The following is a 72,089-nucleotide window of genomic DNA, read 5'->3' on the forward strand; positions in this document are numbered from 1 at the left end:
GCACACTTGGGACACACCAAATAGAATATTTGGGTTACACAATCAGGGACGGTACGATTCTACCGCAACACAACAAACTAGACGCTATACAGAAGATTCCCCGCCCTTACACCAAGAAAGACGTTCGAGCCTTTTTGGGGTTAGTGGGTTATTATCGAAGATTTATTCCACATTTCTCTGAACTGGCGAGTCCCCTCACAGACCTACTGAGACGCACAACTCCAAAGGCCAAAATAGACTGGGGGAAGAGGCAGGAAGACAGTTTCAATACCCTAAAGACCGCTCTATGTAGCGCACCTGTTTTGTCTTGTCCAGACTTCCCGAAACCCTTTGTGTTACAAACAGACGCCTCGGATAGAGGGGTGGGGGCTGTACTATCCCAACCTAATACCCAAGGGCTTCTACAACCTGTGTTATTCCTAAGTCGGAAACTGTTCCCCAGGGAGACCCGATATGCAACCATGGAGAAAGAATGTTTAGCCATTAAATGGGCCATAGAGTCCCTGCAATACTATCTATCAGGGAGACATTTCTTTCTGCTAACGGACCATGCTCCCTTAACCTGGCTAGCCACGAATAAGGACACCAACGCCAAAATACTAAGATGGTTCTTAGCGCTACAACCTTTTTCGTTTCAGACCATACACATTCCGGGAAGGTTGCAAGGCAACGCGGACTATCTCTCCCGATTTCCCGTATCTGAATGGCCCGATCGGCCATCCCGAGGAGAAAGGCAGTGTGATACGGGCTGTTCGGAAGCCGCCGCTTCCGTGCCCTTCAAGATGGCGGCAGCCGAGTTCCATGGAGGGGACTTTGGCGGTCTAGTCCTCCAGATGGGGGCGGATCGCTCGGCTCGCGATAAGACGGGAGGACGAGAGGAGGGAGAGGAGGCGGAGGAGGAGAGAACAGCGAGGGAGGAGACGACAGAGAGCGAAGAAACGGAGGAGTACAAATCGGCGGCAAAGACAGCAGCGGACACCGAGCAGCCCCAAGGGAACAACCGGGAAGAAGCCCCGACGGGCGGCGAGGCCCCAACCGAGATCCCTGCAGAGCCCAGCCATCCCTCGGAGGGAGAGAACGCCAAGACTCCCAACGCTACGGTCCTGGAGGACTGTGGCTCCAGGTCAGTGTCTTTCCTGAATTATTTAAAAGTGCTGACTGGGAGGGTGAAAGCTGGGAGACCGAGTAAAACAGGGCACTAGTCAGAATACCCTACTCCTCACACTCCCTACCCTCACATACCGTGGTGACAAAATAGTGAAGGGTCAATCACACCCATTAAGAGTCTAAAGGTCAAAATACTGACGGGAGGTTATTCTTTTCTGTTTCTTTACATACCGGGGACGCCAAACCAAACCGAGAGAACTATAAAGGAATCGCCTGGAAGCCTTCACGCAAGAGAGACTTATGGAAGTGGCTACCGGAACTGTTTTGTTGCTTCTCTAATGTCCTGGATCGTTAATGTTTTTCTGTTCCTCCCTTCCTTATACGGACTTCTAAGTTACCATACCCAGACCTTGTCCATAACCTCAATAAACCACCAACCTACTTTATTCTGTGTCTATTCCGTCTTATCTCGTGTAGTCAGAGTGCAGGTGTGGGTCCTGAGAGACCTACAAACTTACAATTACTAAGGAAAGGAGAAGTCCTGGAATAACGAAAATTGCATGAAAAATTAACTGAACTATACAGAAGAAAACTCAATGTGAAAAATCAACAAATAAAAAATATACAGAAGAAAACTCAATGTGAAAAATAAACAAATAAAAAACAAACATAAAAACCTTGTAAACTTAATAAAACTAAAAACGATACCCATTCACTTCAAACATCCCCATAATAAGAACACATCTCAACTTCACTGTTCCACTTCATAAATCCATGCGTTTGAGAGCAACTCTTTTGCGAATACTCTTCCTCACTGCTGGAGTAGAAATAGCAGTTTCCGCACTCAAATCAGTTGCCCTACCATCCAAACCCATTTGATGTACCAGATGATCCGGCATTCTATAAATCCTGGAGACATTCCACCAGTTCTTCCCATTGACTCTCACAGCATAACGTGACACTGAATCAACACACATCGGTTGACCATATTTGGATACATCTTTGGGTACATTATGTGGATTTTTAATTTTGACCCAATCTCCTACCTTGATTTTGTGAAACCAATCTTCTTTGTGACCCACTTTGTTCTTTTCTTTCACACCAGTCAACCCATGCGCAAAAAGATGTGTCCTACTCTCTACCCCTTTTGAAGAACACGTCACCCTCTCAGCACTTTCTTGTACATCAGGAAAAGACGACATCGACAATAATCCCCACTGTCTCATCCAAGCTGGACACATGCTGAATGTAGCAACTCTCCCTCTCAATAGCTCAAAAGGACTCTTCCTACCCTCAGCACCCGGTGTGGTGCGATGAGCCCACAACATACTCTGAACCGCTCCCTTAATATCAGTCTTACTGGAAATAGCCCATTGCACACACTCCACCAAAATACGGTTCATGCGCTCAATGAAACCATTACCTTGTGGGTGGTAAAGAGCTACACGCAGATGATTAATACCAGACTAAAACAAAAAACTTTACATTTCTTTGGAGACAAACTGTACACCATTATCCGATACTAACTTCTTAGGAAATCCTTCCCTGGCAAAAAGACTCCCTAAAAACCTAATGACTTCATTCGTGTTGGGATCGGACATGAAACACACCTCCCACCATTTACTATAGTAATCTGCAACTACCAATGCAAACCTATATTTGTTGGGCAAAGCATTAAACGGCTCAATGAAGTCCAATGCTAATTTCATCCACGGACCAGTGGGTAAATAAACTCTCATTTTGGGAGGAATATTAGTCTTGATAACTTTGTCACTTGTACAACACGTTACACAACTCTCAACCGTTTTTTCAATATGGCGATCCATTGAAGGCCACCAATAAATTGACCGAATTCTACGTTTGGTACAAGTCTGACCCAGATGCCCTTCATGTCCAGCCATTATTATACGATCTCTCAAACTTGTAGGCGGAACAAATCTATCACCACGTAGAATCATCTCCCCACCCTCAAGAGACGACTCATCAGCCACTTTTGAAAACGGTTGTATTTCAGAATCCAAATGTTTTTCTTTTGGCCAACCATTTATGATGTACTTTTGCACTTCCTTTAGAACCGAATCAGAATGTAGAGCATCAAACCACTCCCCCTCCTTGAAACATCCATCTTTGCACGCATCAATATATGCAATCAAACATTCCTCATCCTCATCTCCAGTGACTTCCTTCCTATCATCCGATATCGGTAATCTAGAAAGGAGATCTGGTCTGATGTTTTTTCCCAAAGAATGTGTTCCACAACAAAATTATATTGCAAAAGTTTAGAACTTAATCTAGTAATCCTGGGAGTGTGGTCCTTCACCACCACACCATTGAGAATCGGAATGAGGGGTTTGTGATCAGTTAATAACTTGAACGATCTACCCCAAAGAAAACTTTTGAACCTTTCAATCGCCCAACAACAAGCAAGCAGCTCTCTTTCAATGACCGAATAGTTCTTCTCACTCGGACGTAGTGAGCGAGAAATGAAACCAACTGTATGTTCAACATTGCCCTTCATCTGAGTCAACATACCACCGAGACCATCTAAACTTGCATCCACCGATACAATAGATTCAAGAGAAGGGTCAAACGGAGTCAAAATTTTGCAAGAACCAAAATCGCTCTTGATATTGTCAAAATCAGTTTGGCATCTTTGATCCCATACAAACATAGAACCTCTCTTCAAGAGTTCACGTAAGTGAGTTGTTCTAGCAGCAAAATTAGAAATACATTTTGAATAGAACTCACACATCCCCAAGAACGAAGAAACCTGCTCTTAATCTTGGGAGATGGAACCTTGACAATTGACTCAATCAGGCCTACTCTAGGAAGAATACCCTTGCCCGATATGCAATGTCCTAAATAGTCAATAGAGTCCACACCAAAAACACACTTACTCAAGTTGCCTACAATCCCCTTTTCTTGTAGTCTATTCAAAACCTCTTCCAAACTCTTGTCATGTGATGATTTACACAATCCTGCCACTAAAATATCATCTTGAAAAACAACCGTGTTTTTCACACCCTTTAACACTTTTTCCATGATGCGTTGAAACACCGAAGCAGCCGAAGCTAGCCCAAACGGCATTCTTCTGAATTGGAAAGTCCCAGAAGGGGAAACAAAGGCTGTCAAATGTTTAGATGAAGGATCCAATTCAAGTTAGTGGTAAGCCGAAGATAAGTCTATCTTCGAAAACCATTTAAACCCTTGAAACTTAGCTACAATGTCATCAATGCGAGGTAGAGGGTGTGAATCTACCTATATATTTTTGTTGAGACATCGTAAGTCAATGCAGACCCTGAGATTCCCATTTTTTTTCCTAGTGACCACTAATGGACTCAACCAGAGTGAGGACTCAATGGGCTCAATTACACCTGTTTCACACATCTTCTCCAACTCTTTCGATAGATCCTCTCTGACACTCAAGGGTACATTCCGCAATTTATGTTTGATTGGAATAGATCCCTCTTTTACTTTAATAAGGTGTTTGAAACCCTTGATTAAACCCAGAGTGTCACTGAAAACCTTTTGAAAAATAATACCCCAGTTTGAAGATTCTTCATGACCTGTAAATTCATTGACAACAGACACAGGTTCCTTGGTAACCGGTCTAAGGGTCATCCCGAATAATCCTTGGTGGTACCACCCTAGTATGTTTAACCCCTTTATGGCAACATAAATCTTCCCAGTGATAACCCTCTCTTTGAAAGCCAACGTGGTTTCAAAAAAACCCTTAAGTTGGATCTTCCTTCCTTCATATGACACAGGACTTCTGTCCGGAGGTTCCAGATGCTTATCACCCCACACTGACTCAAACAGCTCTTCAGTGATCATAGTCATACGTGCCCCTGAATCGGCCAATAATTTCAAACATTTCCCATCAACTAAAATGTCAACAATGGGATCAACACACTCCTCACATTCATCTTTGACCACTAGCATTAGATCACTCATAGAGCTTACAACTTCTGTACCACACTGCTCTCTGTCATTTTCTTCCCATACCACGTTTATATTTCTCTTAGCAGTGCACATTTTTGCAAAATGACCCAATTTCCCACAATTTCTACAGGGAGCATTTCTGGCAGGGCATATTCGTGAAGTGGGAAAATGTACGGGAAAACCACATTTGGGACACACATTTTTCTTTTGAATAAAAGACTGTTTCTTATCCTGTCTAACTACAGACGGTTTCCCTTTCATGTCATTACCATTTTTCCCACTGCCAACATTTCTCTCTAACCCATTTTTCTCTTCATTTACAACACCAATAGTTGACTTATCTGACCTAAGCTCATTAGACGATGTCTGAGATAATTCAATACTTTTAACAACAGAGACTGTTTCCTCTAGAGAGGGATTTTTTAAAGTTAATAATTTCTGTTGAACTTTCTTATCTCTGCAACGTACAACAATTTGATCCCTGATAAGTTGAGAAGTAAAATTCTCGAACTCACATTCAGAAGCTAAAATACGCAATGAGGCTACATATGACACTATACTTTCTGAAGTTTGTTGTTCTCTTGTAAAGAATTTGTGTCTAGCAACAACCAGACTCTTCTCAACATCAAATTGTTTTTCCAACATGGAAATAGCTTGGTCGAAATCGTTCAAAGGTTCATCACCCTCAGCTACTACCGGTAAAGGTAGATGCTCCAACACCGCCTGACCCTCAAAACCTAGGTTGTGTTCAAGGATGAACCTCTTGCGTTCAGCGCTAAATCTAAGACCACCAATGGTCCCTAAATATTTAGTGAATGCCCTGTACCACACTTTCCATTCCACTGGCGGATCCCCTGGAAGCTGAAGAAACGGAGCAGGTGCTTGTACACTCTGCATGGTAAATAGAAGTAATTACCAATACTTGGAGTGAAAGACTACCTATAACTCTTCCCAACCTAATGTTACAGAAAACCTTTCCCTTCTTTTGATAAACCAAAATTTGTAGAAATTTCCCTATATGTTCTAAATATGAAGAAGCATATGGCCACTTTTCCACAATAGTCAGACTAAAGGACAAGAAAAGCAAAAAAACTACTATTTTGTTCCACTAGATGGCACTCTAACCTTACAATTATATCAGCTGGAATGGAAACACTCGTTATTTAACTTAACTGCCACAAAATAAACACGTAACTGTCAAAAGTACTTGGACAAGTTCTCGATGTCCAATGAGCAATTATAGAAGATTAGCCAAAAAGGACTGTGCTCAGCCTCAAAACATCGGGTGGAATCCCCAACCAGGAACTGAATCAGCGTGACAGACTTCACAACCACAACCTTGCTGAAACTGACGTTTGTCACTGTGATAGCCGATAACACTCCCACGTAGACGATCACGCCCCCGACTTCATCAGCTTCCTGATATGAAGACGAACGCCGCCGGGGTGACGCTGACGCTCAGGCTTCCAGAATCACCAATACCCCTTGGACATTCCACAGCGTCATCAGAGATAGAAAAGCCTCACTGGGGAAGGAGCTCCGTCTGCCAACGATCACCACAGGCCTCTCTGCTGGAATTCCGAAACCGAGAAACACTTGATCATCGACCGAAGACCAGCGCGATGACTCGCCACCCACTACACAGCTGGCAACAACAGAACATCAAGATCCTCCAAATCGGGCGCCTCTGCATCAGAGTCCAGCCGGTAGGACGACGTTCCTCTGTTTTTCCTCCTTTAAACACCGAAGTTCATTGGCAAAAAGATGCTGGTGGCAATTCTTCTTTTTTCCCACACCAGCTTATCACGAGTGTTGATTTGTCCTTGAACTCTGCCAAATAATGTTCTTTGTAGCCATAAAAAGGGTAACGTTCCTCTTTTTCCCCCCCAAAAAAATGCTTTTACTCCATCCAGTTTTAACTCCTTCACGCATGGGTTTTTAGATGAGCGATGAATCCCATCCTCGTCGCCAATTGAAGTGACCACAAACACGAGTTGATGTAGAGGAGTAGGGTTTATTACCGCTCATCTAACCAGCTTCCAGGGAATGACAACAGATAACATTCCACAGTTTGAACATATACATTCCATCCCCAAGCCAATGTCGGAACCCTCAATCTGTGATGACATAGCTACTCAGGATACTACAGTTACCTTAGAGGCTGTCTTTGACTTCTAGATTGCTCCACTCAGGAGACACCCTTGCAATGATCCAGCTGTCTGTGTTCATGCTTTGATCATTACCTCTGGTTTGAGATTTACTGGCTAAGGAAAGTCCCTTTTTTCAGCCTCAGGCTTTACTTGTGTCATCCTTGCCCATCTTCTCACCAATGTCACTGGCAGCCCTAAAAAAAATTGGCAGATACTGTGTCTTGGGCCACACTTCCATTACAGAACCTAGATATTAAGTGGCTGGAGTAAAACACCTTTCCCCTTCTCACTTGTCTTGCCTTAAGTCTCTCTTCATCCAGCTCTCGATTGTTGCTGAAAGAGTTCATGTTACTGAGCAAGATGTTCATGTACACATTTCTTACTGCAGGAATTACACAAAAGATAAATGCACAACTCAATCAGGTACTGGAACCAAGCTAGACCCGACTGACAAGTCCCAATCAGAGTGAAACCAGTCTTGGGGTGCTTGTGCTCCGATTCAAGGAGAGCCTGGCTTTGCAGTTTGGGCTGGACTGTTGCTACTGGAGCAGGGTCCAAACTGAGGTGGCCTGATGGGCAAAGGAACAATGGTGTGTAAGACTACCCCTATCGATTGCCAGTGGTTAGAATTATTGCAAGTATTTCTTCCATCACCTTTTGTATGTTTGATGTACCTCTTCATCCAGCAGGCAGCTTGACTACCAGACAGTTCCATTTGCTTTTGGATAGCTACATTCTCTAGCATGTTCCTGTTCAATCACAGCCCAGGATGTGGGCTAATCACAAGGCTCTGGGTGCCTCAACGGCACTCTACAGGTCCGTCCCAAGCTGTCTCACTCTATGCATGGTGTTTAGTCAAGATTGGTTTGGGCACTGCTGTTCCTGGGAGGGCATCTCTAACTTGTGCTTGAGCTGTATAGCTGCAGCCATTTTGGAACCTCAGTGCTAAGGGGCTGTTGGTCTCCTATAGGGTTCGTCTGACCCCCTTTCTGCACAGATAGGGCCTTATTTATGAGAAGTGATGCATCGCTGCATGAAAACAGCGATGCGTCACTTCTCAGTGCACCCTCCTCGCGTTATGATGGATGTGTCACATTTTCTGTATGATGCATCATATAGCACGGAGTTACAGATACGTCAGTATTTCTGACGTATCTGTAGGCTCAAAAGTGACGCATTGCTGGGGTGTGTCTGAAAACAGACGCAACTCCAGCAATGTGTCCTTTCACACGGAGCAAGCCCCATGTAAAAAGGGCCTGCGTCAGTCTTACGCCTGCTGTGAGACAGGCGTAAGATATTGGCGCAATGGTGTCCTAGAAGTGGCGCACAACTTCTACGAGGATTTTTGCAGGGGAACACCCACCCTGCATACATTATACCTGGCGCAGGGGTTTACAAAGTGATTATGCGTCACTTTGTTAATATGGTGCAACATGGCACATTTTTACGCCGCAGGTGCGTCACAAAATGTGATGCAATGGCGGCGTAAAAGTGATGCAAGACCTCATAAATAAGGCCCATAGTATTTTATTCTTATAAGGCATTCCCTTTGCTAGTCCTGTAGTCCTAAGGCCTCATATTAATTCCCTCATTATTGCTATATGAAGAGAAGAATAAGTAATTTAGATTTAGTACCTTTTTTGATGAGCTCTATCTTTATGCAGTTTACTCATCTACCAATGTCCCCTGGTGCAAGTCAAGACCTAACTACAGATCAGTCACCGTACAATGCTAGAACTCTGGTTGTGGTGGCAAATGAGAATTGTCCTGAGTTAGTCCCGGGTCTCATAAAGGCATTGACCATCACGTCACTTTGGGCTTATTTACCTCTATCACATAGAAAAGCGAGAAATTTTGTAATCGGAAGGAAACTTTACCAAACCACTTATAAAATCCTTTGTAAACCTTAGCATTAGGCAAATAAGAGGGAGAAGAGTAATCTGCAGGGTTTTTATCAGAACATGCACTGCAAGAGGTAAGGTCACTTGTTCGAATGAAGACTGCTTACATCAGATTACTTATATAGAAAGCCTTTCACAGCAATAAATCAAAACATATAGGATCTGAAAAGAGAAAGCCAGAAAGTAGTGGGGAGCATCCTACACAACTAAACCCTCATCACTTCACTTCAATTCAAGACAATTGTGCCAAGTAAATGAGTACACAGAGGCCCAAGTTTCTGCTTAGTAGACATCTAAAATGAGCATATTGCTTAAAGGCGTGAAGAAGCATCTGTAGTCCTCATAGGACGCATCACGAAGCCTTTGGGTGTATTTTATGCTAGTTCATAACCCATCACACTACAGGGCACTCTCTAGCAAGGACTCATCTGTTTGGAGACCTTACATTTGGCCCACAAGAAGAACCTATAATACTGCTTCTTCACACCAAATCTATAAGAGGAAATTACATAGTATGTCTTGTATGTAGTCTAATGAGCTAAATCTCTCCTCGCCATTAGATAGATGAGGAGACATGAAAAGCTAGAAGCTGGAAACTTTTACTACAATGAAGCTAAGGCCTCTCAATAGGAAGAAAAACGGGTTTATCTCTCAATAACTTTGTCATGAAAGGAGGATCTTCACAAAGAGCGTGTAGCTCCACCTCACTACTGGCAGATGGAACTGAAACCCTGATCATAGTCTTAATACTCAACAGTGTCCGTGACCAGGAATGAAGAACCTCAAAGGAAGTTCGCATCAAGAAGCTCGGCACTCGATTAGGATCCACTGAGATAGAATGAACAGTGGAAATATGATCGCTAAACGTTTTAGAAACATAGTAACCAAGAGTACTTGAAGCAGTGATTCTATTTCTGGAGAAAAAAGTGAAAAGAACTGCAAGATCCCAGTTTACCGTTCAAGTATGCCAAGAAGGTCCACCCTAATGCCGGCAGTGGATGCCATATTGACAGGGATATCAGCTTAGGCAATTGCCCCAATCTTGATGTGAGCTGTGAATGAGCTCCCTTCCTGTCAAAACCCCTGTCAGAAGTGAAGAACTTTCATTAAGAGTATATTTGAAAATCCTTCGGTCGCAAGCCAGAGGGTCAAGGCAGTGTCCAGTGAAAACAAGTTTGCTATGTCAAACAAACTACTATACAGATGTTCAGAAATTGACCCAACTCATTTATAATTTACACAATTTAAATAAAATGATAACGCTTTAATAATAAAAATGAAAATTTAGAAAAATGTATACAACCATTAAAAGCAACATAGAAATATCTTTTCACCCCAGAAACGAAATAACGAAGGGTGAGTGGGGTAAAATAGCACTTGGTCCACAGTGACACAGTCAAGAATGCATTTATCAGAATTGCTACCCTGATAGCAGGAAGAATTCCTCCGGAGCTTATCAAATTCTAGCCAAATGGACATTATTGACTCACCCACTGGTGAGGCACAAGGCCTGTGCTGCAGGGGGAGCAGGTCCTTGACCCAGTTCTCCCCTGTGCCAGCTGCACTGCCAGCCAAACATTTCTCTGCTCATTCCTTAATCCTTCAAGGTTCAGCCCTACCCTATTAAACACCTAAATGACTCCCTTGGCCAATGTCGTCAGATCGCCTGAACTGAACATCATGTCCTACAATGACAATACCCAGCACATCCTCTTGCTATGAGAAATCTCCTCCACCGCACTGACCAGCTTCCATAGGTGCATGACTAGCATCGCCAACTGGATGGGAGACAACTGCCTAAAACTTAACAGACATGACAGAAGTGCTGATCTTCATGAACAACACCTCCCCATGGAACAACGCCTAGGAGCCTTCCGAACTAGAACCCTCACACACTCTTACCACCCAAGCCTGCAACCTTGGCATCATTCTGGACAGTAGGCTCACCATTTAAAGACAGATCAACTCTGTTTCATCCTCCTGCTTCCTTACCCTTCACATACTCTGCAAGATCTTAAAGTGGCTCCCCACCGACAACAGATGGACCGTCACACAAACCCTTGTCACCAGCCGACTGGACTACGGCAACACACTCTACATAGGAATCACCTCACACCTCCTCAAGAGGCTGCAAACAATACAGACGTCAGCGGCCAGACTCATGCTAGACCTCCCTAAAAGGAGCCACATCACCCTCTACCTCAAGAAGCTCCACTGGCTCCCCATTCAGGAGAGATGCCAGTTCAAGATGTTGATCCACACCTTCAAAGCCCTCCACTGCCAGGGATTAGCTTACATCAACCACCAACTGAGCTCCACCTCCTCCAGACCTGCACTCCGCCTTCCTATGCCTCACCCACACCCCCACATCCATCACAGTAACAGTGGAGGATGCTCCTTCTCCTACCTCGCTGCGAAGTCCTGGAACGACCTCTCTCTTCACCTCCGGACCTCATCCTCTCTGTGGGAAGTCAGAAAAGGACTCAAGACTTGGCGGTTCAACTGAGCCTCCCTGCTGCAGTGCTCTTAGCACCTGGATACCCGCATGGGTGATTAGCTGCGCCCTACAAATCCAGACTGATCGATTGATTGACTGACTGACTGACTGATCTCACTTGCTCTCTCTTCCACCGTTATTCCTGTCTCTCACCAAACCCCTCTCCTGATTGCTGCTCTCTCAGCTAGTTCCACCCACTACCGCCCAGCATCCCTCCCACATTCCAGCACCTACTTAATGGAGGTCACAGCGCAGCCGCACTGCCAGCATGCTGAAGGCACACCAAGGACAAGCCCATCTGTGCCCATCGGGCCTGGACTGCACCTAGACCAGGATTCCTGGTCCTCAGCCCTCCCACAGATAGGACACTACCACCCTCCATGCCCTGGACACCGTACAACCCAGCAAAGCTGTTGCTGCACCGCATACTACTGTAGGACTGTTCTCATGCGCCAGATGCATCTTCTCCTGCACCAGCAAAACCACCGTCACATCACAAAACACCTCACTGATCTCTAGTCACACCACACCAGAAATGACACACCGACTCCACTGCCTACTACTCAACATACACTCCATGCGCAAGCATTCCACCCGAATATGGGACCTCATCACCACCTTCGCACCCGACATCATCTTCCTCACCTGGCTCCACCCCACATTTATCCTGGACATTGATACAGTGATTCCTGACGGATATAAAATCACTCACCAGGACTACACCAACAAGCCGGGAGGAGGAACAGCCATCATCCACAAAGAGACCATACAGTGTACCACCACCACTGACAACACCACCACCCCCATGGAACATCTCAACTTGAAGCTCCAAACTACGATAAAACAGCCATCAGAAGCACCCTCACATATAGACCCCCGGTCCCGTGCTCCATCTTCAGCAACTCCATTGCAGACTACATTGCACCACTTGCGCTGGACTCCAAGGTGTCACAATCCCCTCCTACAACCCCTGCATAGTGGTCAAGCGTGCATGGCTCATGTTGCATTATTCCTAATGTGCATGTTATGATATCATGACTAATGTTTCCCCAGCATCCTCATGACCGATGTTCCTACAGCACCCTCATAACTGATGTTCCTCTAACACCCCCATGACTGATGGTCCCCCAACACCCACACAACTGATGTTTCCACAGCGTCCTCATGACCGATGTTTCCCCCAGCAGCCTCTTGACTGATGCTCCCCAGCACTCTCAAGACTGATGCTTCCCCAGCACCCTCATGACCGATGCTTCCCTGGAACCCATAATTCCATTGTGCTTAAATCCCTGCAAGTGTTCCCCAAATTCCGTGAACCAATGAACTGCTCTCGCTGCTACTTGGTCCTTGGTGTGGTTTACCATTGAATCCCTGCAAGCTTTCCCCAAAATCTCATGAGCCAGTGGCAAGCCTTGCTGTCGCTGTTACTGGGGCCTTGGTGTTGTTTTCCATTATGCACGTTCAAGGGAAAACAATATATTTGTTTCCTGTTTTGTTCCGATCAACAAGTTGCACCTGCCCATTCTGTAAGGACAAAGAGAGTGTACAAGCCTGTGTTTTCTCGAAGGTTCGAGAACCATCCAGATGGATATGTGTTTCACGTGCCACACGTGATCTAGCCAAATCCACTGAGCCTTTGAGAGGGTATATAAACCCTGCTTAAACCCAAATCGTGGCTTGGCCTCACTCCCTGCGCAACAAGCTTCACCCTTCCCACTCACCTAAAGAATCCTGTCAGAACAGAGAAACCCTCCAGTCTCCTTCAAGTCCATCCAAACCTTTGGTTCCCATGGCACCAGCTCCCTTAACATCTTCCTTCTCGCTCCCTTCTGCACAGCTACTCTGGACCCCATGGCTCCCTGAGTTAATGCCTTGAGATCTTCTTCGAACTTCAGTCAAGTGAAAGAATTAGGCTAAGTACTTGAAATTAGGTTAGTGCACACTAAACCTTCTATAGTAGTAAACAGAACTGAATGGCCTTTTCTTCAAAGACTGTAGACTTTTCCTCCATGTCCTCTCTGTGATTTACTCTAGGAGATCTGTGTGTTTATATTCCGACCCTTTCTGCAACCTTTGCGCTAAAACTGTATCAAGCAAGGATTAAAGACTTGAGTTTCGTTTTTGTCTCTGATGGACAGCAGTGCCAAGAGAAAGCACTTCCGAGTCCTTGAACAATGCATAAACCTTGTACCTCACCCTGTGTTCCGAGTGCATCCCTCGGAGTGCAAGTAACTCCAACCTTTGCTCCCAGCGTATCCTTGAGAGTGCAAATAACTCCAGCCTTTGCTCAGAGTATATGCTTGGGAGTGCAAGTAACTCCAGTCTTTGCTTGAAGTGTGTCCTTGGGAGTGCAAGTAACTCCAACTTGTGTTTGGTGGTATCCTTTGGAGTGCAAGTAACTCCAACCTTTATTCCAAGTTCATCCCCGGGAGTGCCAATAACTCCAATCTGTATTTCAAGTTTATCCCTAGGAGTGCCATACTTCAATCTGTGATTTTGGTTATTCTCCTCTCATGCTGAGCTGCTGATGAAATTTGTAATTTTATGTCACTGAAGTTAACGCATGTTCATTGTGCGTAGAGACCTGTTAGTGTGCTGATGGGAACTGTCTCTTCTTGTTATCTTCAGTGCATTGCATCACCGCAAGCCAGAGGTACTGGTCCAGAGCAAATCTACCTCATAAACGCAGAAGGTCTCAGAAGTGACAAATCCAGTTATGCAGTTTTGCCTTTTCCACTGAGCAGATCCAGTACAGCAAGTCTCTCTTTTCTTATTTCATCCCAACCCTGCTTCCCCACAAGGGATGGTGTGAGATCTAACGTTTCGGTTCCTTGACTTGCATTGTCCTCGGGAGGGATAGGAGGTTCAGCATCTGCTCTAGTGTTGTCTCCGCAGTTGGGATCAGGTGAGTACATGACACAAGGACTACATCTTCCTCGGCGACCAAAATTTCCACATTGTAGACCCAAATTACAACACCACCACACAACTTCTCAACAATATGAGCTGCTTTGAATTGACCCAGATCGTCCATGACCCTACACATACTGCAGGACACACGCTCAATCCCATCTTCACACCCAGCAACTGCATCAAATACAGCCATGTCACAAAACTCACATGGACCAATCTCTCCATTGTCCACTTCAGCTTCTCCAGCCACTGCACTGTCACCCCCAAGATGACCAGTGCCCCCCACTGGCGGTAGAACAAAATATCAGAGACTAGCTGGACAGATGCCCTTAACACCTCCAGCCCCACTACCACTTCCAACCTCGAGCCAGGAGTTAAGAACTTCAACGCCTGAATCACCAACTCCGCTGACAGCATTGTCCCTACCAACAGCAAAAACCAGTGAAAATCTTCCAAAAGGGGCCACTGGTACACCCAACAACTCAGAACAGCAAAACGGGAGAGCAAACATCTAAAAAGGAGATGGCGCACCATCAAGGACACCTCCGACAGGCAGCCTTCAAGAACTCCCTCAACCTCTACTACCACCTGCTGAGGGCAACAAAGAAGACAGCCCGAGCTGCACGCATCAAAACCAAAGTCAGGAACTTTTAAACATTGTTATGGAATTCCACATCTCAATTGCCAGCGAAAACATCACAATCTCACACGAACTGTGTGACAACCATGCCGACTTCTTCCATGATAAGATCGTAAACATTTACAGACACTTTGAACCCCAACCACACCTACGGACTTCCTCGACAGACCAGCCACCACAGCAGCCACAGACCCACAGACTGACCACTTGGAACTTCCTCTTCGCCCAGGACACGACTTCCACCATGAAATTCACCTACTCAGGAGCTCCAACAGACCCATGACCACACCACATCTTCAATCTTGGAAGCCAAAACATTGGCCAGGAACTCATCATCCTGCTCAACACCTCCATCACCACAGCAACATTTCACAATGCCTGGAAACACCAAAGCTAAACCTCTACTCAAAAAACCCTCAGCCAATCTCCCTGCTCCCATTCCCAGTGAAGGTACTGGAAAAGATCATCAACCAGCAACTCATGACACACCTGAAGCTATACCAGCTACTCGACACCTCCCAATCCAGCTTCCGTAGCAATCACAGCACTGAGACAGCCCTGATAACAGCCACGCACAAACATCTAATTCCTCCTTGACCGAGGAGAAACAGCAGCGTTGATCATCCTCAATCTCTCTACAGCCTTTGACACCATATCCCACCACATGCTGATCGAAACATTCCACCACATTGGTATCCATGGGGACATGCTCAGATGGATCACCTTCTCCCTCACTGGAGAATCCAGAAGGTCAACCTCCCACCTTTCGCCTCCAAACCCAAGGACATCACCTGCGATGTACCCCAGGGCTCATCCCTCAGCCTCACGCTCTTCTACACTGGCCGACATCGTCAGATCCCACTGTCTGAACATCATTTCCTATGCAGATGACACCCAAATCATCCTCTCACTCACCAATGACCTCACCAGCACAAGAACCAACTTCCACAGATGCATGACAAGCATTGCCGACTGGATGAAGAACAAATGAACACAGACAAAACAGAAGTGCGAATCTTCAGCAACAACAGCAACACATGGACTGATTCCTGGAGGCCATTACACCTTACCATGCCAGAAACCTGGAATTCATCATTGACAACAAGCTCACCATGAAATCACGGATTAACGCTGTCTCCTCCACCTGCTTCTTCATTCTGCACATGCTACATAAGATTTTCAAGTGGCTACACCTGTACATGAGGCGCACCGTAACACAGGCCCTCATCACCAGCCGAATGGACTATGGCAACGCTCTCTGCATAGGAGTCGCCGTACACCTCCTACAGAGACTTCAGATCATACAGAACTCCGCACCCAGACTCATGCTCGACCTTCGTCAACGTACCACCATCACACCCCACCTCAGGCAACTCCACTGGCTCCCTGTACAGAAGAGGTGTCAATTCAAGCTGCTGGTCCACCCACACAAGGCTCTACACAATCAAGGACCTGCCTATGTTAACCATGACTGAACTTCCAGCAACCACAGAGAAGACTACGCGCCACCTCCCTTTCACTTACCCACACTCACGCATCTACAGAAGAAGTAAAGGTTGCTCCTTCTCCCACATAGCAGCGAAGACCTGGAACAGTCTGCCCAGGCAACTCCACACCATAACCTCACATCAGGAACTCAGAAGGTCCCTCAAATCCTGGCTGTTGGAATGAGCCTCCAGGGCCTGCTAGCGCCTGGATACCCTATCAGGTTATTAGCCGTGCTTTATAAATTCTGATTGAATGATTGAAATAGCCAATGATAAAAGACAGAGAAACAGTGACACTCCATGTCACTGTTTGTTCTATGTTGTAATAAGCCACCATTATTAGCACCTATACCATGCTGCAATGCAGTTTGAAGCCAGATATATTTGCTTTTCTGAGGCCCTCTCAGACCAGCTCGAGCATGCCAACACTACAAATGGAGAAGAATGGCAAGAGAAGCTTACGCTCATAATCCATCCATAAGTGATTATAACAAGGACTGGTACCAGGCATGAGGGAAATGCTACAAAGATGCAAGAAGAAGGCAGGATAGAGGAGCTATGGACAAAGACGAGGTAGCGGCCCTCAAAGCAGGCAGGAGAAAGCCAAAGAACTGGAGCTCAAACCGAGTGCTACAGAATACAGTACTTAGTCTGACATGCAGCAGAAAAATGCAGCTAATCACAATACATGACATTCTAAACACCCAATCACTTTTCAGTGCTCTGTCCTAAAATGAGGGTGATACCAGCAAAAGCCTTAAATCTGAAGGGGGTGACCCATTGCTCACCTCTGCATGCTGACATTGGGCTCATTCACATTCCAAATGAGTCCTGCTGCTGCGTTTTTTCTCGCCTGCTAACCAAGCCTGAAAGAAGTGTGCTTCTGTGATGATTTAGCACCCTTTCCTTCACATCTTAGGGGCATATTATCAAGACACGGCGTTAAAATTATTGCCGCTTTAGCGGCAGAAAACTGCAGCTAAAGCGGCGATAATGCCCTTGAGAATTCCCATAGAAGCCCATGTTCTGGTGTCAACATGGGCTTCTATGGGAATTCTCTACGGATGTCAGCACGTTTCATTTTTTCCATACCAGAAGTGCAGATCCACTAAGTAACTCACGTCGTTGTGTACAAAACTAGGGCCCTGAGAATGGAAGTAACCCTAACCCTAACAAAATCAGTCTGCAAATCGAGGAGGCTTGGGTGAGGTTGTAAGGAATCTACAGCTAGATAGAGTCTCTACCACATAATGCGTTACCGAAGGTAAGTAACTTGTTCATCTGATCGAGAATTCTAGCTGCAGATTCCTTATCTTTGAATTAGATACGCAAGCCATACCATTCTGGCAGTGGATTGCGGATGAATACCTTACACTAGGAAGTAGTGCAGGACTGAATGGGCAAAATGCCCGTCCCTGCGGACCTGACTGTCCAGGCAGTAGTGCTTGACAAACGTGTGCAAAGATGCCTATGTTGCTGCCTGTCAGATGGCCAGGTCTGGGACATCCCAAGCCAAGGCCGTAGTCACAGCCTTTCCCCAGGTGGAATGGGTCCTTAATCCCTCAGTGGGCTGCTTCTTGGCCAGGGCATAGCAGATCTTAACCTCTTCAATGCCCGTGACGAGCTGGTCTCGTCATGGGCCGCGGTCGCGCTGTGCCCATGACGAGACCAGCTCGTCATAAACCCCGCCCGCTAATACAACGGCCGGCACAGGGCGGGGAAAGGGGCGGGCACTGAAGGGGTTAATGTATAGAACGACCAAACGAAAGATGGTCCTTTTCTGCACTGCCCTCCCCTTCTTAGCTCCTACGTACCCCACAAAGAGTTGGTTGTCCTCCCGGAAGTCTGCTTATCTGCTTCTATGGATTGTCTAGTCAAGATTACTTGGACATTTATAATTCTGGGATCCTGTTTATTGCCTTTGACAGGGGCAAAGGATTTTGAGGCCTTAGACACTCATGTAGTGGGTGAGCAATTACATGGATGGGGGAGGCCTCATATGAAGTAAACCTTTTGTGTTTAACTCTTACGCCACAATCATGAGTCTCATTATGTTTTATTTTTTCTTGTAGGAATCACAGTGCCAGGGACACTGGGTCATCAGGCTATCAGACGTACCAATCCAGGTATTTCTGTATTCTCTTCCTCCCTTCCCTACCCTCCCCTCTCCTTTCCTTACCTCCTGTTATCCTTGAGCATATTCCACAGACACCTTGTCTTGTAGGTGCTGGGGACAGTTACTAGTGGCTATTAAGAAGACCATATTTGCTCCTACAGGGTCCAGGTTTCAGGTGAGTGGAGACTTGACGGGGATGATGGCGTATTCTGCTCCCCACTGAATGTCCATATGGTAGGAGGGCAAAAAAGGGGTTTGGAGGCTGCGGCTGCCGGGGGGTAGTGGAGTGGCTCAACTTCTCGTTACCTGTCCCACGTGGCCTGTATGAACCGCATCCTCGGTCCCAAAAAGATTGTGGGATTGGCTGGGCGTGGCAGTGGGGTGTAGGAAAGTGCCCCTTTGTGACATCGTCACCACCACTTTTTGCATGGGATCTGATGCAATTTTGACTGAAGTGCACTGGGATCCTGCTAACAGGTCTCCAATGCCAGCTTTCGTTCCCTAAAACAAAGTAACTGTGCAATTGTTCCCCAATTTGCACGACCCTTAGCAACCCTGTAAGTTCCTGATAGATGGTACCCCTGGCACTTGGAGCATGGGTATTAAAGAGGGACCCTAAGGGCTACAGCATGTATTGTGCCACCCTAACGGACCCATCACCAAACTCATGCAGACTGCCATTGCAGGCTGCGTGAAATGGTGCAGACAAAAGTGAAAACACAACATTGCACACACCCTGTGTGCCATGCCCAAATATGTAAGACACCCCTACAGCAGGCTTTAAAGCACCAAGGCAGGGTGCATTATATTTAGGCTTTCCTGTTTTCAGTTTCTATTTTTGGTAAATTCTGGTGGGGTTTTTTCAGTGTTTTCAAGTGATTTCAATACCTTAAAAAAACAGTGTTTATCAGTGATTACACATTTTCGCGCCATTAAATCCAGGTACAAAAAAATGAGAATAGCCGTCTAAGGCCAAGCAATCTAGCGTTTCCCAAGTTTCCTGAAAAGCAAGAATATCATAATTCCTGATTTTGTCCAACCAGATTTTATCTTTAAATTTGGTTCTAAGCCCAGCAATGTTCCAGCTCATAATTCTGCGGGCCCTAGCGCCTGCAGAGGACTGAGCTGACAAACCAAAAGCAGGGTGTGGTCCCTCTATGTCATTGGCTTGACTTGGCAAAAGTCAATCATTTTGGTCCATAAGAGATAGTGGCGCAAAGCGGTTAAACAGTTCTAAGGGCTGTGTAACAGGGTTGAGCATAAAGGGTTGATGACGGTGGACTGGTGCGTTGTTCCTTAAGTCTTGTCCCCATCTGGAGTGAAAATCCCAATTGGTATTCCACCCTGGGGCAGGAGTCCTTGGGATAGATACGTTCTGCTGTTCCCCATAAAAGAATTTCAAAGTAAGGGGGACCACGGTGCCTTGTCTTCGTTGGGGAGGAAAGATGTTTGCAAGGATGTTGGGAAGAACGTATTGATTTGAAAAGCTCACAGCCACACAGTCACCTTTAAATTTTTTGGGCCGATTTCCCAGCCAGGGAACCCTAGTTGCTGATTTAATTACACTTACTAGATGATGCTGTCCCCCTGGAGCTAGCCGCATATTACTAGTTAGCCAATGTAGGGCTTTGCTACACAGTGAATTAGAACTTTACACCGTGCCTCTTTCCAGCATTTGCGAGGACTAAAACCACAGGTGTGGCTTCAACAATAAATTGCAGAGGATCCGTAGTGAAAGTTTGGGCTTGAACTTGTGTTTGCACTCGGGGAATATTAGCCGAAGAGGTTGGGTTTGTTGGAGGACATGGTAGCGTAGAGCCCTCAATAATAGCAGTCAAAGTTGATGGCGATGGGTTCTCCCCAAGCAGTTCAGTTCCTTCTCCAACACCCAAATCGCTTCCGGCGACAACTCCCTTAGAATTATTGCCCAAAAGAGTAACTAACGTAGTTATATTTTCAATGCCACTTGCAACTGTATTTTGGTGACCACCCAGCTTCTTAACCTCTGCTTGCAATTTATCAATCTTGGATATGAGAGGTTTAACAATGATGTTGATTTTAGTCTCAATAAGATCTGCAATTTTATCGAGAAGGACTTCTTCAATAGAACAGATAGGATGATCCTCAGCGTGAGTCATTTGTATGCATTTTGGGGTATTAGCCCTCTTCCGTTTTGTCCCTGAGCGTAAACCACCCCGCTTTAGAGGAATCTTTGTACATTGTCGCTTAGGTCTGACTGCATGACCTATAGAAGATTGGTCAAGAACAGAGACCTGAGACTGTGTGTCTTGATCAGAATCAATATCATTGTAGTTATCTGCATTGCCCTCAACGGGCAAGCCCTCAGAAGCCGGGGTTACGTTGTCCGGAGTGTCAGGTATGACTTGGGAAGCAATGTCAGCAATCGTGGCTGTACTGTAAACATCTTGCGTGATAATTTCATCAGTCATAGTAATGACAAGTCTAGGTGGAGACGGACAAAGCAAATCAGGAGATTGGCTCAGCCCCAATGACTCCCTCCTTTGCATATTAATCTTCTGTATGGTCTGAACAAGATAATTGTTAATCTTGTTTTGTTGAGCTCCAACAAGTTTTTTAGGCATGGCTTATAATATAACAAATATTAGGGAAGAACGCATGAACAACAGTACGTAAGATCTTATATAGGCTAGGCTTACTTGAGGAATGATATCAGAGATGAATCCTGTAGCATTTCTGGCCCTGCCCCTGCCTCCTCCTGCCGATGAGGGCCGTAGAGGGCCCGCCCTTTGTCCGGGCTTCGTCCGGCGCCCGCCCGCGCGCGTCCCGTGGCGCGGAAGGAGCGGCGTTCTTTTAAGCGCTTCCGGGCGCTTGGGTGACGTGTGTGGGACGCTAGGGCGCCTGGGAAATGTAGTCTGCCCACACCGGGGCGATGCAGTGACGGCAGCAATGGCCAAGGAACCGCCGCGGAGCACCAGCAGCACCAGCAGGACTCAGGTGAGTAAAAATTCGCTCCCCCTTCGCGTTTTTCCAGCCTTCCCGCTCCACCAGAGGAGCGGCGTTCTTTTAAGCGCTTCCGGGCGCTTGGGTGACGTGTGTGGGACGCTAGGGCGCCTGGGAAATGTAGTCTGCCCACACCGGGGCGATGCAGTGACGGCAGCAATGGCCAAGGAACCGCCGCGGAGCACCAGCAGCACCAGCAGGACTCAGGTGAGTAAAAATTCGCTCCCCCTTCGCGTTTTTCCAGCCTTCCCCACACAAAGCACAAAATGATAAATATTTGCGTTTTAGTTCCTGTGCATAAGAAAACAGTGCAACAGAATGGACTAAAAAGTCAATAGCATTCCTCATTAACTCTGAAGATTGTAAAGATGCTTTCAGCATACCATCTAACGAGTGGCAAGGATCTCTTACAGGCAAGCCCTTCAGCTCAGATATCGATTTTGACAGGTCATCACACAACTTTTTTATAAACATAGCTGAATCATTGCAAATACAAACAATTTCACTCCAATCTTTGTTGAACTTGGAAAGAGCCTTTTTTTGCAGAGCATTCCAAGTGACACTGCATTCCATGTTTTCCAAAAGTCTGGTGCCATGTTTAACCACAATCCAGATGCTTTGTGATAGCGCTCTTTTCACATATACTTGTCACTATACCTTGCACTGAATGTTTAAAGCTTGAGGTGTTGGCAATTCGCCTACTATCAATACTGACTCACTAGAAACTGGGGGCTGATGTATCAAGGGTTTTTACCCATTCTCTGTGGGTAAATGTGATGACACATATTAGAAAAGATTCTTATGATACCAGCCATTTTACCCATCAGTGAAAGAATCAAATGCAGCTAAAATATCAAATATTATTTTGATATTTCCGGATTCTCTACAGTTTATAAAATATTTAAACAATACCTAAAACATGCTTCCAAACCCTGCATCTTTAGACCAAAGACCACAAAACTGAAGAAAAAAAACAAAAGGAAGAAGAAACAATATTTTAGTGGCATCCCTAAGCAACAAAACTCAAGCAGAACAGTGTTAGCCCAGACTTTCTTACTGCTTCTTGTATAACAAAGTTACATTGTATTGGCCCCTTCAGGAAGAAAAAAATGACTCTATCACTCTGTCTTTCCTTTCTTTGAATAGCATTTAGTTTGTGGTTGTGCAGGTGTTTTTTCAGTGTTTATATGTTTTCACTGGTGAGGGTTATTTCTCTTTCAGTGGGGTTTTATCAGTTTTTGTAGGTTTAAACCTAAAACCGGACAGCCTAATTATATTACATGCGAGGACATATCTGCAAGAGCAGATATGCCTGTGTGCTGTCTAGTTCAATTGCTACATAGTACAAGTGAAGATGAAAGCCATCTTAACTATATGTATTGGGCACTGGTCAATACAAGTTCCCCAATGACATGATGGCTTCACTGAAACCGGTGGTGTTTGGTATCAAACACTTTCTTAAGAAATCCCTATTGATGCAAGTAGTGGATTTATCAAAACATGCACCCAAAGGGCAACATAGAGGTGCCCCCTGAAAACCTACCAGCCTCCCAGTTAGCTGGCTGACTGATATCATTCAGTTGCCACCACAGACAGGTGGCTTACCCCTGCAGGTGACAGCCCACACCCACTGAGGCCAGAAACAATACATGCTCCAGAGGTAGGTGTTCACACCTCCTTCAGCAGGATGGCTAGTGAGTCTGCATACCAAGGCCAGGAACTTCAAAGCACCTGCTGTCATTGATATGCAATCCCAGTTTCCCCCAGACCTAGGAGAAGCCACACCCTACCCGAGGCCTATTTGGCACCAGGACCGGTGGGACATTAGTTATGCTAGGAGGCGTGGTGCACTACCAGCCCAGTCACACCCCTAAGGTGGGCTGCTTGATGTGCCCCAAGAAAGAAGGGTTCCACCATTTTAATTTTAGTGGAACTAGGAATTCAGGGACAGGGTTATGCTCACTCCCCACAGGAAGTGGTCATATAGGGGGTGTAGTGGCACCAGGGGTAAGTAGCTTATTGACTACTACCCTACACTCCCCGTAACTCCCCTAAATTAAGTATTTAGGTGGCCCCCCTGACACCAGAAATCGAGAATCGACTGACTTAGGAAAGAAGAGAACATAGAAGAGCCGAAGAAGCAAGAACTGTGGACTGCTAGTGGATTTTGGCACCAACCCCTGCCTGCCTACCTGCTCCCGTCCCCGACTTGTCCTGCTTTCAGAAGCCTCGGATTGCCTCCTGCACTACGCCAAGCCATCAGCATCACCCTTGAAGTGGAGGAGCCACTTCACTGAAGCCTGCAGGCACCGACCGCGATGTCTGTTTAACAGTTCTGCTGTTCACCGGGTCCACTGATGCAGCAGCCACCCAGTAAGAGGTCACAATGCTCCAAGAGGTCAGATCCGTCCCCCCACCAAGTGAGAAGATGCCAGGACCAACCGGAGCCAACCTGCATCAATATCTGGGGTACCGTACCTCTTGCAGCAACAAAAACTTGTCTGAGTCTAATCTGGACTCCAATCCTGCAGAGACTGAGCAGCCAATGAGGGGCATCAGCATTGCAGAGTCCAGCATTGAGAGTGGCCCAGCTATCATGATTTGTTCCCGTTTGCAGGTCTAACCGAGGTCTGTGGGTGCATTTGACACTCGGGCACCAGCCAACCCAAACCCTCTGCACCTGAGCTCCCCCACCTGGGTCCATGACAACCAAAGGTGGTCTCCTGCTCCCAGGACCCCCACGTTGGAAGCTCCCTGACTTGTCCTCCTCTCTAGCCTGTTTCTAGGTGGCCCCCCTCTTTGTCTATGGTGTAGCGCACAAGGCTAGCAACCCATCTACCACCTCTGCACCTGGACACTCGAGGGAAGGTAACCCGAACTGCTGGTGGTAGTTTGGACCTTGGCCCCCTAGCACCTTAAGTCCTAAAAGGTACTCCTGAGAACGGTTTGCAAAGAACCATATGCAGTATATGTCCTTTTCGCCATTGGAAAGCATTACCGTGTAAAAATGCATTTGAGTGAACATTTTACTTACCTACTAACATTGCTTACCCAATAACAAAGTTCTTGGTGTTCAATATAGAAATACTTGTTATTTTTCAAAATTGACCTTGAGTTTCTTCTTCAGAGTGTGTCTCATTTATTGACTCTGTGTGTGTTCAACAAATGCATTAACACTACCCTCTGATACGCCCAAACTGCTTGCCCACACTACCACAAAAGTGAGCATTTGGGATTATTAATTTAAGCCCTCTAAACCAATAAGGGTCATCTGGACTTTCTACATAGTATAACTAGTTTTGGCATACCACATAAAAAGCTACCTTCCTACACTGAGTGTGTAGAGATCTGGTTGAAAGCCTCTTCCGTAGCTGCTGAAGGTGGATTAGGCTTGGCTAGAGGCCATGGAAAGTCCCAAGCACATGGCCGTAGCCCTGTGGTCCTTAAAGCGTTCTATTGCTGAGTCCCCCTTCTCTCCGAACAAATGAGAACCATCAAAGGGAATGTCCATGAGCGAAGCTTGGACATCCCTTGAAAAGCTAGTGGTTCTCATCTAGGCATGGTGCCTAAGGGCCACCGACAATTATATCGATCTGCCCAGTAATTCTGTTGTGTCCAGCCCACATCTCATGTTCACCGACCTCAGTGCCTGAATGTCAGAAGAGAACATTTGCTTCCCGAACGTATCCAGCCTTTAGATTCCCTGTCTGGTGGGGTGGAAGGGAATGCGCTGGGGTTGATTTTGGAGGTGGAGGCCCTGGATCACCAAGTTCTCTGGGTTGGAGTGCTGAGTGAGAAAACTGGGGTCCCCTGGGGCGAGGCGATGCCGGCAGGAAATTGCCCTATGCACAGGAGCCCCTGTGCAGTTCTTGGGCCAGACCCGAGTGGGAAGTCAGCAATTGCTTCATTGAATGGAAGTAATGGTTCAGTGAGAGTAACTCCACTTAGGGTAGCATAAGGTCCAGGACCTTAGCTACCCTGCGCACCACAATTGCGAATGAGGCACCCACTTCAATAGCCACGGTAGGGGAAGAGGCCAGGCCAGTATCTGGGGAGGTCTCCAGCCCACTGGCACCCACCAGATGCTCATAAAAGTTGTTCTCAGGATCTTATAATGTCTAATACCAATAAGAAAATGCAGACCCCTCCCAGTCATCACTCAATACAGGCCTGTCATATGTATAAGACACTGGCTCCGATATGTGGAGTCTGCCTCCGGTTGGCACCGGAGCTGACAGTGGATGATGCTCGTCCGGCTCCATATTGGAATCAGGGATAATGATGGGGGCAGCACAACTGCTGGGCGTTGGTGGGGCCGGGGGCATCGGTACTGGGGCGGGCACTGGGGAAGGTTGCGGTAGCTTGACCAGCACTGCTCCGGATCATTCAATGGCTCCTTGGGGCGTTGGTGGGGCCGGGGGCATCGGTACTGGGGCAGGCACTGGGGAAGGTTGCGGTAGCTTGACCAGCACTGCTCCGGATCATTCAATGGCTCCTTGGGGCCTGACTGGTGCCGAGGGCGAATCAGCTGACGGAAGCCCAGTAGGAGTATCTCCCAGACCAGTGGGGTTCAAAGGCGCTCCAAAGGGGTTGGTGCACCAAAAAATTAGGTGCATGGTGTTGTAACAGTCTTTAAGTTGGGGGATTGTTGCTCTGGCTCCCAGGAATTCAAGGATGCGCGGAGACCGCCCAGACACCGGCTCCACCACAGAGCTAGGCTTCGAGTGCCAATGACCCTGTGACTCATCCCAAGACATCTGTCAGCGATAGGCCCGCATAGGTTAAGAACTGCCTTTCTGGTAGACTGGTACACATCCTGCACACCAGCAGCCAATGTCTTAAAAAATCTTCGACAAAAGTAAAAAAAAAAAAAAGAGGTCAGTCATTAAGTGAGTGGGGGTAGCCCTTCTCCGGATCTGCACTGACTCACACTGAAAAGAAAAACTGACGTCAGCGCTCTGGGGTGGCACGTATGTAGGCTTACCTCACTTCTGGTGCAGGCGATGCCATGCAAAACTGAACAACGTCACCTACTGGTGCACCAGGGTACTGCTCACCAAATGTTTCTGTATCCAGTTTGACACCTGGGGAATATTCTAAGGCAAGGAATCTGTGGTTAGAAGTCTCTATCAGATTGAAAGATTTTATTGACAAAAGGAAATTAATAGACAGTGAGTCACAGAGTCCTCCAGTCTGGACTTCCCCTGGAAATGGCTAGTGGAAGCAAGCTTGTACAGAGGAGACATGACTCAAATTCATACCCTAATTTACAAACGTTTCTAGTAGTGGTTGCATCGTAAATTCTTATAAGCAGGCTCTCCTGAGATGACAGATTAACCTTCCGATAGTAACAAAAATGTAAGCAGTTTTCTGTCGAGCAAGCCCATCTGGACTTTTCTGAGGTTTCACAGTGGCAATTCTAGGGCTGAGGCACACAAGACCTCAAACTGACATTGGTCTTACTGGTAGACAAGATTCCATGGTAATCTTGGATTTAAGATACATGGGCCATCACACTGACATTAGCCTCACCCATAGACAGGACTGAGGAGACTAGCAATGGGCATGGAGGCATATGTGATGTGGCTCACAGATGGAAATTATCTACTGGGCTGGGCCATGATAGTGGGCTTCCGAACTCAGAGGACTCGTACATTCTAAACTTCCCACAGCAATACACTGAAGTGTGAGGCTGCAGCTTGAAAAAGATATGTTCACTACACACAGGGCAATTCTCCCATGCATGTGCAACAAAACAAAAAGTAATTTTCTCAGGTCTGGGTTCAGCCTCTAAACATCCAGGGGAGACAACAAAGATGTGTTCAAATCCTAGTCTTTGCCTGCATCAGTGTGCAGACCTCTTCCTAATAACAAGTGACTGGTAGATAAGCTAAAGTGGTCAGATTATATCCAGTACAGTGGTAGCTGGCCTCCACTAATCATCCACAAAAAATCAAAAACGGCTTCCAAAGTTTGAAGGGTGTCAATTCGGTCGCAGGCTATTCCTAGGTATCTACATTGCAGCAGGGCCTTTGGAATCTGTAATGTATTATCACCTGGCATTCCAGAAGAGCTGCTCTACCTCCTTGTCAAGGTCTAAAATTGGTTTGTAGTGAACCTGCCAAACATTGTGATTCTGAGGTTCATGTAAGAAATAAGAGTATTGGTAGCAGTGTCATTTATTAGGGTTGATTATTGGTCAGTGTGTGTGCTGCCCAGACAGTAGAATGTGAGCATGTTTTACAGATGTGGCAGGAAGTACAGAATTGTGAGTATAGGTTGGCAAGCAGCATATACAAACCAATCATCTTACTGACTGTAGAGTTATCTCAGTCTTGGTTAAGGGAAAAGACTGGAATTGATGGTTCTTCTGAATTCAAATAACTGTTAATAGATCTTAATTTCTTTGACAGAGTATTCCATAATATCCATGCCTGTATAAGAAGAAGCTACCTCATATGCTGCCTCCTAGGAAGGATTATAGTTGGTAGAAATTATATGCAGTGAGGTCATTCTTGATCTGAGGTTTTTCTTGTATTTTGTAGTCGAAGTTTCAGATGTAGAATGTTGCATTTAGCCGGGTACTGCCTGATATGCAATGCAGAGGGCTATAAATGACAACCCTCTGACTACTGGTAACTAGTGCAGGGCTTTCAGGGAAGGGGTTAAACGGTGCAGACATTTAGGTTAAGGACCTGTCCAGCTGCAGTGCACAGTTTCATTTGTAGTTTGACAATTGATTTAGTAGTGAGGCGGATATACACTTCATTTGCATAATTCAGTCTAGATGTCGTCCCTAGCGATAGTGATGCTGTTTCCAAAAATCCCTAGGGAGAGGTAAATGCATCATAAAATTCTCACTGCGTAGAGTAAGTGTCTCACCACTTTGCCGACTTGGAAGTGGAGAGAGATTGGACTACAAATACATACCAGGGCTTTTCACTTCAATGGATGTGGTAGGTGGTTGTCCAATTTTCTGCAAAAAAGGTTAGAGGGTTTTCGTTTTGCAAGGACCCACAAGTATTTCTGTTTTTGAGGAGTTCAGTTCTAGATGATTCTCTAGCATCGACAGCTAACATTCAATCTGTGAATCTTAAAGTATTGACTTGTGATGGTTTTTTTCACGTAAAATAATCTGAGTTTCATCAATACAGCAGGTGAGGTTAAAATAATTCACCAGATCAGGATGATATGTAACATATATGTTGGAGAATAACGATGCATATAACGATGCATTGCTGAGGACTTGGGAACCCCACTGAAGTGATTTAGGGTGAAGAATTGAAAGTCGATAGCGAGATGATTTGGGGGCTGTCCTTAGGAGAGGATTTTATCCAACTGAGGACAATACCCGGTGTTCCAGCGTCCTATATCCTTTGGACTAATGGTTGGTGCTTAACTGTGTCAAATGCTGACAACAGGTCAAGAGTAGTAGAAACGTGGCAAACCCATTGTTGTTGGCATACTTCTTAAGGTTATCCCAGATAAAACGTGCAATAGTTTTGACACTACACTTTAGCAACAGTGATGAACAGGTCTCCCCAGGGCATGCCCCACTGATTGAAGATGCCCCATTGCCACCCTGGTATGGAGATGCCACTTGTTATCAGCCAGCCAACCTCTGCTCAGCTCATCTGTACTAACACTCAGAGATCCTGCTAAATGTCTGGCCCCCAGAAAGATGTTGGCTGGTCCAACCACCTCTAGAGGCACAGGGTTGCCTGGCACTGATTGTTCCAGTATCACATGGCAGTCTGGAGGATCTTCATCAGTCTCTCCTTGATGGATGGCAGGATGGCTTTCAGGGCCAGATGGATTGCCCGCACTTCCAGAAAATGAATATGGAACTCTCTCTTAGCTGGAGAACAGTGAACTGTGACCTTTACCACCCCCAACTGACCCTCCTAACCAATCAGTGATGTATCAGTCATAACGTCAAGTCTGGGTGGAGGAAGAAGAGTGGCCTGCATCAGATCAGTTTAGTGCTTGTCTGCCACCTCAGAAGATCCCAAGCCTTCTCCTGCAAGATATGGAAAGAGTTGGAGAAGCAGTCCTGTTGCTGGGCCCATTGAAACCTGAGGTTCCACTGCAGGACCCTCATATGCCAGTTGGGGTTCGGGACAAGGAGAATGCATGAGACCAGGTGTCTAAGAAGCCTTCAAGCCATCCGCACTGAGATCCAGGATTGAGCCCAACACATCAGGATACTATCCTAAATGTCCCAGACTCGTTGTGAAGGAAGTGGCCCGATTCGGGTCACTCGGGTCACTCACGACCACCCCTTTGCTTTCTACGAAATGAAGAGTCGGTCAGACAGTAGAGAATACAAACCAATATCAGTTTATTCAAAGTTCGCTCAGAGCAGAGCCCTGTCTGCCCAGTCGCTAAGAGTGTTGCAGAGAGAGTCTGACGTCAGCAAGCATAACGATACATTATGTACATTTCAGAATCAATGGAATTTTCCAGCGAAATGCAGCTGGACATTAAATTACAAAGGGGTACGTTTCGGTTCTGAAGCTGGGGATACATTATCTATCAGTCACGGCCATTCCACCTGTGTCCGCCACTAGACAAGTGGGAGAAGGCTTACATCTAAAGGAAAGGTATGCGCTAATAAGAACAGGGAATTCATTAGTGTGGCAGAACTCAGCTCCGAAGAAACATAACCTAGAGAAGGCCGTTTCTCGGAAATGGCAGAGAATTAGTTTGATCATGATACAAAATGGCACCCGTACACAAAATGGAGCTGCAAATGCTAACTTACGTAAAACAATATAGAAGCATAATTTTTATTCTAACATCTGTGGTTGTGAAAAGGCCTTGAACGCCACTATGTCTAGCAAAATCCCAGTGAAGAGATTCCTCTGTGTGAGGCAGGGGTTGGACCTCAGATCTTTGATGGAAAACCTCAAAATGGCAGGAGTTTGGCAGTCATCTGGAGGTGGTCTTCAGCTTTCCGTATATCTTTTGTTGCAGTTACACTTTTCGCCTTAATTGGGGTGGGTATGCCCAGACGTGGATCCCTTTCTCTCTGTGCCACTGGATTCAAGCTAGCCTGGCTGATAAAGGGTGACATACCCTGAAACCGGTCCCAGGATGCTTGTTTCCACTCCAGGTAGGACCTGGCTTGGCAGTTCGGTCTGGACTGTTCCCATGAGGCACAGGGTCAAGACTGTCATAGTCATAGTTTATTGTATATGATTAATTAAAATCTTTACAAATTTCCCAAAAAATAAAAATATGTCTTTACATACACAATTAAAACCAAGCAACATTAATGGGATCCCTTTGATTATTAGCTAAAGTGCAGGTGCTAAAGCATCGGCATATATGTTATGAATGCGTTATAGAGACATTTACTGAATACATCTTTTTCATTGCTAATACCATAATAGTGCTTTCGACCTTAGGATCAGTGTTTTAAAAACAACAAGCTGGAAGATAAGAAAGCCCTGATTAAAATAGCAGGTTCCTGGAAAACAGTGCAATTATACAGTAAAGTGTAAAATGTGTTATAAAAGCAAACTTCTGAGGTCCTGCTAATTAAATTGTCTCTTAATGAGATTTACATTCAGTCCGTTTGTTACATAAATGAATCAGCTAGGCCCATGCCGGCATTGATCATACTTCTTTGTTTTCCTCCAGATTAGCTTGCCGTAAAAGTTTCCTTACTTCTGCCAGGTATTTTACTCCCCAGCAGGCCAAGATTATAGAGGAACCTTCCAACCAGCGTATCACGGCTTGCCTGCACGTGCGAATATTCAATTTGGGGTCAAGACTGGTTTGCACATGGCTGGGTCCAAACTGGGGTGGCATAGTGGGAAAAAGAACAATGGATTTAACCCAGATCTCTTGACTGGGGGAGAATGTTTGAATCATTCAGCATTCCGTCTATCTTTTGTTGCAGTTACACTCTACAACTGATGGCAGCAAGCTCACCTTGAGCAGCCACTCGTCACGGTAAGTGAACACTTTTATCCCCAACCACCAATGTTGGGCAGTGACCCAACCATCATTTTCATGGATCCTCAAGGGGCCGAAGTAAGTCTGAAGGGAAGCAGAACAAATTGGATGTGTTCCAACATAACCATGCACCGTCGATAACATCTATCGCACTGCAGGCAGGTAGGTGAAAATACACGCTTTGCATGTCCAAGGACACCATCCAGTCTCCTGGGTCCACGGCAGGACTCTGAGACAAGGTGAGCCTTTTGAATTGATCTTTTCTCAAAAAGGCAATCACTGGGCAGAGGTCCAGTAAAGGTCTCTGACCACCATCATTCTTCGATAAGAGGACGTAGTATGAGCAACACCCCTCTTCTTTCTCCGAATCCGACTTAATGGAACCCTTGGCCAATAGAAGGTTCATTCACTGCTTGCAGGAGGATTGCACAATGGTCCACTGAAAGTCAGTGTGATGTGGGGAGAAAATTGGACAGGAAGGAAATGAAAGGTAGGGCAAAGCCCCCTTGAATGAATTGCAAGACCTCTCTGTTCAAAGTGATTGATCTCCAATCCTGGAGGAAAATTGTATCCTTCCCTCTACTGCCTGAGTATGGATCCCTGAGGGCAAGCTTGAGTGGCTTAGCAGCCACTGCAGCAAAGAAGAAAGAGTAAAAGTAGAACTTTCCCTGCTGGTGTGATTGGCCTTGGCTGTCACAAACTGTACTCTAAAAGGACTAGGTCTGCTGTTGCTGCAGAGTTTGGGAGCAATAGCATTGTCTGTATGCTAGCCCTCTGGAATAACCACTAGATTTGTACCATTGGTGAACTGTTTGGCGGGAGACAGGGGTCCCATGAATTGTGCTGCAGCTTCAATGACCTTAAATTGTCGAATCAGCTTTTTCTACAAACAATCTGAAGCCATCAAAGGGCATGTCCATCAAAGAAACATGAACATCTCCTGAAAACTCGCTCAGTCTCTTCTGGGTGTGCCTTCTAATTACTACACTGGTGCCAATAGTTATGCAAACACAGTCTGTGGTGTCCAAGCCAGCATGCAAGATAGACATTACCTCAACTTGGCCATTATGTATTGTTTGAGCCAGCAAGGGTCTGAGGTCTTCGGGGATGGCCATCATGATCTTGCTCGCCATGTTCCATAATGCATGGGTGTACTTACCCAGAAGGCACAGGGTGTTCTAGGATCTTAAGTCTAAACTAGCTGAACAGAAAATTCTATTTCTGAAGGCATCAATATGTTTCATTTCTCTAAACATGAATTAGAATTTGGCAGATCAGATACTCCGTCAAAATGGAGGGGATATCCAATTTGATGTATTTCAACTGCCGACTGGCTATAACGTACTTGTAATACTGTGTGCAGAACATCCATCACATTTGTGATAGAGTTTCCCATTTGCCAAACTCTAAATAAGGCCCTCTATCAAGAGGACTGTCGAGAAAGGCATTAGGAGTTACTTTACTTGTGGATGGCTTTCAGGCATAGGATGCTTTGTTAAAATATATATATATCTCTCGGGACCACCGGGAGCCTGTCCATGTCGTCTGGCTACAGGTCCACTGACCGGGGGGCTCAAGGATGGCTTAGACCAGGTGGCTATGAGAGGGCCCATGAGGACTTTGCTGAATGACAATAGTGGTTGAGAGGAGGTAGAACCTAGTTGAAGAATCTGTTAACAACTGTACCTTAGTTTCAACAGTGGGCAATTGTAAATCTGGCACTTCTGCAGCCCTTTGCACAACTACAATGGAACAGGCACTTTCTTCCATTGGTGGCCCATGTGGAGAGCCCATCTCAGTGTCTGGAGATTTATGTAGACTAGACTAGAGACCTTATTCAGATCTAGCTCTGGTGCACTCCTGGGTACGCAAAACTTTGCGTACCCAGCAACGTTAAAGACACATGTTGTGAGGGTCCATTAAACAAGACCTGCTTCCTACAGACATGGCAAGGTTTGAATCCTGTCAATTTTGAGAGAGACATTTTCCATGGCAAAGTTTTTGAGGTAAATTTTGATGTCGTTGGACAACTCACAAATTTGGGAGTGAAGGGCACAGAAAGAAAGCAACTGCTGTCAGCCGCCCAGGAGTGATGCCTATATTTCCAGAGCAGTACAGAATCAACACGCAGCCACACAGCAACACTGATTCTCTGGATCCAGTCTGCTGACAGGTTACTCTAAAGGTGAGGAATCTGTGGTTCAAAGTATTCATCAGAAATTTCCTTCATCCAACAGAATGGAAGGGATGGACAGCTAGGTTGTCTTGTTTGTAGGTGTGCAGTCTCTGCCCATGACTTTTGCCACCTTGTTATCTGTCCCAAGACATAGGTGGCCTGCTGGTACTAGCTTGTCCCAGGATAGATGAGCACAAAGACCCTTTCTACGTACCTGTGAATTCAAAACCAGATACAAGCACTTGGCTATACAATGATTTCTTTTGTGAGAAGAAAGAAAGAAGGGGAGACTGGAAAAGGAGAGATAGCAGCATTACAATGCTACAGGAGGTATACATATGGGAGGATCCCAAGCATGGAAACACCACCTCTTATGCGCCAAACACACTCATACATGTCACATGCAGTCATTAGAAACAGGGGGCCATTCCTAACATACTACATTCATTACAAGGACCAGGGAGAGTCCCTACGGGAATGCAGGTAAAAAGATGTACACCCTACTACTTAAATGCTGTCACCAACTTTTGTCTGCAGAGATGGAAATGTAAGTAACAAAAATTAAGAAAAGTATACCCTTCTTCCAATCAGAATCTAGAAGTCATGACAAGCAGCAGACAATATCAAGTGGAGCACCTGTCGGAGACGTGTGACTTAGATTTCCTGAAGAAAAAAACATTCCAGGTTGGTCATAATGAGAAAATGAGGAGTAGGGTATCACAGGGACATTGTGCATGTGTACTTCAACCCTCCCATCACTAGACAGCACTTTATGTGAACTGTGCCAGCCTCTTACAAATATGAGTTGCACCTAAATAATGAAACATGACCAAATACAATAACAGACCAATTTGACTCCAGCCAATGAGGATCCCAGAATGGAAATGAGAGTCTAGTTTCAGAAAGCACTTAAAGCACAATTCAGGTGGCACGTGTGCACCAATAAAACGCACTTAAAATATAAGAATAGACTTTATAGCAGTACCCCAACCCAAGGAGGAAGGTGAGAATTTGAAGCTATTTATCCCCCAAAAAATTCTGAGGAAAAGCTGACCAACCTCATGTCAGAATTAATGCAGTAATGTGTACATACAAGAGTGAACCTACATCCAAACTGCTGTTCGATAAATCTCAGGTGAGAGAATAATACAAAAGAACGCAGCGCCGAAGTGGCATTGACTCCAGTAGAATGGGCTCTGAGAGTCCTCTAAACAGCTTTCTTTGGTTTCTGATAATTTCACACACTTGACAATCCAACTAGACAGAAACTGGTATGTGATCAGTTTTTAGGTCGTGCATGCAAGCGTGCATGTACTAGCTCATGTGGCCTTGCTTGCGAGAGAGATTGTTTTCTACAAAGGTCTTGGAGTCCGCCCATGGCTTACTATTTGTGGACTTCACTGTCATTCTTATGCGCTGCCTTCTAATTGGCATCTCGAGCTGGCTTCACTTACTCTTCTTTCGACAGGAGCACATACTAAGTACTGTACAGTTTAGTTTGAAATCTTTATTTGGTTACAAAAGTGACCATAAAAGTACATACATAAAAATAAATAAATATTCAAAAACATTTATACACTTTGAGTCATATCATTCCATGGTTATGGAATCTGTGGGATCACCATATCATTTTACCGCTAAACCTAAAAAGCAGTCGTGTTCCGAGCCTGCACAGCAATTTTCAGAAACAGTCTGACATGAAGGATACATGCCTCATTGTTCAACTGGAGCAGAGTGTTGTAAGCTTCTCTAAAGTCAGTAATGCACTGTCTCTTAACCCCTTGCATGCCCTTGACGGAACCACTCCGTCATGAGCCACGGGCGCCGTGTGCTCATGACGGAGTGGTTCCGTCATGCTGCGGCCATTGGCGGCCGCTCCTCCCACGCGGCGCTAATTCCCCGCCTGTGCGGGCGATTAGCGCAGTGGGTGGAGTCATGACGGAACCACGCCGTCATGAGCACAGCTCGCCCGTGACTCATGACGGCGTGGTTCCGCCATGAGCATAGCGGCGCCGCAAACCCCCCAAACCCCCCCCAGCGCTGCGGCGGAATTCGCGCCGCAGCGAAGGGGTTAATGAATGGTAACAAAATACTTTTAGTATACAATGAATAAAAGTCACAAAACAGTAAAAATGTAACATTGATTGGCCTGACCTCCCATTCCACAGACATGGACGGGAGTTTAAATTAGCTTGAAAACCTAGTGGGAAGCCTAAGAGATATTTAATCGTGCCTTCCCTAAAATGGAACAACGCTCCCAATGCCCCATCTGACTTGTCAAATACCTTTGAATTAAGGCGTGCCTGTTGGAGTTTATATTCAAATAAGCTGTCACTCTTGGCTTGCCGGACTCCATCTACAGTCTCTCCGCATGCGTAAATTTAAACCAGGCGCTCTGTAACTGTTTTTTAGTGATAGTATGTGGGCCGCCTAAGTTCTTGAACAGTAGTTGACAACCTATCTTATGCATGCGGGATTCTATATTCGCCAGCCAAGGTATGTTTCTGCCTTTATCTCAAGAAAGATAATCTTTTATGTCTCTTGTGAGAAATCCTTCCATATTGTTCCAAATTGCAAGCCATAAAAACAGTGGGCGGATGCTAATGTAGTCCACAACGTAAGGGATGTTCAGTTCACTGTGACTTACAAAGTCTGAACTTAAAATCGGCGCCCTAAAATTTTCCTACAAAATCTATTCTCTTCCAGTTGGATTTGGTGGCATTTATCAAGATACCAGACTTTGGTCCCATAAGTAGCAATTGGGAGGCATTGTATTTTAAAAATCTTCAGTAAAGAAACTAGGGCTCCCCACTTTCTGGGGTGGGATAAACTGAGTAATGAACTGATAGATCTGGAAAATGTGTTCTCGCTATATGCTAGTTGGACTTTCCATGAACCATTTTCAGCAAAAACCATACCACAATTGGGAAAAGTGCCTGTGCATTTATAGTCGATTCACCCACTTTTAAGGGTGCCAGATTATGCTTTTATGGGCCGCATGACATAATAAAAGATTTAATAAAATTTGTGTGCAAATCTAATAGTGCCATAAAATTTAAAACCCATTGACTAGCTGATGAAGCGCGGGCCATCAACACTGCGTCGGCAACATATAATAATGCTGGTATAAAAGAATCATTTATCTTGAGGACATTGGAAGTGGTGGTGAGTAAAAAAAGGGTGAAGGTCATTTATATGTAAAATAAATAAAAGTGGGGCTAAAACACATCCTTGTCTGAAGCCTCTCAGGATGTCTACATCTCCAGATACTTCCCCCTGAGTGTTAATTCTTATTCTTGCTTTCGTGCCCCTGTGCAAAAATGCCAGAAAGTGGACTAGTGCTTCATCCAATCCAAGAGATTTTAAAATAGACCACAGCTTTGAATGAATTACACTGTCAAATGCAGTGGACAGGCCCATAAAGGCTAGGTACATTGGAGAATCTTGGGCTATGGTATATTTCTCTATTAACAAATTGCGGTTAAGGCACTGCTCCACTGTGCTAACCTTAGATCTAAAGACATACTGATTGGAGTAAAGTATTGACTTCTCTTTAGCCCATTTCCCTTACACATTTGTATAAGACCCTACCTAAGATTTTTACATTAGCATCAATTAGTGATATTGGCCTGTAAGAAATTAGCTGAGAACGATCCCCCTTTTTAAAAATAGGCACAATTACAGAGGTTGACCGTGTGTGAGGTGAAGTGGCAAGAGCAAGACTGTTAAAAATGTTCAGTAATAAGGGTGACCAGAAGCTGGGGTTATATTTTAAGAGATCTATAGGAATCTGGTCAGGGCCTTGGGCCTTAGCGCCAACACTCTGACGCAGTGCCACCTCTACTTCTTCCAGAGATAATTGTACTGAAGCAAAAATTCGATCAGGCAAATTATTGCTATCAGGGCATTCCAGGGCGTATACACTAGAAATGTGGCTGCCAGTCCTGGCTTTTCATGTTGCAGCTACTCTTTGTCTCTTTTTGGTGGGCCTGCTTCATCTCTTTTACAGAGGACCAAAAAGGTTTTACTGTTCTTATTACTTACCACTGTAACTAAAGAGTGTTAATTGAAGATTTAGTAGTTCTGCCTTCCTGGCTGCAATAACCCGCTTGTACTGCTTGCGAGATTCCGCCATGAATTGGGGGCTCTTTGTAGACGCCTTAAGTGCCCGTCGTAGCTGACAACTAGCAGCAGAACACTCCCAGTTGAACCATCTAGGCCTAACAGGCGAGGAGTTTGTTGGGACCATGAGCTCTTTTTTGATTTTATCACAGAGATTAACAAAAGCGGTAGCTGCAGGGCTAGCGATATCATCCTCAGTAAGGCGTGCCTGCACCAGGGAAAAACGTTCATTGGTCACTTTACGAAATAGTTGCTCTGGTTCTACGGCTCTCCGTTTTAATATTAGTCCGTCAGATGAAGGGTTGAGATGGCAGGCACCGATCTCCATATTATATGAGGGTTTTGGGGCCATGATTGATGAGGGACACTTCAATGGAGTTGTGGTCACTGTAAATAGATTGGATCACTTTGCCATATGACAGAAAATCTTCAAGGTTAGAAGATATGAAGATATAATCTATTATGGGATTTTGGCCTCGACCCCTAAATATAGGGAATGATTCGATACCATTCTATGCAATGTCCTTAACGTTTATTAAGTCATGGGGTGCCAACTTACCCCCTCTTGTCGGAACTGTTTAATTCATAAGAGCCATAAATAAAGTTAGGGTTAAGATCCCTTACATGTGGTGGAGGGGGGATTATTGGACAAAGTCTTTCATTAAAATCACTCCTTAGCAAGAACCCGCAGACTGTCAACTGTCACTTACGGTTTTCCGAAGGGTGGATCTGTACTCAAATAAGGTGAACAATTTGCTATTGGGCACAGTACTAAAATCATTATAATAAAAATTAATTCAATGTAATGTCAGGCCTCTTTTATACCTTACTGTCAGGTGGTTGGCATCATCAATCTCTAGGGCCTTCACACTGCCTCCTGCTTTGATATTCACCCACGTTGCCAGCCCCCCTAATGCACTGCCGGACCTTGGATGAAATGCAGGATTGTAACAGCATACAAAGCCCTTTAACATCACTCCTCAACCAGGCCTCCTGGAACATTAATATATCATACTGGCTAATAAAAGAAAGCCAGCCAGGCTATGTCAGCTTAGATTGTAACCCGGTTACGTTCCAACTCAGGATTTTTAATGTGCGATCATTTGGGTTTCCTGTTACATTTGGCCCGGGCGCGACCTGCATGGCTAGCTCTAAGGTCTTTGCTTTTTAGGTACCAAACTGGGCCTGCCAGGGAAGGTAAACCTAAGTCAATTCAGCCCATCTCAACACTCTTGGGTAGGAAGCTTATTCCCTTGTATAGGGTAAGAGGGTGGGGTACGAAACCTCAATGGCAATGGTTTGTAAAAATAACCCAAGGGGAGGCAGCAGATGTTGGTGTCAAGACCGTTCACATCCTCATGTTGTTTTAATAAATTGCATGCAATAGAAGGCCTTCTAAGTTAACCACAATACAATCGCCTTCAATGCTTTTATGAGAGCGTCCAACCCACCTCACCCTCAGTACCATCAATATATTGTTACTATGGGCAGGATTAAAACCTTTATGTTTGGTAAGCCCGTCAACACATTTATTTCGCAATTCCTCCCAAGTTTCTCTTTGGGCAGCCCTCAATGGTGATACGCCAGCGCAAACCCACCATAGGGGCGGGCTGCCGGTGGGAGATCCAAAGTATCTTAGCTTAACGCGGCCTCGCTAGCTTCTGTTGGGTGAGCTGCGTTACTGCAGCTTGGATGAGCTCTAGATCTTGTCCTGCATGTGGTGCGGGTACTGCCAGGGGCAGATTCTTTCCGCAGGGATTTGGTGGCAGTTATTCTACCATTCCTTTCAGGATTTTGACATGTGAGTAAATCCAGTCTCTGTTGTTTGTTCTGAATGTTGTGAATGTTGTCACCTTGGTTGAAGTGGTAAATTCTTTGCGGTGCTATATTACTAGATAAGGGTACCCATGAGAAATGTCAAAGGAAATAACACAGGTTGCACAGCCCTTGTCTTATCTGGCATCTAGCACTATGGAAGGGCAGCAAGCAAAGTCCAGGTTCCTCTCCAAGTTCACCAATAGTTACAAAGGTAGCTGTTTTCATCCAAAATATTGCTGAATCCGCTACAGAGGACTTCATACGATAGAGTTTCGGCTGGTGAGCTGTCTGAAGTGAGCTATTTGACTTATTAGTATCAGATGCGATCTGTGGTTGTAATTGGGGATGCGGCGTTTTAGCAGGCTGTGAAGACTGTGCCCATGAGAGCTGTTGGCTGTTATTAATCACAGCTCCGGCAGGCTGTTCTCTTTTATCGGCAGGCTGTTCTCTTTTATCACCCGGCTGTTTATTGAGGGCTCCTTTCCATTTTGTCTATGTATTTATTGGGATGGAGGGGTCTGCATGTACTGCTATGCAACTAGGCGAGTCGAAATTGTTGCTAGCGCTTGAAGTAAGATTTCAGCTTTTATTTATATGGGGCAAGGTGTTAGGCTATAATATTTCTTCCTCAGCTGAGACAACAGTAGCTGCTTTTCCCCCTGACCCAAATAACGTTGGTAAAGCCCCCTAGTCAAGTGACAGCCGTTGCTCGGTTAATTCAGTCTCATTGGCAACAATCCCTACTACTCTGTCTAGCATTGAGTCGATGGACACTGAGGGGTGGGAAGCAGCACAACCCCCTTCGTTCCTCTGCTTCCCCATAATGAAGGATTAGTTAGCTTCTCACCTGACTGCTGCAGTTTCTTGAAAGGATGCCAAAGTGGGGCCAGGAAGAGCGTCCAGCCTCGCACAGCTTCAGACGGGCACAGACAAGCCCACTCTTGGCCCCAAGCGGCAGAGGTAGGCGCCTCTGGGTGCGAAAGTTGTGGCGTGGGCAGCGGCCTGCCACAAGTGGTCTCCGGGGCTGTAGCCAGGGCACGAGTCGGGGGACCACACGGGTGGATGGCGCCGCCCCACTTATCTTACAGGGTGGACGCCGCCCCCCCTGCTCAAAAGCTGGACCATCTGAGATGGCGAGTTACTTGCCCGCATGGCCACCCTACTTACCCGCCGTCCATCTCCCAACTACAGGGCTGGCTGTCAGTCTTGTGTAGCATGCAAATGCACTACATATCAAAGTTCTGCCTTGCCCTCTGCAGTGCCCATGACTGGGGGGCCGGGACGGAACGGGGATAATTTGCAATTGGCAGGTGCACAACGCCCATTGAGCTCAAAGGGCTTCACCCCCCCCTTTCCACCCCCCCCCCGGCGTGTGTGTCAGCCCAGGCTGAGACAGCTTCCCGGCACACACACAGCCGCACCCCGAGTACTTCACAGGTCTTTAAAAGACCATTTGCTTGTCAATGGGGCTTTGTTGTTTTTAGGTCTCGCCTACGCAGCACACATGCGCTCGGTAGGAGGGCCTTTAGCCGTCGCTCTTCACTTTTTCAAGCACTGCACTCGTGCTTGTGGCGGCATCCACCTTGCAGGAGGTGCCACAAGCATGAGTGCAGTGCTTGAAAAGTGAAGACTGCTCTCCTAAGCGCGCGTGCGCGTGCCTCTCTCCCACCCACATGTCTTGACCACTCACTCGCTCTGCCCTCTCCATCTCCTTTTTTTGCTCCTTTATTAAAGTTAACAATACTGCTTGGAAGGCTACGCACGTTTTGTGGGCATTGCTCGGTCTGTGTTTGGGGGTTAGTCTTTGTTTTCCTGCAGAGGTTTCACTATCTCCAGATCCTCGTCCCTGGCATCACTGCCCCTAACGTTGTCTTCTCTCCTCACAGGTCCTCCTGGGCATCTTCTTCAATGTCCACTCGGCGGTGCTTATTGAGGATGTGCCCTTCACTGAGGCGGACTTCGAGGAGTAAGTCTTGTTCCATGCCCGACCACAGCCACCAAGGTTCCCAGGTCCATGCGTGATGTGCTTCGCCAGCCCAGCTCTTTTCAATTGTGGGACTTGTAGTCATGTTCTATAGTAGATAAAACAAAATTTCAGGTCACAGAATAAAAAAAAAACTCACGCATGGACTTAAGAAACCTCTCAGGGCTGCTGACCCCTAAGTGCTGTGTCGCCCTTGCCCTACCCCCGCCCTCTCTTCCTATTCCCCGGCTATCCTTCAGTGTTGAAATGCACATCACTAGCACTTATCAGCAGGACTGCTGCAATATTAATTATTATTGTTGCAGTATTAATTTTTAAATGCTTCTAACCGGGGATGCTGTATTCGTCATGCACCATGCCATCTGTTTTCAGCAGGGCTACTATACTATACTGTTGCTAGTACCAAGACCCCACACCGTGGCTGCTGCACTACTAATGGCTTTAACAACATTTCTCAGGAGGCCTCCTATCCATGTAATGGGGCAGTGTCAAGACAGCTTCTATGCCTGTGATGGACCCTACAAGCTCAGTTAATACACACTACGCGCACTTCCACGCAATGCTGCTATATGATTAATGGACAGTATCAGCGTATCTCGTAACTCCGTTCGAACTTTATGGAGTCCGATTTTCCATGTTGCAGAGCTTGTGCAGACTTCTGCTCTGCTGTCCAGCTAGCAATAATATACATTGCTTTCTGTGCTTTTCAAACAACCGACCACGGGAAAGCTCAGGCTCCCACAGCATGTTTCCTCCCTTCTCCCTGTGCTCCCCCTCCCCCAGCCCGCACACCCGTGCTCCGAGACCTCCACACACCCCCATCTCTCCTCCCCCCTCCGCGCCTCGTGCCCATTTTGCAGCAAGGTTGACATATTGGGCTACATCTCCCACAATTAGGCAATATTTTCCCTAACTTCATTGTGCAAGGGAAAATCAAGTTGGGCCGACAGCCAGATTTTGGGCTAGGATCCACGCAGTGTATGTTCGATTCACAGAATTGTGCCTCGCAGCCATATTGCAGCCTGGGGTTCCTTCGCCACGCTCCTCTTCCACTGTCTGCCTCTCCACAGTAACACCGCAAACATACATCCTTTGATACACGAGGGTGTTGCTGTTCTTGCATTGACCTTTGGCCTGCCCCCATAAACCTGCAGACCTGCCCCTTCGTTCCTTTGACCCAATTGTGATCAGATGCATACCTCACTGCTTGGGCATGCCAGCACTTGTAAAGCCCCACCCCAAACCTTTTTGCCCTGTATTGTTTCAAGCTCACCCCCCTACTTCCTTCTTCATACCTGCCTGCAACTTATGTGACCACCACTCACCTCCCTAATTAACGAAGGAGGCCTCCTATCGCCTGACGCCACATTTGTTGGCAATCAGATCTGCCCCCAGTAGTCAGCAGTTTGTCGCTGACCCAGTCCTTTCTGATTCACAAACATGTATTTGCCTCGGACCCTGAAGTTCTGCGCCACCCCCAGCTACTTCAAAGGAAAGTAAGTTAAAGTGAGAGTGTCTTTCTGGTGTTTAACTTTCAGCACCATGGCAGCGGCGTGTGTAAGTTAAAAGGTGCGAGCAAGCTATTACTTCGCCTAATAATGCTCAATAAGGTTTCTGCTAAGCAATATTTACAAAACCGATGTTACTTAGTAATACATTCTGCTAATTACAATAGATACATGCAGTGCTCTGATGTGGTGTGAGGCCATTACACCCATGTTTTAGGAGTGGTGTACAAGAGGGCTACACCTCTGGCTCTGTTTCTGTAATTTTCTTGAATGTGTGAGGAGGAGTTTGGCTGAGTGGTGGGGCACATTCAGTGGGGTCGGAGACACTGTAAGTAAAAACAGCACTGTGTCCTTGTGTAAATATGTAACTGCTGCTCATACATAGCGTTTCAATACCCTCTGGTTAACTTCCCGCTTTATACATTTGTAAACATGCGCTCTCTAGTGCAGGCTGAGCCAAACACACAACCAAAACATTCACCAATATACCAAACACAATGTCCTTGGAATCCCCAACAATTGTCCCCTATCTACCAAGCAACTCCACCACCTCTACAAACAGCATGAAGACAAAAGAAATTCTCACCATCATCTATAAACTATAGGTATGGTCAGTACTCATGAACAATCTTCTCATTTCTATCATATAGTATAACATTCTCCTTTTATGGTTGGCAGCTTAACCCGATTAAACAGGTACCAATCATGTACATTTGTTGATCTCCTTCCCTCAAACCCACCCTAATTTCCTACCTTCTTTTACTCTCTTTCAACATTTCTTCCACCATCCTCCCTATATCATTCGTTGAGACCCACCCCTCCTTCCTTTTTCTCTCTCTTCCTTATTCCCTCGTTCCACTCTTCCTTATTGGCCTCTTTAATCCCTCTTACTACTTTCCTTCCTTCCTACCTTGCTTACCTTCCTTCGTTCCTAACCCTCCTTCCTTTTCCCACTCTTCATTACTCCAACCATCTCTTCCCTCTTCCTCGATTCCTCCTTCCCTCAAACTCTTCCTTCCTATGTACTTCCACTGTCCCATCTGCCTATCTTCCTCTCTACCGCCCTATCTTTCTTCATTACCTCCTTTCCTCCTTCTTGCCCTTCTTAATCCCTCTCTTCACTCCTTAATCCTGTACCCTCACCTTATTTCCTAAATTCTAATTTCAACTTCACTTATTCCAGTCACTCATATCTTGCCTTTCCGCCTTTCACTAAGGGGCATATGTATCAAACTCCCCTTTAGCGAATCCCAATTTGCGAGGTTTTGCGATTCGCAAAATCAGATTCGCTAAACGGGATGTATAAAATAAATCGCTAATCATTTGTGATTCCTTAAATCTCGCAAATAATTCGCAGAATCCCGTATTGCGATTTCTTAATAGCGAAATTCGCTAAATAAGAAATCGCAAAAACGGGAATCTGCAAGCCTGGTGCAGGCTGATGACATCACAAACAGGAAACTGTACTGATTGCCTGCACCTGCTCACCTGAGCCACACCCAGAGGCTGCTTGTGGAGTGTGAGGAGGCTTTCCTGGAGACAGCAACCAGCAATGGATCCCAAACAAAACCAGCAGGGCAAAGATGCAGAAAAAAGAAAGAGAAAACACAAATTTTCAGAAAAGGAGCAGGAGGTCCTCATTGAGGAGATGGTCTGCAGCCATGAGCTCCTGTTTGGGAAGAAGGCACTCAAAGTCCCAGAGGCCAGGAAGAGGAAAATCTGGCTGGAAATACAGAGCAAGGTGAATGCTGTTGGAGTCACCACACGCACCATCGAGGAGCTGCGCAAGCGGTGGTATGACATGCGCCAGAGGTCCAAGGAGAGGGTGGCAGCCAGACTCAAGGATGCCAATCAGACTAGAGGAGGACCATCCACTGCAGAGCAGCCAACCCCCCATGAGGAGCTCGTGGAGTCTACCCTCCTGCCTGAGAGCGTTGGTGGTGTGGCTGCAATAGACAGCTCCGACCCCTCATCCAGCAGACAAGGTAAGATGCATGCCAAATCACCCTGCACACCTCCCCATCCCTTGCACACTCCCCCAAATGCGCATAGTAAACTCCCAACATGCCAATCCAGCCCAGGTCTTACAGCACACCCAGCAATGCATCATGGGACTCGTAGTACTGTGTCTGACTGTGTGTCCATGACACCATCACAATTAAATGCAACATATGTGTTTTGGGGATCATTGAATAGAAATGTGTCAGAGGTTAGCCGTCAAAGATTTGTAACTTTATTGAGTGCCACATGCAGACAGTAACACAAACTCATAAAGTCCCCTTTACATCCACAGCACACGGCATGCCACAAGAAGACAGCGCAGAGGGAGAGGAGCCTGCAGACCCTGCGGACTCCAGCGATGAGACAGAGCAGCAGCCAATTCAGCGCAGGAAGCGCGCACATGTGCCCCCACTGCCTCCATTCGAGGACGAAGTCCCAGCAACAGGCGATGACACCGACAGGATGGAGGGGAGTCAGGGTGTGACAGACATGCCCCGTCATGACGCACCAACACCAAGGCAAAGGGAACAGGCCATTTCCAGGTCAAGGCCCAGGAGCAGCACTGCAACAGAAGGAGAGGGCACCGTGTTCTCCGGCTTGGAACAGTGCATGCTGCAGGAACAGCGCCTGCAAAGCAAGGCAATGCGGTCAATTAATCGCCAGCTAGGCCGCATACATCAGGACAATCGACACATGGTAGCGGCAATACAAGAGCTCTGTGCCACTTTGAGGGACACCCAAGCTGCCAATGACAGGGCTGGACGACGTGCCAATGCACGGCTACACAATTATACTAAGGCAGTCAACCGCCTCTGCACCACCACCAGCGCACTCACACGCAGAAGCGTAACCATGCAGGTGGACATGGCACATTGCTGCCAGGACATAGCACGAGGGCTGGCGCAGGTGACCACTGCTGTGGAACAGCTGCAGACAGCCAATGCTGGTGGCAGCGCACTAATGGCCTCTGCTGAGAGTGAGGACACATCGAGTCGCAGCAGCATCACTCCAACCTTGCCAGGTGAAAGACGCCGCAGTGGCAGACAGGTAGCAGGCCAAGGGCGCACCATGGGGGGCACTCACCCTGGACGGCACCGACGGAGGTGATCATCTGCGGGGACACTGACTGCAACACGGGTGCATTAACCCGCAAAAGGCTGTTTGCCCTATTTCTTGTGCCTTCTCTGCACTGTGTGTACAACATGTGCTGGGGACAATTACAATTTCTTTCATGTGAAGTGTGATTAAACACTTGACACATCATCAGGCTTTGTAGTCTCATTTCCTCAATACTCACCTAAAAATAGTTTCGTGTGATCTCAGTCCATCTCTGGCGTCCAGCAGCTGCCCCAACTCCTGGTGCTGGTCTGGCAGGGGGAGCAGGGCGCTCGTCATCCGATGTGTCTGTATCGGTCACATCAATTGTGGTGCCTTTCCTCATTGCCATGTTATGTAGCATTGCACAGCTTGACACAATTTTACAGCAGGTCTCAGGGCTGTATTGCAGTGCGCCTCCACTCTTATGCAGGCATCTGAAGCGGCTCTTCAGGATTCCGAAGGTTCGCTCAATGACACAGCGTGTAGATCTGTGTGCCCTGTTGTAGCTCCTCTCACTTGCATTTGCAGGATCCAGGTATGGGGTCAGGATGAAGTCGCGCACTGCATAGGCACTGTCACCTGCATGGAAAAAAACACAATAGGTGAGTCAATGTCCCCCCCCTCAACTGATGTAGTGGATGTATTGATGTGTGCAATGTATTTACCGAGCAGGTACCCCTCCCCATACTCTCCAGCACTCAGACGTCTATGTATTCCACTGTGTCGGAAGATGAAGGAGTCATGTGTACTGCCGGGGTATTTGGCTACGATGTCTGTGATGTGATACTTAGCGTTGCACACAATCTGTATGTTGAGGGAATGGTAGCATTTCCGATTCCTGTAGACATATTCAGTTTCTGCTGGGGGTGTGATGGCCACATGGGTCCCGTCAATGCAGCCAATGACGTGGGGGAAACGTGCAATCTGGTAGAAGTCCAGTATCGTTTGCTGTAAGGCCTGTTGGGTGGTGGGGAAGTATATGTGATGTGAGAGCCTCAGTAGCATTGCATCTAGGAAGGCATGGAAGAAGCGCGAAAGTGCACTCTGTGACACCCCACCAACCTCCGCTATGACCCGTTGAAAACTCCCTGACGCCAGGAGGTGCAGGGAGCACAGGACCTGCACATGTGTGGGAATTGTTTGTGTCCTGCGAGTAGGGTGCTCCAAGTGGGGTTTCAGCTCCTCAATCAGGTCCATTATGGTCTGTGGGTGCAGTCTGTACTTGTCATAGATCTCCTCTTCAGTGTTCTGGAACAGGGTGATGCGCAGCCTGAAGATACGTTCCTGTCTCATTCTCCTGTGTGCAAGGGCCCGAATACGCAGCCTCCTGGCTATCACGTACATTGCAGCCATTGTGGGTGTGTGCGTTGCATTGTGGGCTGGTTTTTGTACCTTGCACCAGTTTACCACCTGCAAGCAATTGGTGTTAATAGCGATTTCTTAAATAGCGAATTTCGTAAAATCGCAAATTGCGAGTTTTTCATACATGTGTTTGCGATTTCTTAGCTAGCGATTTCTTGTTAGCGATTTTCGCACTGCTAAGAAATCGCAAATTAGGTATTCGCTAGTAAATTCGCAGTTTTCTTTTTTCGCAGCCTAAGAAATCGCTAATTTAGCGATTTCTTATTTTTCTGTTTGGAAGTGTGTCATACATATGAAATAGCGAAAAATCAGTCGCAAACGCTGTTTTTTGCGATTCGCAGCCTTTGCGACTAATTTTTCCTTTCATACATATGCCCCTAAGTCCTTTAATTGTTCTTCTTGCTTTCTTTCATATCCTTTATTCCTCTTTCTCTCCCTCACTCTGTCCCTCTCTCCCTTCCTCAAATCCTTGCCATCTTTCCTCCCTTCTCTTAATTCCTTCCCCCTTTCTTCCCATCCTTCCCTTATCTCACTATCACTCGTCACACTCACACAGTTCCATGCCACACAATTCAAATCCACACATTTCCATTCCACACCACATAATTAACCAACAAACCCCATAATTCAACTCAACACAATTACATAACACCACATACATCCAATCCAAACTACATAATTCCACATCATGCCACAAAATGCAACAGCACACCACATAATTAAACTCCACTACATATCACTCCACACCACAAAATACCATTGCACATAATTACACTCCATCACACCCACTCCCTCTCCACATAATTCCAATTCGCTCAATACCATGTAATTACTATCCACATATTTCAAATATGTACCATGCCACATTAATTCCTCTACACAAATCCACTCCACACCACACAATTCCATGCGACACAACTCTTTAACTAACAATTCCAATCCAACTCATATAATTCCATTACACACCACATACATACACTCCATAACACATACATAAAAGACATTATCATTTACAACGCCAATAGCTCTAACTCAAGCAAATGCGAAAGCTATTGCATTCCTTTTTGATTCATACAAGTAAAAAAAAAGGCGCATGTGTCATGCGTCTCTGGGGAGAGGATGTGGTCTCTCAGCTAGACTGCTGACTTTGGAGATGGTAAACCAAGGTTCGAGCCTCGGGCGTCGACTCCATATCCTGTGATTCTGGGCAAATCACTTAATCTCCCTGTGGCTACCAAAATAAATGAATGTGTCCTTGAGTAACGTAACTGGTGCTCATGTAAAGCGCTCCAATACCTTCGGGGTGCGTTTGCGCTATATAAATCTGCAAAAAAATAAAAATACATTTCACATGGTTATGTCTGCACGTGGCTACACAATAATGTAGTCAGTCTTCTTTATTGTAATTTTTCAACATGCTACACATCAGCCACACTTCTCTACGACATAGCTTAGAAAGAAAGGCAAAGCCAAAACCTCTGGCTAACCACTTATAAGGTCCCAAAGGCAGACCTATTGGCTATGCCAATGCTTGTTCACTCCTTCTTAGAGCCCCTGCATCTCCCCGTTGCATGTTGCATACCTAGCAACTCTTTGAAGCTAAGTTTTGAGGAAAGAATGAAACCGGAAAAACCCAAACAGCGATGTAGAAATGTGAATGCGCCCTGCAGACGACTTTCTCTGATCGCACAGATGCTCCAAGTCAGCACAAGGTGACGCTTCAATAAACTGGTGATGAACTGCCAGCGCGTGCAGGAAATCCATCATTCCCGGAGCAGTCACCTTGCCGGAACTGATAATGGGAGCGTTCTGTTTGCGCTGCAGACCCTCGACACCACAATAAAGCCTTTGAAAGTATTCCGATTTCAGGATGAAGAGATTTAAGCCTAAAGTAGAGGGCGTGAGCATGGGTAGAGCCACCACAGAGGGAGCTGATTAATAGAAAGCAAGGAATCTGTGGCAGGAGCAGGGGGGGAGAGGGTGGGGGGGGGGGGACAACCATGAGGGAAATAAAGAGAGGAGGAAAATACAGCGAGGAGGAAAATTCATCGAGGAGGGGATGTAGTCAAGAGATATATGGAGCGAGGAATAAAAAACTGTAGGGCAGATTTACAAGCCCCTTGCGCCACTTTTGCGTCACTTTTAACATGGAAACAGTGACGCAAAATTGGCGCAAGTGCCTTGTAAATCTGCCCCTGTGATACTAGAAATAATGCGACAAGTGAATTGCAGCGAGGAGGGAAATGTAGAGAGGCGAGAGATGAAGCGGGGAAGAAAAACTGTGAAGAGAAGTAATACGAGGTGTTGCAATTTTCCATGCTGTCCAGCTGCTGGCCTATAATTCATGAAAGACAGCACGGAGAGTCACTTAAAAGTGGGACAATTTTCTGTATTTATCCACTTTTAATAATAAATGCAGACAGAAAACACATTGTTTTCTGTCTGTATTTATCTGTAAAAAAATGTGTGAAAACGGGGAGCCTTACACATAAGCATCCTGAAAACTTGGCATGCCATGTTTTAGTATGCCTCGCTTACAGCACTTAATGGCTTGACTAATGTAGTTGTACGCCAAACTTCATCCACATTGGGCTCTTAGGGGCATATTATCAAGGTCCGGCGTTAACATTATCGCAGCTTTATCGGCAGAAAACTGCCGCTAAAGCGACAATAATGGGCTTGATAATATGCCCTAGAGAATTCCAATAGAAGCCCATGTAGACACCAGAACATGGGCTTCTATGGGAATTCTCCAGGGCATATTAACAAGCCCATTATCGCCGCTTTAGCGGCAGTTTTCTGCCGATAAAGCAGCGATAATTTTAATGCCGGACCTTGATAATATGCCCCCAAATTCCTCCATACAGGGACCTTAAGTCACTGGCCTAAGTACTGAGCAGGTTCAATTGTTAAATTTTGAAAAACGTGCAAATGATAGATATGCTGCACATGTGATGTCACTTCCTGGTGTGATGTCACTCCCTGTTGTGATGTCACTTCTTGTTGTGATGTCACTTCCGCCCGTGATGTCACTTCCTGCTGTGATGTCACTTCCAGTGACACCACCTAACTTGGAGAGTCCCCCCATTTCTTTTTTTAGTACTTATGCCCTGGCTGTAGTCCTCCTGCCCCCTCCGAAACAAGCTAAGTACTGATTGCTTCATCTTGATTAGAGTCCTTCTGCTGCTGGCGCTGTAATTGAGGTACTATTTACCTTTCTAGCTAGTGAAGTCATTCTTGTTGCTTCTTCCACCCCGTCCCTCATCCCACTCTTGTCCTGTTGCTTCTCCCTCTCACCCTCACGCTCCCTTTGTTGGTGTTGCCTCTTCTCTCTCACCCACCACACTCCTGTTGTCTGCGTTTCCTCATCCCTTTCCCTCCCCACCCTCCCGTTGTCTGTGTTGCCCCTCACCTGTCACTCCCATCCACCGACAGAACTGACATGTCTGTGACAGTCACTCCCAGCTGCCATTCACTTCCAGAAAGATTAATTACATTTCTCACCAAAAAAAGAGGTGGAAGGAACCAGATCCTCCTGTTTTCCAAGTGCCTTTTGCTGGAACCCCCACTTTTCCACACATATTCCCCCCCTGCAATGCTGAGTAAGTTAATGTCATTTAAATAATTGATGTTGCTTTTAACAAATAACAGATCTTCCTTTACCGACATCAGAAGTATGAAAGCCCTAATCGTCTCTGCGGAGACACATACATCTCTGCAGCAGGTGCTCACCATAATGACATATCCAGGTGCCCCATAACGAGATGGAAGTACATAACAATAGAACGAAGAAATGGGTGTTACCGTGCTGGTTCATGTATGTTTTTGTCTTGTATTTCACCCAGAGATCTGGGGTGCTTTCAGCAAAAGTCTCTGGGTGACACAATCCTTAATTGTCAATGTTTCTTTTATTGTTAATCAGATTATCTTACTTAAAGAGCAAGTCTAGCCCTTATTTTAACTAGTTTTGAGTCTTTTTTCCGGGGTCTTGAAGACCTTTTCGGGCACCATGTTTTTGCAAGAGGTCATTTGCTGTATAATAACATAGGGGCATATCAGCAAGGCGAGGTGATAGAATTATCGCCGCTTTTGCGGCCGTTTTCGGCCAAAAAGCGGTGATAATTTTACGCGTGAAAACTTGCGTTAGCGTAGGGATTCCTAACGCCCAGCTTTGCATCACTAATGAGATGCAAAGTGGGCGTTCCTGACCTGACATTTCTCCTATTATGAAGCCCCACGCTATGAAGCATAGCGGCAAGAAAAGTGGTGATAACCCCTGTTATCGCTATACTTCCTTACGCCTGCTTCAGGACTGACTTAGCCATGATATCCTATGGAAGGTGGATATCATGGCTAAGTTTGTGAGTCCCTATCATCAAGCTAACGCCACATTGCGTGAGATTATCGCTGGGTTTCCAGCGATAATCTCACGTTAGGCAGTTAGCTCTAGGATTCTTATCGCTTTTGAGATAAGCGTTGCTAATAGCACGCTATCTCAGCGATAAAAATCCACGCTAGCCGGCGATAGTTATCCTAGCTCTAAGTGCGCTTAGCGATAATTATCGCCGGTTGTTGCTGATATGCCCCTAAGTCTTGTAGTGCCCTTCCCGTCTTCCCTCTCAGTGACGATTAGACTGGACATGCTATGCCCTCCTCATGCCAGCCCTCTGTGCCTGCTCTGCTCTCAGACCGAGCTCAGCCTTGGTACTCACCCCTGGCGTCTGCCTGCCGATTAGCAATCAGCCCATCGTGCAGGTCAGGGCCACTTTGCATGGTCCTGCAGTGGCTGTTAAACTACCCAGGCCCTGGTTTTGGCCCCATCTATAGCCTCAGTTGAGGCACCAGCAGTTAGCTGGGAACCTGCAGGGAACTAGGAAACAAGTTGGGTAAAGAGTGAGTCCGCTGCCAGATACGGTCAACAGGACACCAGCGAGTCCAACGGCACCAGCGGTAGGCTGCAATGTAAAAATGTACTTATTAACCTCATCAATTTCTTTTTTTGCCAGCTCTGTAGTGCGTGGTGTGAGTCATTTCTTCCCAACAAGCGGGCGCCTAGTGACAGCCCTCACTTCCCTAATCTGTTGGAGGTCTGGTTGTCCTCAGTGTCACTTTGAAGAAAGTAGACTTGCACAGGTAAGTAATTTTATAAGTGAGCTTATTCTTCAACTCTATGTACATCTGTACTCATTCCTCGCCAGACGCAACTGCCATTAACACAAAAATCCCAAATAACATTCTATTACTGACATTGTGGCCTAATGGCTAAACCCGGGCACACTAAACCTACAATCATTAGATCTCATTTCTTAAATACTCTTTGTAATAACATTCACTAAAAAGAAAAATTAGAACAAATAAATGAATCATTAATAAGACATTCAATTGTTTCACTGCTTTAAAAAAAAACATCTTATTATATGTTGAGGCACCGTACAGGTTCGTTCTGAAACACAATCATAGAATTTACAAGGTGTCTTGATCGTTCCACCTGCACGGCTTCTTATAGGTTGCGCGTTACTTAAATTATTACCTTCAACTACCCTCTCAGTGGTAGTACTTACACCATGAGTGTCTTGTGCAACCTTGCCATCTTTCCCAGTTGCACAAGTAGCTGAAGCTGGGCTAGATTCCTTAGATACCTCAGTTTCTTCCCACAGCCATTCCCATGAACCAACACTGTTTTCATCCAATGTTTCCTCTCCTTGAATGGGCTTCCTGCATCGAGTAACACGGCTCATCTGCAACACCTTTCCATCACTCAGTCTCAATGAATTTTTCAAACATTTCACCAATCTTAATGGATCCGAATATAGGCTCTGCCCTTTGATGACTTTGCAGCCTTCTTGAACTTCACCAATTCCCTTTCTTGAAGTTTTGCATCAAATGCCCTATGTCTTTTGTTTTTAATCATAATATGCTTTGTAAGCATTCTGTGCTTTCTGTATGTTTTTAATTACAGATTCCGCAGACCAATTTGTACATTTTGAAACACTCATCCAAGCTAAGTGATATTTAGTTTATGCTTTCCTGCCTCTCATAAACTCAAACTGACGAAATCCAGTAACGGTGGGAGTAAGTTTGTATACTCAAACCATTTTTTTTACTTCCACCCACCACTTTGGTCTGTTCCTGGTGGCCAACTGAATAGTTCCTTTGATAACAAGGTTAGACCGTTCCACATCCTTGTTTCCAGCTGGGTGATAAACCAGGATAGTGATATGAATTTTACTATTCCTTGATAAGAAACCTTTAATCGTTGCTGACTTAAATTGAGCTCCATTGTCACTCACAATTCTTTTGGGGTAAAACTTTTTTAATGAAAATATAATCTAAAAATGTGGTTAATGCTAGAGAATCAACGTTTGGCACAACTTCCATTTCCACCCACTTTATAAAATAATCTAAAAAAATGTATTTACTCTCACCAACTTTTGATAGAATTGGTCCCATAATATCAATACCGATAGTTTTCCATAACATGACATCTTTCGGCATTCTATTGGACTTAAAGTCGGAAGCAAAGTCTTCAGTTTTTTTGTCTGAATTAGCACATCCGTGACAATTTTGTACAAAATGTTTAGTTTCTTTATCAGCTCCAGGCTCCACCAATAATACTCCACAACTCAATTCTTAAACTTCACTATTCCAAGATGACCTGCATGACATATTCTTAATATTTTCACTCTTAGATTAGACGGTGGAACTACTTTAGTATTCCTTATAACAAATCCATTATGACAGCAAAGTTCATGCCTAACCTCCAAAACCTTTGCTAAAATGTCACTTAAGTTGTTTTTACCAGGCCAGCCATTTGTGACAAATTTCCTTACATCCATCAACATGGTGTCTTTATTATATTCATTCATCTATTCACTTTTGTTGATGCACCTTACATCCTCACTTGCAACCAGAGTAACTTGACAATCACTTTCATTATCAATTGGACACACTTTCAAAGGTAACAGTAACCTACAATCTGGCACCTTAGGAAAAATAGTGAATCCTTTAATTGAAATCTTTAGTCTTAGAGACATTCTCGCAATGCGTGGTGACGCTCTCTGCGACCCACTAATTGTCAATAGTTTCATCAAGGGTGTATGGTCTGTTCTGATTTCAAATTAAGAACCCCACATAAATTACCTAAAATGCTCCAGACACATACTAAAGTCTTCCTTCAATAACTGAATACCACTCATCAGATGGGGACAGACTCAGGGATACAAATGCAAATAATACTTCCTCGCTCGTTTGGTCTCCTTGACCTAAAATGGCACCACGCCCTTTATAACTTGCATCAATTGTTATAATGCTGAGAGCACCAGGATCAAACCCTTGTAATGAAGACGCCATAGAAATATCACGTTTATACTCTTAAAAGCATTCTGAAAATTGTCCGACCACACAAATTTGTCTCTCTCCTTCAAAGGTTTTCACAGAGCAAATGCTTTTTCTGTAGAATTATGAACACAATTCGAATAGTATTCAGTTATTCTAAAAACGATCCTAACTCATTTTTACTTGAAGATGCAGGTGCAATTTCTACTGCTTCAACCATTTTTTATTTTTTTTGGTTTGACACCATGTTGACCTATTTCATGTCCAAGGTGCGTTGGATCATGTGTTGCAAAATTATAGTTTATAGGTTCAGCAGTTAATCTGTTTTCTCTCAATATGGTAAGAACATTTCTCAATCGCTTTTTATGCTCACACACATTTTTCCCAATAATGAGAATACAATCCTGGAAGAATAAAATACCCTCCATTTTTTTAAATAACTCAAACATAAGTTTTAAAAAAACTGCAGCTGCCGAAGCAAGCCCAAACAGCATTCTCACAAATTGAAAACAACCTGCATGTGTTATGAAGGTTGTCAGTGTTCTGCTTTTCTTACAAAGAGACATCTAATTACATGTAGATGAGAAATCAATTGTAAAAAATCATTACTTTCCTTTCTTTTTGAATAATAATTCATTGATTTTTCGGAAGGAGAAATTGGTCAATTAAAATATTCTTATTTAGATCTCTCAAGTCTATGCACAGTCTCAATTTTCCATTAGAATGTCTCTCTACAACCAAAGGAGAAATCCAATCTGCGGATTGTACTGGTTTAATTATCCCTGCATGCTAATGTTTCTCAAATTCTCTTTTAACATCATCCCTTGTCAATATCAGAACCTGTCGTACTTTGTGTACTTCTGGAGTAGCACTATCTTTTAACACAATCTTGTGTTGAAAGCCCTCCAATCAGACTATCTTTCTCAAAGATACTTCAGAAAACTCTGTTCTCAATTTCTTACCAGTCTCTACACTTTCCCCAACAACTAGCACTTGTTCTGGACTTTTGTGATCTAAAATTATACTCAAATACCGTTGATCTAGCCATCCCAACACTGATAGCCCATGTTTTGCCTCATAGTTTTCTGTCAGTTTTTCTTCCTTTAAACTCCAATTTGACTCATCATAACCATGGAATAGAAATGCGTTCTCCAGTAAAACTGTCAGGATTAATATCTAAATGTAATAATGCATCACCAATAGAATCCACAAATGTTTCTCTCCAAACCTCCTCATTAATTATAGGGTATGGTGATCCAGAATCTGATACAATACTAAGTTTGATGCCTGAAATCATCATTTAACAGAACATAACATAACACGTGTATTTGTGTTCAGCGCACGTTCAACACTACGGGTATCTTGGCTCTGAATAACAGATGTTTGTTATTACCCAACTCAATGGTACTCTTTTTATCGACCTCAGATGGATGAAAGGCTGAGTGGACCCGCCGGGATTTGAACCTGTGACCATGAGGTCGAACACAGGCCCCTGCAGTAGACGCATTAGTCAACTGAGCCACCAGGTATGGTATGTTTCTAGTATAAACACTTCAACAAACAACACTGTCACTAACATTTAAGACACATTCCTCATTAATGGATTCTTCACTTACTGACATCTCTCCAACATTTGATTCACTCACGCATTTCCCCAGAAAAAGATTACTCTTTTTCTTCTTACATACTCTGACAATTCTTAAGGGCTTTAACTCTAAAAGTGAGGTCCTTTCTCCATTATAGTGCCCCCAGTCTGTTTGCCCTTTTTTGTGTCTGAAGATTAGACAGTGCGATTGCTGCGTGTTGCACCGCTGCACTTATTTAGATGGACCGGCAGCTGCTGAGGAGAAGGAGGGCTGCCGGCATCTCTGGTGTGCAAGTCAGACTCCCTGCAGGGGCTTCAAAGTCTACACCCGCTAGGTGAGACCGACAGGCTTCTGCCTATGGGTGAGTCAGTTCACGCACCCCGACTGTCTCGGTGGGAGGTGACCTCTGTGAGCCTGTCTTCATGGAGAGTCGGCTAGCGGGGTTGTTATTCAGATGAGCTCTTGATGCTATTGTAGCAGGAGGACGCGGGCTCTGCTTTTTTCAAGGAAAGCTGGCCCCCTGTAAAAACACACGCTGGACCAGTCTCTGAAAGAAAAGGGCATCTTTCTCGGCCTTAAGGAGCCATGGGAAATGTCAAGTTGTGTCTGGTACGGAGGCAGAAGAACCTGTGGCCCTGAACTGTAAGAAAAAAGTATTAAATATAGAAACAACCACCCTCCTTCCCAGGCTTAGAAACAAACATTAGGAAGATACATAAATAGCCTGGTTAAACTGGAGAGTTAGTACCAGGGGAGAGAAGGGATGTTATTGCTATTCTCTATAGGGTAGGGTGAGATGGTCCAAGACAAAATGAACACAGATAAAGTTTTAGGATATAAAGGCTGTACTTATCTTGTGAGCAGCAGCAACAAAGAAGGGAGAAGACTGCATGTGGGGGACTTTATAGCTTATTAGAATGTTATTCTATATTCTTCAATTGTTGCTGCTGTGAGCTGGCAATAAAAGAGAGGTGCATAATGTTAGCCTCCGTGTCACGTTATAAAATCTACATGCTTTTAATAAATGTGTACTTAAATAGCCACAAAAATGATCAAAAGGCTACCCTTACAGAATGGATTGCCAAGTTTTAAAAGTTAATATTCTCACTCCCAGGATATGAACTTATTATCACAGAAGACTTCAACCTGATCTTATCGAGGACAATGATCCTTCTGTTCATCCAGTTTTGCCTATTGCAAAGATGTATTCACAGATGGTGAAACAAGACGCACTGAGAAGATACATTGATACCTTTCTTAACAGCATCCAGCTACTCCTCTTGAGAAGATACAGTAAATTCAGCACAGCAGGAAACATAACCTATCGCTCCCAGGAAGATTTTCCATTCTTGATTATATTTACACGTCGCACTTTCTCTTTTCAATATGCTCGGACTACTCAATCATTGATAGACGTGATAGTGATTGTCATCCAGCAATAATTTCTTTGTTTGCCTGAACAACACATGCCAATTAGCAGTCCTCAATCAGAGATAGTAGATCCCTTTTGACACTAAAGAGTGTCACTTGGAGGGCTCAGAATATGGAAAGCTTAAAATAATGGCAAAATTGTCTGGAGTGTCTGAAACTAAAGGACTTGTTCTCTAACACAACAAGTTTTGATCTCTTACTAAGTTAGTCAAATTCAAATTCAAATTCAAATACTAAGTTAGTCAATGGTAATAGATTCTTTGCAGACCAACATGAATTATGGTAGCAGCAATTTAGGTACCTTTAAACAGAGCAAAGTAAATTATAAAATATGGTTCACCCCAGAATTAAAATGACTAAAAATAGAAATTGGCAAACATAAGCCACGTTTGGCTAAAACAGCTCCGGAATCCTTTTTTATAAAAACACTACAAGGAGAATATAAGCAAACGATCTGGGAAGAAAAAATGAAATATTCAGAATTTCTGTGACAAATCCTTTACAAGATATCTAAATTAAAAGACCATAGTAAATTCTGGAATTTCATCATTAAACTGGACCGTTGTCGCTGCTTGTAACAGAATAAGGAGTCAGCGCCGCAACATGGGAGCACCATATATTGCAACTATACTCTGCTGAGAACCTAACAGTTCCTGCTTATTCCATCACACAAGATAACAATTTAAATCACAAGGGAGAGTTCATTAACATACAAAGTACTACGGGGCATATTATCAAGAAAACAGCGTTAAAATGATCGCGCTTTAGTGGCAGAAAACTGTCGCTAAAGTGGCGATAAAGAACTTGATAATATGCCCTTGAGAATTCCAATAGAAGCCCATGTTTTGGTGTCAACATGGGCTTCTATTGGAATTCTCTGCGGCATGTTATCAAGCCCATTATCACCGCTTTAGCGGCACTTTTCTGCCGCTAAAGCAGCGATAATTTTAACGCTGTGCTTGATAATATGCCCCTATATTTGTCACATAAAAGAACTGATGAAGGGGTGCCCCAGACCTTAATGGTATGCACAACTCAGTGCTAACGGGTGACTTGGACTTTTTGTCATCCTGGTTAACTCCCTTGTACAAAGAATCATTTCAACTGTCTTCAGTTAAGGACTCTTAGCGAGGATCCATCTACTACCCACTTTATAAAAAAAGAAATAGCGAGGACCTAAGGAGCATATTATCAAGAAACGGTGTTAAAATTATCGCCGCTTTAGCGGCAGAAAACTGCCGCTAAAGCGGCGATAATGGGCTTGATAATATGCCGCATAGAATTCCCATAGAAGTCCATGTTCTGGTGTCAACATGGGCTTCTATTGGAATTCTCAAGGGCATATTATCAAGCCCATTATCGCCGCTTTAGCGGCAGTTTTCTGCCGCTAAAGCGGCGATAATTTTAACGCCGCGCTTGATAATATGCCCCAAACTTCCTACTGCCTTATCACCTCATTGGATATAGAAGATAAAGCGTACGCAAGAATTATATTGAAAGAATTAGAAGCATGGATCGAGGAAGAGCGGATTATTCCATTCTATCAGTCAGATATCCGGTCAGGATGCAGTGACATAGTAACAGTGCCATTTTTGGCCCAGCAGGCTATCTTGAAGAAGAACACCTCCTTTTTGCCTGCTTCATCGACAACTCAGCTGTCACTAATAAGGTTGGCCAACACAACCTATGGGAAAAAATGCGCTTATAAGGGATTCCAACTGCCTTATTGCAGTCCTTAATATCCCTATATTCTGACATTTGAGTGGAGATAAAAAGAGGCAGAGGATGAGGGGTATCAACGAAAATACCTACAAATAGAGGCTTAAAGCAGTGATGTGTCCTGCCCCTGCTCGTTTTATCGTCTACACAGATGGTATTAGTGATGCCTTGGGTGCAGCTAGATAATTTCCACAGAGAATACATAATTATGGCATTCAACTTCTGCAATACACCAAGGATATTATACTTTTTGATCAAACCTAAATAGGTCTTCAAATGGCACTAGATAAACTTCACAAATTCAACTTGGAGAATAAGTTTACTTTTAAATAATCTAAATCATAAGTCAACCTCCGAAGAAATTGCCCTCGCCATACGCTCGGTCGCTTCCGGCAAGGCCATGGGTCCTAATGGTCTTCCCATCGAGTTGTATAAGCTGCGACCGGATACGCTGGCGCCGCATCTCCGTGCTATGTTCCTTGCGGCCCACTCGGTGGGTTCCCTCCCGCTAGACCAGCGTCTGGCTACCATCGTGGTTATCCACAAGGAGGGGAGGCCTCGGGACCGGGTCACATCCTATCGACCCATTTCGTTATTGAATGCGAAGCCCAAAATTCTCGCCAAGGTTCTGGCCAATCGGCTGGTCGGCGTGGTGTGTGACTTGGTCCACCAGGACCAGTCCGGCTTTATCCCCCATCGTAACACAGCGCTTAACCTGCGGCGTTTGCATGGGGTGCTCACACGTGTCCCGTTCATGCGGGAGCCGGCCATCTTGGCATCCTTGGACGCCACTATGGCGTTTGACACACTTGAATGGCCATATATTTGGGCGACGCTCGCGAAATTTGGGTTTGGCCCAGGGTTTATCAGCTGGGTTAAATTGTTGTACTCTGGCCCACTGGCGCAGGTGGTTGTGAACGGTAGAGTGTCTGCTCCGTTTGAGTTGGGCAGGGGCACGCGGCAGGGCTGCCCATTATCGCCGCTTCTTTTTGCGCTTGCCTTGGAGCCCCTGGCGGAGTGGTTGTGGTGGGAACCTTCTATTCGTGGTCTCCGCTGGACCCCCGAGTATGAGGACCGCGTGTCTCTATATGATGATGATATTCTCCTGTACCTGGCTTCCCCACGTAAATCACTGATAGTCCTGGTTGATGTATTGCACTCATTTGGTCGTAACTCCGGTCTCGTCATCAACTGGGCTAAATCGTGCGTGTATGTTCTCTCTGGGGCTGTCCTATCCAGATCGCCCCGCAGGGATTTAGGTACCTGGGTATCTTCATCACCCGAGACGCAGAGGCCCGGTATGATCGAAACCTGCTGCCCCCCTCCAGCGCCTGAAGGAGGATGTCGTGCGTTGGCGGCGTTTGCCGCTCTCGCCGCTCGGCCGGGCGGCATTGTTTAAGATGATGTCGCTGCCGTGTTTCCTGTACGCTCTGCAGAATACAATGGACCTCGTCCCGGCGCGCTACTTCCGCGAGGTGGAGAGCTTACAACGCCGCCTGTTCTGGGACGGGAGACCGCGTATCGCCCTGGCGAAGCTGACGCTCCCGTGGTATGACGGGGGGATTGCCCTCCCGGATATTAAACGGTATTATTGGGCCTCCCAGCTGGCTGCGATTAACCACGGCCTATACGGGCCCGCCCTAAACCTGGCCTTTGAAATGGATAAGATGCTACTGCCGGGTGGTGACTATAATCGAGCGCTCTACTCCAGCTCGCTCAACGCACGTCTTACGGGCCCCACGCGGGTCATGGTAAGAGTGTGGCACGCGGCTAATGCAGCGATGGGGCGGAAGGTTCGTTTGACCCGGGCGTCACCACTGTACGCATCTGAGCAGTTGGGCTCCCTGTGGACCTCGAAGGGCTTCGAGAAGTGGGACATGATAGGCATTAGCAGGGTGGGGTTCTCTGGACGAGGGGGGGATTCAAAACGTTCGGGATGCTGCAGACGGAATTCCAGTTGCAAGACAGGGAGTACTTTCGGTATATGCAGATCCGTCATGCACTATGCTCCGCCTTCCCGGACGTTGCCTCCATCCCGGAGTACTCCCCTCTGGAAGATAGAGTGCTGGATGGACATGTCCCGGAAAGCACGATCTCGTTAATCTATAAAAAACTGATCAATGACCGCGTGGGATTGCTGCTTGATCTTCGCGAGGCTTGGGTTGCCGATGGATTGGAGCTGGACGACGAGGACTGGGTCTCTGCGGTGGCCTCCCCGAAAGAGGTGGCCATACCGGCCCGCCTTCGCTTCGTCCAGCTCAAGATACTCCATAGGGTCTACATAACGGGGCCAAGGCTATTGCGAATGGGCTATGCTGTGGACGGGTTGTGTAAGCGTGGGTGTGGTTCTTTGGGGACCTTTCTTCATATTTTGTGGGAATGCCCAGAGGTGGCGCGATTCTGGCGTGGTGTGCATGAGGTCCTGCGAGTGGTTACGCGTGTGCCGCTGCTGCCCGAAGCGAGGAGATGCCTGTTGAACATGTGGGAACCAACCGACTATTCGGCGCCACAGACGTGGTGGGTGACTCTGGGATATATGGTGGCCAAGCGTGATATTGCTCAACTGTGGGGTTCCCAGAGGCCCCCGACTGTTTCGGCCTGGAAGGAAAATATGGACTAGTGCATGTTTCGGGAAAAGGTGGTGTATGTAGCGAGAGGTAAGCCTGGTACATGGGTGAAAGTGTGGGGTCCCTGGAACGCCTACCGTGGTGGAATCTGCGCCCCGCCGTTATTGCCCGATCCATCGCCTGCCCCGTCCCCTTAGCCGGTTTAGCTCTCCGGTGCCGGGCACTGAGTTCACCCAGTCCCTGTTCTGACCTTCTCCCCCCCCTTGATACTCCTATGGTTTGGTAGGGTCCCCCTTCTAGGGAAGCACATGCTGCAGTTTTCGATCGTGGGTTGCCTTGTGGTTGGATTTTGTTTGTTGTTATTTATGTTTAAAAGAAACCGTCATGTGGGGTCCGTATGGTGTGGCCATCAACGCGGCTGACTCCTGTATGTTTCCCTTTGCCGCTGTCTGCGCTCCACTGTGTGTATCTTATGCTCCTCTTGTTTGCTAGCGGCCGGCCTGAAGGTTGTAGGCCCATCTTTGTATATTCTTTGAATTTTGTAATAAACGGTTTCACAAAAAAAATAAAAAAAATAAAATAATCTAAATCATAAGTAATGATCTTCGGGCAAATTTGCAAATAAAGCCTCAAAAATGATTTGCTTGCCCAGCAACGTTGAGGTACACTGCTGTGTACTACTACCTTGGTGTCTGGTTTACAAGGAAATGGACCCCAAGACTTCACTTACAAACTTAGGGTGCAGAGAGGCTGGCCTCAACTTTGGGTTATGCAGACTTCAGCCCAGAATCTGTAAACAGTGAGGGAACGCAGTGTAGCCCCCAAAGAAGCTGCGCTGCATTGCGTGACGGGGAGAGAGCAGGAGAGCACCATATTCACAGAGTTATGGCACTCCCCACCCATTCCCTTTCAGCTGCCGCGCGCCAGGCACGTACCTTAGCACCATAGCGCTAGGGTGAGTGCTTAAGTCTAACATAGATTTTGTTCAGGAAGGGTACCCTTCTTGTATAAAATACTCTGCCTACACATAACTCAAAGCTTTTCATACTTTGTATGTGTGCTGCACAGTGCAGCATGCATCCAAAGTCAGAAAATAAAGGAGTTATGAAAACATTTTTCCTGTTAACACCTGCTTTACAACATTCTTAATTTTTGGCGTTAAATCCTAGTCTACTAATATTAGTAGATAGGGTTTAGCGTCAAAAAGCATGGGTGTTTGCATGGGAACGCCCATGTACCACCTCCTTAACGCAAAGCAGTGCAAAGCAACAAAAGTAACGCTAACCCGACGCTAAACCTTTGTGAATCCGGCTTTTCAAGCCAAACTCCACATCCCTTCACCCTCTTCAATTCTAACGTTAATAAGAGCGAAACTCCTCCCAGCCCTGACCTATGGACATCAAGGGTATCCTGGTCGGATTGCTGCTGCTCTCGGCCACATTCATTGTAATGCAGACAGGGAACCATTTCATTTGCCAAACAGCTCCTCAAGGGCACAGCTGTGCCTGGAGCTTGGTAAAAAAATGCACAATGTAGCCTGCAAAGCAGACTTCTTAAAAGAAAGTAATTATGTCACTAGCACAAAGACAGGCAGCATGAAATACATAATTAGCTTATTTTTGGAAGTTGGAAAAAACTGTAACCCATGGACTAATTATTTGAATTAAGAGATCCAAGCTCTTGAAATTGCCATACATGGGGAGAGAAACTGAGGAGACTGACCCTTAAATCCGTACTCAACCCTTAATTAACGCGATAAGCCCAGCAGAAGACACAGTGGAGTTCGCCATGAACACATTTTCACCATTAATCCTCGATTCCTACATTTCATTAAATGCACAGTAATAGTTACATGCAAACATACATAATTCATTACGGCAGAAAACAATGCCAGAGAGATTCATGCTGTTCCTAGTAAAAGAATACACAGCATCTGGTTCTCAGAATCAAACCCTACCTTAAGATGCGGGCTCTGTGACTATAAATACGAATCATTCATTCATCTCCTGTGCTGTAGACAGGCGGTCAGCAGGGAGAGGAAAATCTACATAACACAGATAATGCTAATGAACAACCTAACCACCTGCAATGAAGCAGTAAGGCGCCATTGGAATACAAAGGACATAACTGAACTTTGTCGATATGCACAATTTCTAACAAATTGGTTACAAAAAGCGTTTTGATTGCCCTTCATGCTAGCTAGCCTAGTCTTGTTAACCTTTTTTGATATCTAGATGCATTTGATTGATTAATCATAAATGAGTTGTATATGTGCTCGTAAGTCTTTCCCCCTGTATTTGTAATGGTTTTAATGATTCAAGTTACCTACTTACTCATAATGCTATGGCCAAGGCAGCAGAGGCCCGGTTGGACCGGTCTCTCCCACCAAGAGTCCACAGTATCTCGGTGCTACCCTACACATGCCTTTTATGAGACTTTCCCCACTATCCGACCACCGCTGTCACCTAGAAGATGCCTGTCGCCTCTTGCTATGAGCCCGCCCCAACAATAAGTTGCCTGCTATGAGCACAGGACGAGCCGGTGCGTCTGATTAGGAGTTGCATCCCCCCGCAATAACCCTGTACTACACGGTGGTGGGGGCCACGGCACTCATTTTTGAGGACCGGCACTCATTTTTCCCCATCAGACATTTTGAGAGCATGAGAAGGAAAAATTAAGAATAAAGACGGAGGAGGTGAGAGGTGGGCTCGGGACTACTCAGTTTTAGTATTTGGCACGCTGGGCACCGGCACTCAATATTTAGCAAATTAAGCTTTGGTTCTACACCAGTCATGACCAACCCCTCTTTCGAAGTTTGTTGTCACGAAATCTATTGTGTGAGATGTTTGAGGTATCTTATGAGCTAGATGGTGTTTAAGAGGCAATATAAAACTTTTGTGTGAGAAGTGCAGTGAGGCTAATACAGTGAATGTTTGGTATTGTATTAGACGGATATACTGTATGGAAAATACAGAATGAAAGAGGTGAAGAACAATGTACAAGTATCTCTAGATCTCATTGTATGTTGCATCAGGTACAGTAGTTGTCACTAAAACTAGGGTATATTAGGTTTTGATTGACCAGCACACTCTTTTTTTGTAATACATTTCTGCACTAATTTGACCCAAGTATCAGTGCTGGGCATCTGAGACGTGCTTTATTTCATTTAGTAGTGTGTATCTCCCTATTGTTTATGTGAATGTACTTATTGTTGTGACAGTGTTCTTATTGACAAGAAGTAGTAGTTTCTCAGGCACCCTTTTCAGGTCTCGTCTGCGCCAGCGCATGTGCTCTCACTTGCAAAAGATATTGGGCCTCATTTACTAGGAATTAACACAGCACGGTGCCGCAAGCCATTTGCCTGCGCCGCACTGTGTTAATGCTGAAGCACAGGGATGCGTCCCACAACGATATGACAAATCCCTTTTCTCTACCCTGCACTGGTGCACAATTTGCTGCCATGTGCCGATGCAGGCACCCTTGCATTAGAGTGCAAAGGTGCCTGCATTGAAGGGACACTTTCCAGCACATAAAAATCACAAGAGGTGATTTCGATTCTATGTGTGCTGCAGAATACAGCATGCATAGAAAGAGGAAAAAACCGAGGACAAAATGAAAACATTTCTTCCGGCTGCGCCTCCATACGCCTCCCCTGGGGAGCCATAGCATTCCAACACATTTCCAGGTTTACGATTTCTCGTAGATCTGGAAATGTGGCAGAATCCATTGGTGTTGCGTGGGAACACCCACAGCAACAACCATGGCACGCTACTTTCACAGAAAGTGTTGTGTGTAAAAGGGCCTATATTTACAAGGACACGAAAAGCCACGCAGGGTGGATTTACGTATCCTTGTAAATATGGGGCAGAAGGTTGCGCCGCCAGTGCGTCATAGAAAGTGATGTACCGGCGGCGCAAGGGATTGCAAATAAGACCCATTGTTTTCTACAAGGGGCTTGGAGCTTGTCCATTGCTTACCATTGTGGGCTTCATTGTATCTCTCATTTGCTGCCTCCTAATTGGGGAGCTTGACCCTGCTTCATTTCCACTTCTTTCGCCTGGAGCATGGACCAAGTACTGATTGCTTCATCTTGATAAGAGAACTCCCATTGCTGGTGCGGTGATTGAAATACTATTTTACTTTCTAGGTAGCGCAGTTGTTCTTGTTGCTTCTTCCCTCCCACCCCAGGCCTGTGTGGTCCTGTTGCTTCTTCACTCCCACCCCACACCTTGTCCATGCTGCTTCTTCCCTGCAACCACACTCCCTGATGTCCATGTTGCTTCTTTCCGCCCAACCCTCTACCCTCCCATTGTCTGTGTTGCTTCTTCCCTACCACCCTGATCTTCCCATTGGCTGTGTTGCCCTCACTCCCATGAGGAAAAAAAAACCCTATGACATAGCCAGCGCTGGCTGCATCATTGCACTTTTTTAGCTTCCTGTTCCTGCTTCATAGCACTTGTCTTTTTTTACTTTTAGACTTGCTGCACATCAGCCACACTGCTCTACAACATGGCTAAAAGGCATTGCCAAATCCAATTGGCTTTGCAATGCTTGCTCTATGGTGATTTGGGTATAAGACCCTTGATAACCTGCTCTGGCAGGTTAATGGTTCTGAAAAAAGTAACCTAATAGACAGAGTCACCTGTAAACAAGACAAAGTATTCAAGTGTTGCGCTTAACAGTCACCTTAAAGCGACGAAAAGACTAAAGGAATTGTCCACAGAAGGAATCTAGATTCCACTCACTTTTCTAGCAGCTATAATAGTTTTAAGGAAAACTAGGTTCTTTATTAAGTGCTTCAGTTAGCTTTTCTTCATCACTTCAAATGGGGCACACATCAATTTCAAAAGAATATTGTTAAGATGCCCGGACTCTGGACTGAGGAAATCTCCAATAAAAAAGTGTACTAAATGGATTCTAAATAAAAGGATTCTTGAAGAAGCCTCCTGTATGCAATTATAGTTGAATGATGGACTTTGATCAAGGTATGGTGATGACGGTCACGCTCTACAACACCCGCCTACCAATCACTCACTGACTGATGAGAATAGTACCCTTCATTGCGAGAGGACCTCAGACGGGTGCCATATCACTCAGACATTTTACTTCTTCAGTCTGAACTGTTATTCTCTCTCTAAAAACCAACTACATCCATTTAATTTTTTATGAATTCATAACCCTGATGCGCTGTTTGTTACTGAGACCTGGCTACATGCAGGCTCTTTGACGGATATAATTGCAGCACTTCCTACCAATTCTTTCTTATTTAGGATTGATAGAAAGATAGGATAGGCAAAGGTATTGCCATTATTTTTAGATTTGAGTGCAGCCTTGGATACGGTTTCCCAGGCCATCCTGGTGGAAAGACTGGAGGCATTATGCCTTGAAGGCTCAGCTTTAGGATGGTTTGTTTCCTTTCTAAAGACGATATGTTTCAGGTGTTTTCGGCTACTGCGAGATCCAAGCCACAAGCTCTGACTTCAGGAGTCCCACAAGACTCTGTTCTGAGCCACCTGCTATTTAACATCTGCATCTGCCCATTGGCAGACTTAATAGGGAGCTGCAGGCTTACCCTCTTTTCTTATGCTTATGACACACAGATCATCTTCTCTCTATCATCGGCAAAGCACCATGACCCGTCGCTTCTGAACCTGAGCTTGGGTAGAATTTCCACATGGATGAACAAAAATTCACCCAAGCTTAATGGTGACTAAAGTAACGGGCACCTGTTTTGCAGTCCTCAGATGGCTGAAAAAAACCTTTGGCTAATACCATCATTAGCTCAAAGGACTGTAATTTAGGCTTAAATTATATCCACACTGGATTATGGTATGGTGCTGTACACGGGTGCTGATAAGACCTCGGTCCATTGTCTAAAGATTGTCAAAATGCTGCAGCTAAGATGCTCCTTTGCCTATGGAAATTTGCCTCAGTTTCTCACTTGTCACAGGAACTACACTGACTCAATATCACTAAGCATATTGAGTTCAAAGCATTGTGCTATATGTTTAAGGTGAGTAAAAGTACTATATTTTACAGCTGTCCAGCCGGACAGGGTTTTTTTAATATGCAGTTGCTTAAATATATACAAAATAAAGCAAGAAACAATTAAACAACAAGTCGATGGCGTTGCAATCCTTACAAAAGATATAGGATCATCATCAGGACATTATCAATGGTATACCTGTGTACATTTTGCCTGTAATAACTAGGGCCAGGCCAGAGTGACTTGGAGTAGGTTTGTTCGAGACGAAGACTGATTAGAAGTTCGGGCTGAGTAAGAAAGATGCCTGTGAGGAGGAGTGTCTCTACGATTCCAACAGGCAAGGCACGCTGTAACAGCAGCTAATCACAGATTCCCCTGATACTTTAGACTGCAGACGCGGCTCGCAGCTCACTGGGTTACCGTCCCAGATACACTGCAGACATCTGAAATAGGCTTTCCGGGACCCTGATTCCTAGACCTCTATGCGGCAATAACCTCTCAGCTTCCGAAATACACTGGACGCCGTCCTGTAGCTTAATTAAGCTGTTACAGCCCTTCTAATTAGGTCAACTCTGACCCAGCCTCTACTTGCACAGACCGCACCTGCAGCTCTCTTCATCTTTCTTACTCGGCCCAGACTTCTAATCGATCTTCTCCTGGAACGAACCTCCTCCAAGTCACTCTGACCTGGACCTAGTTATTAAAGGCAAAATGTACACATGCATACCATTGATAATGTCCTGATGATGATCCTATATCTTTTGTAAGGATTAAAACGCCGTCGACTTGTTGTGCTCCATATACACTTCTTTATTTAATACTTATTTTGTGTAATGGTGTCTCCACTTTAATTTGTTTGTCATATCAAAATGTGCCCCATACAAACATTTTACTCTGCCTGAGCCTTTCTGTTTTCATGTTGTATGTCCTTCCCACTAAGTTGGATACAGGCTTGTGTCCCACTTTGTTTCTTGCTTTATTTTGTATATATTTAAGCAACTGCATATTAAAAAAAACCCTGTCCGGCTGGCTGTAAAATATAGTACTGATTGGGTCTGTATTTATTGTTTACTCACATTAACCCTTGTTTAGGGACCACTGTCTTTAGAAATAATTGATTACCCCAGGTCCCTGACCAATTGTATTTGGGTTTCCCTTGTCTTTTATAATAAATATCTTTAAGGTGAATCAGGGCTTAGGGCAACGCTATATCCAGGAACTGGTGGTTCCCTACCAGCCTACTCGTTCTTTGATCTGCGAACCAAGGTTTGTTCCCTGTACCGAGGTTCTGTCAAACTCGCACGAAAGGCCGCTCTTTTGTGCATCTTGGTCCAAAACTTTGGGATTCTCCTCCTGCAGCTCTAAGAAAATGCAACTCATTACTGACCTTTTGTAAAAGCCTGAAGACCTGGTTGTTTTAATTTAATACACTTCAACTCCATACCTGTGTCTGCCTTGTGCCGGGAGACCCTTCTGGGTAGCAATGCACAATAAAAGTTCACGATAATAATAATATGGTGAAGGCCAGCTAAAACAGGATTGAAAGATAGTGTTTAAACTGGCTGATAAGGAACATATGGACATGAAATACTGACCAAGTGCAAAACCTGTCATATTCAAGCAAGTAACAGCTTCTTGTAGAGGGACGGTGCACTTCTCTCAAAACGTTCATCAGAAGCCAAGCTGTCAAGCTAAGGGTGGTCAAGTTCTGATGAAGAATGTTTCTTCTGCTCCTAGGCAGTGGGACTGGTTTGTAAAGGAGTATATGGTCAGAGATGCTAAAGACAACGTACACATTCATAGGTACCAAGTAGGCCGCTCCCAGTTAGGAATCGAGAGAATGGTTGATCAGGAGCTCCTGAATATTCCTACAGTGAACAGAATCAACAGGGTGGGAGTAAAAGCATTTGATGAAGTCCTGTACTAATCTACTGATCTTGCATTCCTCTAAATGCTGGTCTTGGCTGTCTTGATGTGTAGAGCTGGCATTTCCCACTTTCTTCTGTGGTGAACATGTATATGGAAGAGTGTTCCTAGACGGCAGAGATCATACTGTGCCTAGGGAACATTCCCATTTCTGGTCTCATAAGAAGTATTTGCTTAGGATGTCTACTCACTCGTTATGGAGCTATTAAGGCAAAAGCTGTATCTCTGTAATGGATTGACTTTCATAAACCCACACCGGCTCATCATGCTTGCAGTGATGCACTGCAGCAGAAGCACTCTTTTATAGGGGAACACAATGTGAAGCATGCCCTAACTTCCTATGCATGCACCACTCTTGCAATACCAGTGCAATGGTTTCACCTGAGTGGTGTTAATAATTTGCCACAACACGAAACTAAAAATGGCAACTGATAGAAATTAGACCCTGTTTAAACGCATAAAGATCAAAGGGAACCACAAAACAGGCTTAAGCACAGGTTAATCGCAGGAAGAAAGGGTTCACACGGTGTACTCCCCACAAGGCACCCTCTGGAATCAGAGACCTAGCCAGCTGAAAGGGTGGGTGGGTGGGTAAGTACAAGAAACTCACTATAGTGAACGTTAATACTGGTAGTCAGTCGTAAATCAGTGTTCCTCACAGTTTAAGGGAGGCTGCAGGAAACAATTTGTGGCTCTAAGTTTTATGGTATTTATCTTTGGACATTCCCATCTTTCTTTATCTATCTTTTTCTCATTTTACTGGTTTCTATCCAAATTCTTGCATAAAAACAGTTGCAACTAATAATTTTCCATATTGACGTAAGCAAAAATATATGCCATCGGTTAGATGGCTGTGGGGTTTTTGTGCTACATTAGGGACCTTGTCCAAACCAACAATACTTATTTTATTCCTGCTCTGTTGAACATGCGTCATGACACTGCATTTAAACGCAAAAGCGATCAAGCAGTGCGAATGGTATTGTTCGTTGCGTTGATACAACTAGCCCATCCGTGCTCTTCCTTCCCTTCTCTTCTTTTCTCTCTCACTTTTCCTCTCTTTGGCCTGCCCTTCCTTCTTCTTTTCTTTCTGTCACTGTTTGACGTGATTAGTCTCACGTAGCCATAAAGGCGCATTACCCTCAATCGTGTATTCACATGTAAAATTTACCTGAGATACATTATGGTTACCCTGATATATGCTTTCTGTATACCTTGTGAAAACCACAAAGTATTTTGAAATAAAAAAAAAGAAGCTGCCGGATTAAAAGCACTGGGAATGGAAATCCAAAGCTTCAAGTTTAGTCTCACAGCTCAACCATATGCAGAGACGCTGCAAACCTGCTCATTCATGGGCGAAGAGAAGGAAGGTAAGTACATTCATTTATTGACAAAACCGCCAATGCATCCGACTCACAACAGGATACCAAGCAGGAAAAACAGTCCGGAAGATTAGATTTTGTTTTGTTAAATACGCGTCTCTCAAATGACTCTCATTTACAAAAATAAATGGAGCATGACTCTTGATTAGCGGTGATTCGGGGATCTTTGCTTGTTGGATTTACGATTAAAGGGAGAGAGGTGTGCTCTGAATGCAGAGCCAGGCTACATGCACGGACATCTACTGAATATATATTCTGCATGTTGTTAATCTGAACATTCAGAGAACGCTAAATAAACTCTCGATACCTCTATGAAAGACTGCTAATAGTGAAAACAATTTTTGTGTATGGCTTCCGGTTTAGGTAATTCACTGCAGTGAAAACACAACAACG

General features: G+C 45.4%; 1 protein-coding gene across 1 annotated transcript; it reads left to right on the top strand.

Moving 5' to 3' along the window:
- Positions 1-6,659: 6,659 nt before the first annotated feature.
- Positions 6,660-46,530, top strand: LOC146817547 (uncharacterized). Its single transcript, XM_085609211.1, has 3 exons — positions 6,660-6,755; positions 18,710-18,763; positions 45,600-46,530. Exon 3 carries the CDS (start codon positions 45,608-45,610, stop codon positions 46,412-46,414), a length of 807 nt encoding a protein of 268 aa, XP_085465337.1. The 5' UTR covers positions 6,660-6,755; positions 18,710-18,763; positions 45,600-45,607; the 3' UTR covers positions 46,415-46,530.
- Positions 46,531-72,089: the final 25,559 nt, after the last annotated feature.

Source organism: Triturus cristatus, chromosome 6, assembly GCF_964204655.1.
Source record: "Triturus cristatus chromosome 6, aTriCri1.1, whole genome shotgun sequence".
Taxonomy (NCBI): Eukaryota; Metazoa; Chordata; class Amphibia; order Caudata; family Salamandridae; genus Triturus; species Triturus cristatus.

Coding starts and splice junctions, on each gene's coding strand:
- LOC146817547 (XM_085609211.1), top strand. CDS start 45,608: ATGCCACAAGAAGACAGCGCAGAGGGAGAGGAGCCTGCAGACCCTGCG.